Raw genomic sequence first — 63,669 nt, 5'->3', positions numbered from 1 at the left:
GGGAGCTCTTCTTAATATTTTGACACCAAAATCATGTCGATACACCTTACCGACTGCGAGTAAAGCCACCCACGCTTTAACTTGACAGACTGTATTGGTACTTAATTTTTATAAGGTCATGGTGAGATAAGGAAAGTACTGCTTTTTCACTATACTCTTTAACCATCTCATCATTTACTGCGCAAAGATCCAATAGCGCATGAGAGTTGGTGGTATGGCGTGTGGGGAGTAAAAAAATCAATGATAAGTTATTACAATATAAAAATTGTCGTAATTTATCGGAATAAAAAGATGATTTACAGAGATCTACAATGAAATCACCAAAAAATATGATATTAGTAAATACGCTTGATCTTGAGTGCGTTAGGTACAATAATCTCTAAAATCATAAATTCAAGTCGAGGAGAAATAATAAAATTCGGAACAGATTCTGACGAGCTTTAGAGAATGCGTCCAATTACAGTTGGGCGTATATACGTTCCGACACCTTTACCCTGCTAACCCGTTCTATCATAACGGAGACGATAAAATCCTGAAATTTCTACTGGAAAGTCGGAAATATATTCATTCAAGCATGTTTTAAAAATCGTAATTTTGTCATCGGAATTATTTAACAAAACAAACGAAATTCATGGATGTGCGCTTTAAGAGATTGGACATTTACATGGCAGATGGTGAAAAATTTCCCTAAGAAGAATAATGTTATGGTTACAATGGGATTGGAAATACTTGAGCTGAAAAATGAAAATCTGACGTCCCGATCTCTTCATGCAATCGTATCACTATTCTAAAGTAGGGGCTTAAGTGCCTCTTACCCATGTAACCCTTACACATCAGGATTTTCAAATCACCTCAAAAACACCCAATAAACCACTTAAACCACCAAAAATTATTCACCCTGTACCATTGTCACCCTCCTGCACTTAATCTGGTAATCCTATAATCTCATGACTCCATAATCCCCTTACCTAGTAATAATATAACCCCATTACCTTAAAATCCCGTAATCCCATTCAAAAGAATAATCTTGTTTAAGAAAACAGAACAACTTCATAAGTTTTTCATGTGCAACATAGCCATGGGTAAGTAGCTGTATATTTTCGATATCCTATAACGCCTAACCTCAAAACCCCGTAATCATAAAAGTTACGTGAGTGAAGTCATAAATCAAGATCTACTTCATTACTCTTTTTTAAACCCCTCTCGGAAGATGTGTGAAATGAGCCAATCTCAAATTCTCTGAGGGAACGAAACCAGCACAGGCGCGTTGCCCTACAGGAGGACAGTAGGGTGTGGAGATGAAGCCGGAGTGTGTTCGGCGACGAGCTGATGTTGTCCTCGTCGGAGTCGGAAAGCCCCTATGCTTAGTCCTAGGAGGTATAGGGGTTATAACCCTTAGGCCGGCGGACTCATCCGCGATTGGAACGGGGACGCTACTGTGTGGGTTTTTGATACATGTATGTCTAATATGAAAAATTGCAAAACACGACCGCGTTCGGGAGAAAGTGTATATAAATGTAATGAAAACGGTGATAGGTACTCCTACGTGGTGCGGTGATTTTAAGATGAAAAAAAAAATTTTTAACTTTACACTAAACCTGCGTCAAATTCATCAGCATTTCTTTGGGTGTGAGGTGATTAAAGGAAAATATTTTTGGTTCCCCGGCATAATCTGCAGATCAATATTGAACCGACATAATGAGCATGCTGCGAAAATTAAATTTGATAAAGCAACTGTTTGGCGAGAGCCAAACCCTTGTGAAATAGCTTCATTGTAAAATCATACATTTTTTGCTGGTACGTTTGACTGATCTATCCAAGCCCAAGTTTCCTTGTAGAGAGAGTAAGTCTCAGGCGGATGATGAAAGTTAAGTTACAGCATAAAATCTCCAAATGATGAGTCAATCGCACGAGCCTTAATGAGCTCTGAAGATTTTTTGGCTGAGAAGATCTGGCCAGGTGCTACTCTTTTCGCAAATCGAAGAAGTTTGTGGGAAAGTTATATGGGGTGTGCTGAACTTTTTTTACTCTCTCTTCAAAAGCTTTCAAACGATTTTGTAAATCATAATATTTTCCTTGATCTTCATTTGATATAGAAGAGAGTTTGGTATTGTGTTCACTTAGCAAGTCGATTTTTTTAGAACAAGAAGCAACTTCACCATGTAGGCTATCAACTCTTCCAGTGGCGTCAGAACACGGATGTCTCTGGCATGCGTAATAGTGATTGTGTTTATTTTGATATTGACACATGTCGTTATATAACCTAGAAATACACAGGAATAACTGCTGCGCATGCCAGAGATCCAAACATATCCGAACATGTTAACAATAGTATCACATGACCTCTTACCATATTGACATATGGCTGTGTAGATCTATAGATCATCAGCGAGAGGTGGTGGAGGCAGAGTAAAAAGAGAGTTCGTCAAAGATGTGATGGAAACATGTTTTACTTTGTTAATAAAAAATACCTCCTTGTCATAGAGACTGAGCTATTAAAAATACTTACTTATTTTGTAGAAGTCCTATCTTTTATTATTAGTTTGATTGCTAGGGTTCAGAAAGATATCTATAGAATAAATCAATGATCATTAAACAATAGGTTAACGCTGAATCCTTCAAAAACTAAAGCAATTATTATTGGACAGTACTTGATCTCAACCGTTGCTAAATTAGCATCCATCAATCAGCTTAAGGTTTATGGCCTTGACATTGCCTTGCATGATTCGATAAGGGTTTTAAGGTACATGCTTAACCGTACTCTGTCCTCGAAAGAGCAAATTCTTGAGATCTCGAAGAGTACCTTTAGAGTACTCCAAAACCTTAACAGGAACAAGGAGTCCTTGCCAAAATGAACTCGGAATCAACTTGTTAAAAGTTTTAACCTCATCATCTCAGGTGAAAATTGGCTTTATCTGTATCACGTTGCCATTTACGCTGTCAGCCCACAGTCTAAAAGATCCTCTATGGTGAGGGGAGCACGTCTTTAGAATACGGTTTCTGAATCAATTATGAATTCAGCTAAGCCTGATTACTTTAAAAAGGTATTCTTTACCTTTTTATATGGCATTGATAATTCTACTCTCGAAATTTTGGACTAGTAAATTGTGAATTGTTAATTTTTCTAACTTTTAGTCACGTTTTGTGCCTTAATATTTTAACGTTTTTATTGTTAAAAAATTTAACCTTTGCAACGCGATTTAAAGTGTATACCATTTATCTGACAATTAAGTCTCAAGTTTCCTAATAATATTCGATATCCCAATCACTAGCTAATATGAAGCATATATGACATTTTTTGGTGAAACATATATATATATATATATATAATTTTTTTAGAGAAGCCCTAGGGACTTGATAAATAAATAAAAAATAAAATAATTTTTTTTCATTTTTTTTTCATTCAAACAGATGTCAGAATTTAAATCCCCGTAATTTAAACTGCCTGCATTAAAATTAATTCGTTCTACAATCAAATTAATCTTTGGAACAAATATCACTTTCAGATGCCGGATTTTTGACGAATCTTGATTCTTAAATTTCCTGATAGACAATTTAGTTATGTAAATATTAAATATGCAAAGTACTGTAGGCATTAAAGAACACATTCTTATCACTTCAGTCCTGATTATTGTTCAATTTTTATGATACATGTTGTGTTTTATATGCAATTTCTTTTTTTCTGTATCTCGTACCATTTAAAACTAAATTGGAACTTTAATTTTTCTATATATAATTTAGGATGGACCAATCCGAAACAATGATTCCTTTCAAAAACTTTTTGTCCTAGCCATATTTAATAAGTTTATTTTTAATAATGTTACCATGTTTACCGACGAACGAACAGAGATCCAGGCAGATGGCATCGCCAAAACTTGTTTTTAGGTTATTATGCAGAAAAAGTTACTTACTATTATTTTTTTTCAGACGAATCTGGAATTCCCAGCGATAATACCACATCAATGACTCAAACACTCAGAAGAAAATTGTTTGTCCATTTTGCTGAAAAATGATCTAGACACAGGAAAGGAATGCTAAAGTTATGATGTAGGTCTCAGAGATTCGAAATTTCTGGGATAATGTTTGATCAGGAACATAAAATTTAGGGACTATTTGACATGATTTTCAAAAAAATGTCTTGCCAGCGTTCTTTTATGAGGAATAGGACGCTCAAATCCCGTGTAGAAATAGCCGGTTTAATCAGAAGAAGGTTTCTGTCCATAATCTGACCGGGTAAAACCAGGATACTATTTTGTTAATTGCCCGGCCGGGATCTGACCGAGTTCTCACCGGGACCCAGTCGGGCCAAAAATGGTGCATAATAGAAGCATCATAACCTTAAAAACATCTTAAGAAATATCCACAAACGACTGCCGTAAGTGGGTCATTTGTAAATATCTGACAGGCGAAAGACCAATTTTTTGTGTATTAGGTGTTTTTTTTATTCATTATGAAAGAAAAATTAAACTACATTTAATTATTTAGTTTCCCACTTTTGGTTCTGCGGTTCCCAGACTAGCCGTGTCTGCGAAATCGTTGACCAACTTTTTTTTAATTTTCAAACATAGTTTCCCAGTGAAATTATACTTTTTTTGTGATACGATTTTTGCTTATTTTTAATGTATTTATATATTATCTTGAATAGGCAAAAAAAGTAATAAGAAGAGAACTAACTTTTTCCGAACGAGGTTTTGAATTACGTTATCATGCTTACACGTAATAACGATTCGGCGACTTCCAGAGTCTTTAACGCTAAAAACGCAGTAAAACGTCGGTGGACGCCAGGTTATCCTTAAGGAATTTGTTAAATTTCACAAAATTGTATCCAATTTTTTGGAGCAAGCGGATTATTTATAAAGGTAAGTGAATTATTTTGTTAATAAGTAAGCATTATTAATATTCTTCAACGTTAATGTTATATCAATTTTCTCAACCAGTTTCATAGGTTAGGATGTCACGTGAAATCTCTGAAATTTATTTTATATCTTGTAAAAAAACCTATTTAAACTAAGTTACGCTTAAGGTAAATTTGTTATGCAATTCAACTTTAATTTCTTACTGAAACTAACATCTTTTTACAGGTGGAAATAAGTACTGACCAAGATTCTTATCTCTACCATTTGGTAGAATATGTTCTCTGTGGTACAAATAACGCTCGAAATTTTGTTATGGTTTTATTCCAAAGAGTAACTCAAAATCTATTAAAAGGTGTAGAAACCTCGATTTCAACTTTTTTTAAACTAAGCCCCCTATCTTTGGCGCACATGACATATGATCTGTTAGACCCGTTTAAGTTAATTTTTTCTTAGTATAATTTATAACGTACTTTTTTTGTTAGAATTTACTTTACGATCATGAAATAAAATATTTAATTTGAAAAAATTAACAAATTAACTACCCCAGGACGTTTGACCAGTCATCGGTCTCCTCGCCCAGTTTTTTAGAATACACCAAAAAACTCTCCTTTAAGATAACACGAAATTGGTTAATATTTAGGGGTCGCGCAAAGGCCATAAAATGTCCAATTGATTTAACATAGGAAATAGTCAGCCTTTTGTAAACTTAATTTTGACGGTGAATGGATTCAAGCCACTCTCATAGGTCGTCGAAAGCAAGTCCAGTAAGTGTGAAATTCGAATTTTACTGAATATTGATATTTATTAACGCTTTTTCAATTTTTATTTATAAATGATCATTGATCAGTATTTAGGGTGAAAGGGGGAAGATTCTTAAACTTTTTTCACATTATTTCTATTTTTTCATATGAATTGAAAACATTTCAAGAATATTTTGACAAAATTTGAGACTGATCGAAGCAAAACTAACAGAGATATCGAAATGGAGATTAAAGAGTCCGCTGCTCCCCATCGATTTTGATATGTACCCAAGCAATTTATATATAAATATATATATATAGTGATACTAAAACGCGGTGCTGGTGCGTCTGTTTTTGACGATTCTTCGCTGTATTTTTGTTCGTTTTTCGCTGCGATTTTGTATTTATTATTCGTAAAATAATAAACAAAATTAGCAGAGAAGATCTGAAGAAAAGTGGTTCACGAATATGTTAACAAAAAAAAATACCTCCACATAAACGCAAGAAAGGCAATGTGGAGGCAAAAAGTCCCTCCTCTAAAAAAATATAAATAAATACTTCTGCCGACTTAGAAGTTTATTTTCAATTAGGCAGAAAGGAAGGTCTTGGACTTAACCAAATTTACATGTGAAAACTGTAAGGGGCTTTCAATAAACCACGTGGTTGCTTTAGGCTTCGAGGGTGACGAATGGCCACGCTGATCCAAATGAGGAGAGGGAAGAGGGCGGTTACGAGTCCGAGCTACGTGGTTTTATATTAAAGTATACGAAAAATAATAATAATGAGACGCATAGCTTACTCGTTTTTTTATATAGCGCGCCGAATCCTAAATTCGATGCATGTGAACCAAACCGATTTGAGTCAAGTGGCTCTTCTCTCCACTCCCGCGTTCCCTACCGCAAGTCTTTTTTTTCCATCAGTTAGACTGGATCTACATAGATACTCTGACATCGTGAAACGGGAAGGTTTTGTGCATGGAGAATAGAATTATCGCGCTGCGAAGCAGTTTTTTTGGGCTCGCACCCTAAAGGTCCCAAATGATCCAAGCGGCTGCTGTGAAATATATGCAAAAGTCGAAACAGTTTGTGAGTAAGTGGTTGAATCGTTTTGAAGAGGTGAAAAATGTCGATGACTTCTGAAATCGCGGTTCTCTCCAAAGTATGCTTCGAAGATGCCAAGCCATTATTGAAGCTGAAGGTGATTGGACCTGCTAATAATGTATTTGCATGAAAGTTTTCGATCAAATAAGAGAATATTTGAAAGAATTTTCGTATTGAGTCTTTTCATTTTCTCGCAACAGTGACGACGCTCTTATTTAACCGACTGTATATACATAAATTAGAAGTTTAAAAACTGTAAGGCTGCTCAGTAGAACGTATGTGCAAAGTTTAAATCATGAAAAGACAATGGAGATGAGCAAATTCAGTTTATGGAGAAACGACAAAAGTTGCAATCTACTGTTTAATACCAAAATTTTTTTTTAAAGAATGCACATTTTTTTAAACGGGACCATAAAGCTACGTCTGTTTTGATACCAATGTCAGTTATGAATTATAATAATATACATTTATGGAAATGATATAAAGTTTCATGGATAAACTCTAGTGCGAAGTACGCCATATGTGATGAAAACGAATTGTAATGTTGATTCTAGCGAATTAAAGTTCACCTTTGCCTTCATTGCGGAAATAAGAAATCTCACCAACAATTCTGTGATTCTGAAATCGCAATCTACTTCTTGCTTTTGGCATTTCAGGTTCGATAAAAGAAAAAAAATATCACAAAGATAACAGAAAACTTGACATAATCTTGTCTAACCTAACCCGACACGATGTGGTTCTGACGTGAGCCACATCTTGTGCCCCCTTGCGACCACATGTGGAAAATCCGATCGGGCCCAGATCGGAACTCGGGAATAAGTTAGGCAATTTCTGTACGGGTGTTTTAAATATTTTAATGGAATATTTAGAACGTTCAGCGATCAGAAAACTTCTACTCCGACTGGTTTAATTTTCAATTTAGTCTTAAATACTTTAAATAACAAACTTTCAGGTTCAAAAATTTAAGCTTTGAATTTTATTGACTGGTGTAAATTTTTTTTAACCAGAAAATTATTCCAAATTTTTCCTTCGACTACTTTTACTACTTTTACTATTTTTACGTCAATCATTAGTGGTAAAAGTAAAGTGATGCTCTAAGGAACACCGAATATAACATCATCGACATTGATAGAAATTTACTGTTCAATTTAAAAAGAATTTTTCCCATTATGTTGAGTACTTATATTTTAATAAAGTAAAAATTTAGAAAGTTGAATTAATAAAAACTTTTTTTATTATAGGTTGAATTTAGGTGTTAATAATTGTGGAGAATTAAGAATTGAGGCCTCTTTCGAAAAAAAAATCTGTTATCTCTAATATTATTTTTTAATTGTTTAAATTTGTTCAATGAATAACAGCCTGGTATTTTTTAATAATAAAATAATAATTTAATCGCTTTTCTAATGTTTCACGTTTCTAAATTTTTCACTTACTTTTTTGTTAATCTTAACCAATTTTAATACTTATAACCATTTACAAAATTTTTGCTAAAATAAACAATGCAAGAGCGCATGATAATAAATTAAAATTTTGCTTTATTAATACAAAATCAACTTTTTTATTTTTATCGTTATCTAATTTTATAATTATATTATATTTTATATTATATTAGTTATATTCTTTCTTATCGATCTTAATCGATTATTTTTAGGAGGAGTTTTATGTCATTTAACTCATTTCTTCGGAGCAGATTCAAAATCATCGTCTCAGCCTGTTTTCAAATACAGCCAGTTCTTGTACTTCAAAACTGTTAAGATCATGAATAGGTTGTGTCAACAATGAAAAATTTTTTATTATTTATTCCATTAGGGTTGCAAATTTGTTTGTGGAAAAAAGATCACCCTAAAATTGGATTAAATGTTCATTGTACGCCCGCCAGCAGTGACGGACAATTAAAAATGACATCTTTCTTATTATCACACGATAAAAAATATGTGTATTGGAATCTATAAGGATAGAGCAAAGGTGAAAATATCACCCTAGCATTTTTTACAATGTATTGTAAAATCGTGTGGGGTCACCTCCAGGATAACTTTGGCACTCACGAGTACCTAGAGCACATTTTACCATATCACCCCCACAGAAAAACCCAAAATCGCTAACTCCTACCATAACTAAAAAGAAAGCTCAAAACTTCTAAAATAAAATCGTTAAACTGGGCACTTTTCATTAGGTCGTACCCGTTAGATTTTGAATATTTCTTTACTCGTTTACCTTTAAAACTAAAACTGTTTATTTCAGAATTACAATATCCTTACCAAGATTCATACACTATTATTTTCAAATTACAATAATAAGCATAAGAAAATGTGATATCTTATTGAAGGTTCTGCTGAACTTCAAAATTTCGTGGCATTTACACGCGTATTACGATATCGTAACAGACCGGCCAATCGTGATTCGAACTACTTCTTGTGAAAAACGTTTTGGATCTCCACGCCTGCGCACTTCCGTAGCCGGTTTACCTTGGTCTGCTTAAAATCTGATTATATAATCTGTTCAAAATTAAGTACTTTAAAGATTATAACGTTAGGCATTGAAATTTTTTATTTTGAAAGCCTCAGTAGTTGAACAAGTGTAAACGTTCGATTTAAATTTTATAAACTATTCTTAATTTTAAAAATAATTTCAAATTAATACTTTCATAATTACACGCTCTTATACAATCCCAAATCATATTCCAATATATTTTCAATATGAAATGTTCCATTTTTAACTCATTTCATTTGAAATTTTACTAATTAAGGAAAATACATTTTTTTGCAGAACAATTCCGATAACTTTCCAACTTCGGGGCTGTAGGGGCGGAAAATTTCAGAAATTGCGGACTTGTCGGATGCCCCCTATAGCAGCATGATATTAGGTGCACGCATGCGTAAATCATGGGCGCAAATCAATAGCAAAATAGCACACGTAGTGGGAGATCCACAATTAGTGTGCTTTCCGTACGTGCGATGACGCTTCAGGGGGAGCGTATACTTATCGGACCGCAAGTTATCGGACTTCTACTCTAATATTAAGCAATATTTTACTTTTAATTTGAAATGAGCTATTATAAATCAATTATTAAAACCAAATAATTTTAAACTGAATTATTCGAAATAGAAAGCCTCAAATCGATAATATTTCAGAGTATTAAATTTAAATTTTCAAAATTACAATTTTAATCCTTTGCTGCACAAATTGAAGCTGATTGTTTATTTTGGAAAATTAATTTCAAGAGAATATTTGAAAAGATTTAGAAATAAATAATTTTTTAATAATAAATGCAAACTGAACACTTAATAATTTGTAAAATAACTGAGTAAGTTAGAAATATATTTCAAGGTTTTGCGAAGATTACAAAATAATTTGAAACGTAAAAAGATTTCAAAACTTTTAAAACACAAAACGTTTGGAAAATTAATTTAAAAATAATATTTAATAGGATTTACAAAATTTTCAAAAAAGAATCTGGATTTTACAAACATTGTAGAAAAAAATTGAGTTAAATGATAATAAATTAATCATTAGATTCTGAGAAAATTTTTTAATGTTTTTTTCTGAACAAAGTTCTTACGAGAATATTTAAAAAGGTTTCAAAATACTGGGATGATACTTTCAACTTTGCTCTATCCTTATAGATTCCAATACACACATTTTTTATATTCTGATAACAAAAAAGATGTCATTTTTAATTGTCCGTTGCTGCTGGAGGGCGTACAATTTGTATTGAATCCAATTTTAAGGAGACCCTTTTTCCCAAAACAAATTTGCAACCCTATTGGAACAAAAAATAAAGAATTCGTCTTTTTGACAGGCCCTGTTCATGAGCTTAACAGTTTTGAAATACAAGAACTGTATGTGCTTGAAAACGGGCAAAATTTTTGAATTTAAAGACAAAAAATAGTTTCCTATACGATCACGGTGGCGCCAGTTGTCACTGCAGGTCTAAGAAGTTGAATGTTTTTTGGGCATAAGTCCTGACTAGCCCGTAAAATGCTTTAAAAGTACAATAAGTTCAACTTTCCACTCAGGGAGCATTATTTAGTACGTTTACAACAGACAATTTAATTGGTAAAACATTACATTTATAAATACTCCCCAGCAAAGATTTCAGCAACTTTGCGATACACAAAATAATAACAATGGCCCTGGTTACTACGCACGATCTGAATCTGTATTAGCCAATCAGCTTTTAGAACGCCTAGGGACATTTCTCTCTCCGCGTAAGAAACCCGACCATTGGCCAATTCACAAAACGTTCGCATTTTACGATGTCAGAGTCTCCGTGTACATCCAGCCTTCACGAGTCGATGCCAAAAAATTCTGGCCGCAACGAAGTGCGTGGTTGCTACCACTCATAATTTGTTGTTTTATTTTCATTTTACAAGAAATAAAAAAAAACACGTGGGACCTTAGGGGGTGATGGCGGCTCGACGATAAAGCCACAGTGGCCACATGGAGGAGGGGGAGGGGGGGTGGAAACAATTAGGCCACGTGGTTTATAGAAGCCCTCTAAACAGCCTCGCTACGTTTCGTCCAGTAAAAGAATTGAATCTGGTATGCATGAAGTGAATTATCAACATGCCTTTGTTATGCAAGTTTTAAGCTTAGAATAAGCTGGATGTGACAAGTATTGCGATCTAGTGGATTTATGTGATCTTAATGGATGCTACAATTCATATATCAAGAAAATGTGTAAAAGCACAACAAAAGTTGCGAGTTACTTTTTTTCTTCTGTTGTAAAAGAAGAGAAAGAAGCAACGTGTACTCGTGTGGAAAAAATTCGGGTCGCTGGCCAGACAGTCTTGTGTCTGGCCAGACGCTGGACAGACGGTCTAATTGCACAGATATAGTCTCTAATTAAAAAAACCTTTATTAATATATTATACGCATCATACTATATAAATTAATACTCGTATGAGTTTCTAGATGCACGCATCCTTTTAACCTTTTTTGTAGGCCAAAGTAGACAAATTTTCCCATATCGCCATGGAAGTCTTCCATCTTCACGATATTGCATTAATCTACGTCTTCATATTGGTAGCAAATTGTCTAAATGCTCGTGCATCATTACTATCTTAATTGCCCATTCGCGCAATTCATCCATTTCCCGGACTAGTCGAATATTTAAGCTCGCAGCTTCTTAACTCCGTTCGGAATCAACAGTAGTTGACATACTTGAAACTTAACTTTCGTCTTCGTCTGCTTAATAAAAATCTTCAAAAGGAGCTGGCGGCTCATCAACAGAATGCACGTCTAAAGTATCCGGAATATCCGAAGGATTCGCACCTGATAAGGAGTTACTGGATTCACTTCCAGGATAATTACTTAGACCTCGATCAGATGCGGAAAAAAAATTTCGTTCGAGTTCATTCTATGCAGGTAATGAAGAGCTGATTATGAGACAATTCTCGTTTTCACTATTTCCTGTAATTGGAAATATTGTTAGTCCATGTTATTATAATAATTTTAATCATTTGTATTCATGTCAAATAACAATTTTTTCGTTTGTCCATAATCGTAGACAGTGTACGTTAATTTTAGTTTGTACAAGAAGTGAAAAACAGGTAGCAATTGAAAATCGAGCTGGAAACTGGATGTTAGAGCCACGAAAAACTCCGTATCCCTACACATTGTGTAGATTAATTTTCATATACTTTGGTATTCTTAATAAAATAATATTCTTAACAGTGTTCAATGTTTTGATACATTCTTAGGAGTATTTGTAAGATTATTAAATCACTAGAATTATTGATAAATCCAATTAATTTGTTAATTTATCGATTTAATTATTTGTCCCTTGATATTTACGAATAGAAAATCTGAAATTCGTAATTTTTAATTTATCTCCTGATACAAAATAAGAAACAAGGTTAATCCTTGTCGAAGTTTTAGAGTCACGGAAAATTCCGTGACCGTAGCGAGTGTGCTTTACTTTGCTTATACATTGATATTTTAAATTTCATACTAATCTTAACAATATTCAATGTTTTGATACATTTTAGGAATAATTGTAAGATTATTAAATCATTAAAGCATTTAAAAGTCGAGCTGGAAAATGAAGTTTTAGAGTCAGGGAAAATTCCGTCACCGTAGAGAGTGTGCTTTACTTGTAGTATTCATTGGTATTTTAAATTTCATGCTATTCTTAACAATATGCAATTTTTCGATAAATTTTAAGGAATAATTGTAAGATTATTAAATCACTAAAATTATTGATGAATCCAATTAATATCTCAATCTATTAATTCAATCATCTGCCTCTTGCCATTTACGAATAGAAAATTTGACATTGTTAATTTGTCTTGAGATCAAAAACAAAAAACATTTAGTGTACTGAGATCCTTGTCGGAATCTACGTGAAGTCACTCATAGCAAAAATGAAGAAATGGAGAGCATTTTAAAATCTTTCAGACACCACCATTATAAACGTTTATATAGTAAATAACCATAAATAACTATACTCACATGCTTCTTCTGAATATTCAGTTGATGATTCTATTGAACTTGAAGACCACAAGGAATATCGACTGTCCATCCGGGCTAGTTTGAGAGCACGATGCTTTCGGACTCTTAATGCAGTTGCAAATCAATCCTACCTTTTTCATAAATCATGTCTGTCCATCTTCGTTTCTATTGAAAATGTGGATAGAAATAGATTCAGTGCGATGTTAATACATATATAACATCTGCCTATCTGGTCTTTTGTAGGTTAGGTTTCAATTTGATAAAGAATCAATTAATCTTATCTCATATAACTGGATATTACATTGCTTAACAATTACCAAAAAAACAATGTGTATACTATACAAACCTAGATACGTGTCAATCTGACTTCAACCTAAAACACACTGCCACAATAGTACTTGATATTTTCAACCGAAACCGTCTAAGAGGGGTCAAGCCATGTCGCTTCGATGAAACTTTGGAATTTTTTCAATCGAGTCCGTCTCAGAGGGGCCAAGGTCAGCACTCTGTCAGACCATCTTAAGTATACGGTCTAAATTCGGGCTAGCTAGCCGGTCTCTCTATTTAAGACTGCCACGAAATTTTTCCACACGGGCAAAGCAAATAATATTCAAGATGCATCAGAATTGAAAGTATCAGATGATGGAACGTAAAAAACAAGGATTCTCTTCGTTAATTGGTACCTCTTCCTTGATTGGCTATCATACCAGAATTATACCTAGATACTTCAGAATATGAAGAGTGTTGTGAAGATCATGCACATAGCGGAAATGCAAGGCCATGTTGGACCATCTGGTAACATGGAGGTCGATACAATTCTACAGATATTTCTACGTTCATCTAAAAAACTCGGAGTAAGGTTTCGCAACTATATTGGAGAAAGCGATTTAAAAACGTATATTGGTGTCGTAAATGCTAAACTCTATGGGACAAATTTTGTGATAAACAAGAAAGAATGTATAGGACACATACAGAATCGAATGGGAACTCGTGTGCGTGGGTTGTTAAAAACAAATGTAGTAGATGCAGAAACTAAGACCGGAAAAAAATCAGAAAAAACAGTCTTGCTGGGAAAACTAGACTTACCACTAAAATAATAGACAAGTTAACTGTATATTACAATCTGGGAATTCGACCCAATCATGATTCTATAGAGAAAATGAGGAATGTCATTTCGGCCACTCATTACCTTTATTCCTCCACAGAGGAGAATCCGCACCACGAAAAATGCCCGAGCGGTGAAGACTCATGGTGTAAATGGCCGAAAGCTGCAGCTGCAAATGACTTGCAATCATTAAAACACAGCTAAAGTGCACTTCCAAGGAATATTTTAGAAGCCAATAAACAACTTAATGAAACCTTGAGTAAGGGCGCACTTCTGCAGCGATGTCTTGGATGTTTCACGCAAAATAACAACGAAGAAAGTTTGAACCAACTCCTTTGGCAAATTGCTTCAAAATCAGTGAATAGAACCTCAACCATTCTTGAAATCACAGCTAATGTAACGGCATACACTTTTAATGAAGGTTGTTTTGCTTTGTTGTTCTTGTGCAAGAAATGAAAATCGGTACTGGGCCAAGTTTGCATAAATGGGCGCGCTTACCCTTGTGGAAATAACCCCATTTGGCCCTATTAAAAGTCGGACATTAATCGGGGGCTAGGCGGGTTATTAATTTTGATAAAATACCCAGTCGGGGACTAGTCAGAGACTAGTTGGGCTTTTTGTTGTCAACATTTCAGTCAAGGTCTGGTGGGTTGTTGGTCAAGAGCTGGACGGGCCTTTTTGTTTACTAATTTCCATGCGGGTAATCTTCAGGCTCTGTTCAGGAGCTAGTGGGGCTCTGGTTGGGTTATTCTTATGTTTAAGTTTTCTTCGAGGTCTTGTCGAATGAGGGATTATCTAAAAAAGCCTTATGATTTTTTCATTCTAAAACACTAAGAATATATTTAACAATAATTTTACACCGTTTTTTGGCGAAAAGATTTATTAATATTAAAGTCATCTCAAACATTTTTAATAAATAATTATTAAGTTAATAATTTTGTATGAAAATCAACTTTTTATAAAATCAACGATTAAATCTACAAAAAGTGGTAATCTTATTTTTTTGCAGTATCTTTTAGAAAATTGTGAATTTCTAGAAACATTTATAAATACCTTTGTATGGAATTTTAAGAAGATCCATATTGGAAGAGATACATATTGATGTAGGCGAAAATTCTGCCGAAAGTCATAAGACTCTAAATTTGTACAGATGCTTATTTTGAAATTGGTCTGAAAGGTTTGGCATATGTAAATAAAGTCTAAACCTTTATGTAGTGAAAATTGGAAAGAGAAAAAGTTTTTTATTAGTTAGTGAAGAGCAGTATACTAGTAGTAAACTATTGAGCACGGTATAGTTCACATTTCGCTACCACCTTCATTTGAGTCTTGCGGTTCTGGACTGGTAGCTTTAAAAAAAATCCGCAAGGGTGCAACGTGGCGCCTCACGCGCAACAGAAATGACGCGTCGAGTGTTTAACATTGAAGATGATAGCTGTTGGCTCAATGGCTCAGACGTCAATGATTCTATGTAATTATATAAAAAACATTCGTTTATTAATGTCTAATTTCGGATTTTCGAGTGTACAAAACTTTAAGGTGTTTTACTCACACTTTGCATTTTTAAAAACGAAGATTATTATTAGTTTTAAAATAACGAATTTGCTGATCTTTCTCAGCAAAAATCGGTTTTCTGAGTTCCGATTGTTACCAACCTTTAAAAAATCAAAAATACTCCACAGCATTACCTTCAGAAACTTATATTCTAATAAAATCATTTTGATTTCTAAATTTCAGATGATCTGATGATAAATACAGCCGTCACCACAGAACAACTTTTTTTCGAGGTGCCTTTAAAGATTTGCTGCCAATAGGTTATCAATTTTTACTTTTCTTTGAAAATTTTACAAAAAATGCTTAAAAAGTTCTTTGATAATATTTAAATAAATTAATATTGTTTGTAGCGTGAACAAAATTCTTAAAAATATTTTATTTTTTTTCACCGAATCACAGTGGCGTAGCTAGGGGAGGCGAAGGGGGCCGCTGCCCCGGGCACAAACGCTTGGGGCGGCAAAAATATTTTAATAATTATTAAATGTTTTAATTTGTTTTAACCACTTTTTTCGGTCACTCACAAAATGAACGTATTTTCTAGACGTTCTAAATTGTTTAATTAAGAATAAGAACGAAATCATTTCTTTAAACAATTTTATAATTATTTTAGAAAAGCTTATTTGTTTGAACATTCGTAGGTACACAGAAAAAACAAAAGATAAAGTTTACATCGATATTAGGTGAAAGATTCACCGCAACAAAAATTAAGCTTGCTGGGGAAACTTTAAATCAATCGAAGATAGTTTTCGGTTTTTAACCTTGTCTGGATAATCTATCGCCTTATAATCGCTCCATTTTATTCGAGATAGCGAGGATTGCGACGCCAGCGCTATCTATCGTCGTTTAACTTAATTAAATTGAAGAGAACCGGGGATTCCCATCTGTTCGTTGCTTTTTGCGCTTTTTGCTAAATGGTATTAAGTAAGTTTTAATTCCTCTACAATTGTCTAAGTTATTTCGGAGGAAATATATCAGTAAGTACACATTTATTTCGTGTTTTCTGTTACTGATTCTACATGTTTTACCGAAATTTTCTCACTTCCGTGTCACGCAGTAAACGAGATCCGAATTATTCTCCTAACCTCGGTGAAACTTTTGCGGAAATATTTTAAATTTTAACCGTTTCAAATCTTACCTACAACACATTTTAACGTTTGTTTTCTCTGTGTCGTTTTAAATCTGTTGTCCCGATTTATAACTCGAATTAACTCATACATCGCCCGTTTCCCATTGCTGTTAAGGACGCTGTAGCAGACGACAGCTCTCATTCCATCGTAGGATAAACTTTCGCTGAATAGCATATAAACTTTAACAGCGGGAAATTTCACATGCAACAAAATTTAACTTCAGTTTTTTCTGTGTGCTTATGGAAAAATACCTGTAAAATAAACCTATGAAGAAAAACTTTTTTCTAAGATGTCGTGAAAAATAAATTGTTGATTAGATCGCTGTGAAAAAAAATACACTTTTTTTAAAACACCTTAAAGAAAAACACGTCTCAGTGAAAGGCTACGGAAAAAAATATATTTCAGTAAATGCTGGGATAAAACCTTATTCCTATAAGCGCTGTGAAAAGACACCTTACTGATCAAAAAACCGTAAAAAAAACCTTATTTGTGAAAAAGCCGTGAAAAGAGACCGCCTTCGTGACAACTTTCAATTAAACTGTTTTATTCCAGAAAAACTATAATAATCATTTTGCCATAAAAAAAGTATTATTCGTGGACTATGCAAAAAACTATAAATAAATATCAAGTTAAAATCATGTGTTTTACGTTGGCAGCCGCTTATTGTCTGGTTTGAAGTGTTGTTTATACATGTATGTTCAATATAGAGCGCGTGGATCTATAGTTATTCATATAAAACATAGTTAATAATAGGAAAGAGGAGAAAAGTAGTGGGCAGTGTTTACTAAAATATGTTTTTTATTACGGTTATTCATTGATGCGGATTTTTTTTTGACGGTATTTATATAAGACGTGTTTTTGCACAGCATTTACCAATATGTATTTTTTTTAGAGTGTTTACTGAAATATATTTTTGTTCATTGCATTTTAGACAGATGAGGTTTTCATGGCTTTATGATAAGAAGTGTTTTTTTCACAGCGATATAATTTACGGGTTCGTTTTCCTAAGCACTGATGACATAGTTTACCTCAACAAAGGAGGAGAATCATTTCATCTCAAAAAATGTTCGACAGATTTTAATGTTTTAAAGTACTAGCTGGTTTTTTTTATTAAAGTCGTCAATGCTTAAAATTTTTTTACTTTTTTAGGAAGCGAATTTTTTTGTCTAACTATAAATAACGCATTAAATTAGTTAAGTAAAACTCATTTTTGAAGAATTTAAATTTATTCAAGAATTTAGAAGTATGCTTAGAAAACAAAGTAGCACCTCATAATATTTTCATCTCATTTTGAAAAATCGTAAATATTTAATATTAAAAAAGAATTGAACTGATTTAACAACTTAAACTTCCTAAATTATTAACGTGTTTTATAATTAAACAAATTAGTGCTTAAAAATAGTAAAATATGTGGAAAATTTGGTGTGATAAAATATTTCTCCTCCTTTTTTTAAGTATACTCTATTCTTGAAAAAAATTTACCCAAACTAAGATTTTTAATTTAAGATTGAAAAGAAATCTATTTTTCCATGAATAAATGTATGCAAGATTAGCATAAAAAGATGCACAATTAAAACCCAGATTTCTAAATTAATTCACTTTACAGCTCATTGGGGACAAATAAATTACAATTGAAAAAAGAGGGAGAAAAAAAGAAAAAGTAAAACAAATTCAACGTTAAACTTGTTCCTGATTCCAACTTTTTTAAACTACTAAAAAACGAACATGTTTCGAGGCCAATTTTGGCCCTCTCGTCAAGGATTATTTATAGGAAAACTACAAGGTGTGATTAATAGATTCTTATCCTAGTTGAAAATGAGCATTATACCCGCAATTAAAAACAAATATTATATATATATATATCTAAAAAAATTGTTTAAACAATAAAAAAATAGCTCAAACATGACTCAGTGTTCCTAAATGACCGAATAATGACTATCTATAAAAAAAAATCAAGAAGCGTCAATAAATCGTAAAATTCAAATTTATAAAGTTGGAATGGCATCCGTTAAATAATCCTGAAATGAACCATTTATCTTAAATTCGATTATGCCATCATCTTCATTTTTTTTATTTCCGCCAGCACTAACTATTACATACATTCTGCAAATAAACTTGCTTATCCTTTCAAGTTTGAAAGACTTTCCTAGGAAACTGGGAAAATTTATATTTTTTGCAATCTATGCGCAGCCCTCAGCTAGCCTTGATTAAATTCAACTAGAATGTACTTAAACATTTAATTTTTCTTACGCAAATATTTTGGGGATGCTCTTCGGTTAGTTTGAGCCAACAACAAACAAAAAATTCGTACTGCCTGCTTTTGGGAAAAAATATTTTTGTTTTTAACGATTAAAAATCTCATTTTGCTTAGAGACAGCGAAAGATATGAATCGTAGTTCATGGCCAGGGTATCCAGCAGCCTTGAAGATCTTGAAAGGCTTAAAAACCTGGAATTCTTCTTGAATTTCTTTTTAACCCTGAAAACCTGTAAATCTCCTTAAATTTTTCACGAGAACCTTGAACTTGAATTTTTGTTTTTCTTTTAAAACAGTTATATTATTGAAATGCAAAGACTAATTTAAATCTTGTAGTCTGTTATAAAAGAAACATCTCGTTTAAAAGAAATCTTGTTTGGAAAAGTTTTTTATTGATCAATATATGTGACGTGCGCCGAAGAAAGGGGGCTTACTCTAAAAAAAAATTGAGATCAAGGTTTTTACACATTTCGATAGTTTTTAAGCCCCTTTTTTAACTAAATCATGGGAAAAAATAATAAAAATTATTGCTAATAATTGAGTTTGTAGGTACCCGAGTAATAGGGCTTTGGCTCTAGAGCTCGAGATTCCGTGAAAATTCTCCCCTTCCGTGAGCCGCGTCTACGACCTATCTCCTTCCGTAAGAATGTAGTGGTAAGTGGCGAGGGAAAATTTCGCGAGTCTCCTAAAAGTTCGGTCTATCGGCTCGACTTCAACCCCTCGTCCTGAAAAATTTCACTTTTAAGAGTAAGCCCCCTTTCTTCGACGCACGTCACATATAATTTATCTTCTTTTCATTAACAAATAAATAATGAGATTTCAGGGAACTTTTTGTGACTGTACAATTGATTTTATAGATAGCAATGGATATTGTGAATATTTCGGTAAGTTTTTTATTTCTTCACTGCTAATATGGAATCTTAAGGTGTACATTTTTCGCGTTATTCAACTTACAAATTATAAAAATTATTAATTGCAAATTTCGATGTTAATTTATCATTCTAATAAAAAGAAATTGGTTTTAATATTTGTAACATTTATAGCAATATAAGTATGATTGTAAATTCGATAAAGCGATCCGGGTTAAAATATTTTATCTTATTATACCCCTTTGTCCAATATGTATATAGTACATTTCTTCAGTAGCCCAGTTAATTTCCGTCTGATTGAAATTTTGGCGGAAAAGTGTTTCCGCATCTTGCCTTCTTGAGGTCGGAAAAGTCCAACGAGTATAAATCAGGGCAACATTGGGATTGCACCGTTGGATATTTGCACACCCCGGGTGATAAATATAATCTATCGGGAAAGGGTTAAGTAGTTCCGTATTCCATTGAGCTTCGAGTCCCGCGAGGCCTACGTGATCAAGTTGGTCAGCGTGTATTACGGCATAATGAAGATGTATAACATATGCATTGCCAAGATTTGCTAGTCCTCGCTTAAGTCCCACTATATCATGTGCACGTATCGGCGCAGGTCGCTGGACAGCACATTGGCATCTACCATTTTGAATTGTTCGCTTTTCACGAACGTATTGAACTGATACTGCCCCTGCAAGAATTATACACGTTATTTGTGATGTATTCTGAACCAATCTATTTAGATCATTACATTTTTCAAATAGGGAAAGAAACCATCCGAAAAATTTTGATGTCATTCTTAAAATCGATTTCTAATCGTAGATTTTAAATTATTTATGTCTTACGGTCCAATCATAAATCGAAAAAATAAATATGAGTCAAAAAAACTTGTTCTTCGAAACTCAGATATTTATTTAATAAAAAAAGTCCTTTTGAAACTTCCTAACGTTTCGGTACACATGCGTACCTTTTTCAAAGGTTCTTAACCTAAATAATTATATTAAGGATTAGTAATTTTAGTCTGAATAAATATGATAGATAATTACGTAGATTTAAATACATTGTTACCTGAGTTGATGATAATTTAAAATAGTCAAACAGATCAATTTTCAGTAAAAAAAGTAACATTTCAGTCAATAATTTAAAAAAAATTAATTAAAATTTAGTCATTTTTTAGAAGTCTCAAAACTTTTTCCTCGAGACTTCACTCGATTTAAACTACACTTTTTAAAATTTGTATGAGAAAAACAAATTAGCGTAGGTTAGGACAGACGAACAGAAATTGACAGTTTCAGAAATACATGAAGAATACGTAATGAACGATGATGTAATAGGCCAGTTTCCATTGAAAACCACTGATGTGGAAGCGCGTAATTGAGTTTAAATTTGAAATAAGAAATTTAAAAAATTTTTTCAAAATTTAAAAAAAAATTTTTTGACTCATATTTATTTTTTTGATTTATGATTGGACCGTAAGACATAAATAATTTAAAATATACAATTAGAAATCAATAAATATGAACGGTCGAAGAAAGGATCGAATTGTTTCATCAAATCATTTTACAATACAACATTCTTAAAATCTCTCTATTTAAAAACGTGTATACAGGATGAATATTTTTTCATTAATAATTTAATGCAATACCATATGTGACCTAACAGTTTTTCTTTTCGCTGTCTTTTCGATACTATTAGTGAACTTAGATGTTTCGAAGCAAATTTAGACTGCATGATCAGGGATTATTTATAGGTGAACTACAAGGTATTATTATAAATTCTTATGCTAGTTAAAACTCAATACCTGCAATGAAAAATATAGCCAAATTTGTCTTTTGATTCTTCTTATAGAAAGAAATTCCTGATTTCGATCGGAATCGAGATACTTAGAATTTTAAATCATATATATCACGCCACTGACGAGATGAAAAGTAAACTTTGAGTTAATTCTTCAGTGATTTTTTAACGTAACGAATGTATTCAAGTTATACCCACAAGCAATGATTACAAAGATCTATTGTCCCAATATTCACATTTATCCTCAAAATTTTTTATTTTCTATCATTTATTTTTATTTGCTTGCTAGTAATCTTATAATCGAGAAATAGAGATAATCGGTTAATTGTAAAGGAAACTGCAACAATGAGATTCAGATACAAATATCGCTACAAGAGCGATGCTTCCTTGCTGCCTTGACGCAATGCCTTAGCGGCACAATGCTACCAGTTCTCGTCTTCGAGAGAGACTAAAGTTTCGAAGGAGATAGACGCCTGAAGCGAGAGAGAAAGTCTCTAGAAGAATTTATACATTTTTGAAACTATTCAATCTCTGAGAATTTTTAAATTTAAAATCGGTTTCTCAGAAAACTACACGTCATAATAAAATCTCAGAATAGTCGCTTTTTTGAACAGTTGAAGGAGTAAACTTCTATTCTCCACATAGGAATCTGTAGTAAGTTGGCAGGATTATTTTTATGACACGCTACATCTTCAACTAGTTAAAAATGTAAGCCTTGGCTTTACTCTTCGGTAGAAATGCCACAAAATGTGAAATCTTAAACAAAATGTAGTATAATTCTCATAAAGGAGACTAATACAAATTCTGAGAAAAATATTCTGTTCAGATGCCTCTATGCAAAAAAGTGAGAGTGCTCTGTCACACTGCGTAGGCTGTTTTCAAACTGATCACAATATGTAATACTTGCACTTTGACACTCTCCCCTCCTGATTTCTAGCTAAGGGTAGTTCGCCTGCGACGCCTGCACAAGGACTTAGGGTCTCATTAGTGTAGTTACGACAGTTAAATGAAGCTGGGTAATTTGTGGCATCATAGTCCCTTATTTGTTAAAAGCCACGAGATTTCCAAAGATTGAGCTAGTGAACTACCAGAGCATATGAAGATTATCATTAAACGATTAATCTTTCTTAATCTGTTGCGTCTCACAGATAGAGAAATATATAGCGGAGATTTAATTATATTTTACAGAAAGCGCCCACAACGATAGATGAACCCATAACATTTATTATAGAGAAACGGAGTTATATGAAGGCCTTCCAAAAGAAGATAGAAGATCGAATATCTCGCTAAACAGGGAAAGATGCTGTTAACGGAAGATGAGAGCTGTGTAAGCAACCATAGGAAAAAAGATATATCATGCGAAAATTGTGTTCGACCGAAACCCGAAAATTCGTCTCTTCTTCTCCAAGGGAATTATGAACCAAAAGAACCCACTCTTGAAAATCTCGATGCAGAAGAAATAAAAAATTGGTCTCGTTAGGCAGAACATCTCAGCAGTTGACGAACTTTGCGACTTCTGCAGCGACTCGTTTGCAGACAAGACAACATTCCCGCGACAACGTTCATTCCCGCAAAGGATGTCATCAGAACCCCCGAAGAATTGCGAGGACGTGATGACTTCGGTGTCGTGGACTTTATAAAATCAGCTGAACGTGAAAAATTGAGATTTTATCAGCCGGATACGCTTCAGCTCAATAGATGATTATGAACAGTTGTTCTCCACCTTGAGACGAAGTGTAGGTATAGTCAGTTCAGTTGAGTTAAGTCGTTTAAAACTCTAATCCGTCAAGCAAGCAGGCATAAAGACCATACAGAATCATAATATGCGGTTCCGAAAGCATTATAATGAACTCATTTACGTGAGTCTGAACAAATAGTCATAAACGAAACATCGCATAGCTTATCAATTGAAATAGAGAAGTAATCGACAATAAAAAATACATTATGAACTTGAAATACATAAATAGCTATTTTTACGTGAAAAAACTTGAAGAAAAAAATGAAAAACCTCAAATCTCAGTCTGGTCCTAATCTCGGTTTGGCCCTAACCTCAAAAAACATCTGCAAATCACAAATAAAGCTGATTTTCTCTTTAATGAAAAACTAACATTTAAAAATCTCATGTCTTTTATTGCAATGTATTTAAATTCACAACCCACATTGGCTCAGCAGGTCTAATTTGGCCCTAACACGTCTAGGTTCGGCTTTCATCTCAAGTAACACTTTGAAATCACAAAAATAGCAATTTTGCTTTTATGAAAAAAATGTTATTTTTTTCTGCTGTTCAGACTTCTTAAAAGCCATGTTGATTTCATTAATCTTACTTTAAGCGTTACCCGGAATCAACAACGTTGCCGTAGTAAGTTCTGTTTCCTTTTGGGTGCTAGATTAGAGTGATTAGATCAGATAAAAATAACATTTTTCTCATAAGAGTAAAATTCTCCATTTGTGAAATTTCAAAGTTTTATTCGAGATAAGAGCCCAGTCTAGACATGTTAGGGCCAAATTAAGACTGCTGGGCCGAGGAAGGTTGTAAATTTGAATATATCATAATAAAATACATAAGAACATGTACGTTTTCACTCAGATTTGATATGTAAGTTTTTCATTGAATGGAAAAATCAGCTTTATTTGCGATTTTCAGAAGTTTTTTGAGGTTAGGGCCAAACCTAAACATGTTGGCCCAATTCAGGTCGCGAAGTCGAAACCAGCATATCAAAATACATAAGGTTGAGTACATTTTTACTTAGATTTGATGTATTTGATTCTTTTTTCTTTAACTTTATTTACGTACAAACAGCTATTTAGCCAGTTTTGAGGTGTTTTATTGAGATTAGGGCTAAACCTAGACCCGCTGGACAAATTCAGAGGGCGGATTTAAATTCAGCACATTAAAGCACATAGAAATACATGTGTCTCATACCCAGATTCGACATCATTTTTTTGTGTGGCTGTGTAATCGATGATATACTCAATCACTTTAAAAAGTCGAACTTAGGAACAGTTTTTAGAGGTTTCATAGAAAACATTTGCTTTGATTACACAGGACCATGAACCGCCTAAGCCTGCAACATAAGAGGGACGCCATCAGGTCAGTATCAAGGTTAGTTCAAGGTCAAACTTGCCAAATTAATCGCTAAATAACTAAATCAGGGTACCTTCAGATTTAAGTGATCGCTGAATTCGAATCCGATACACTTTGATATCTATGCTCCATGTCTTTAAAGTCCTGATGGAACCTCTCTCCCTGGTCTTCACTCATATCACATAAATTTTCAGGGAAACAATCGATATGAGTATTTAAAAAATGCCTCTTTAAATTCATCAAACACACTAACTTTTAAAAATTTGCAATCATTTTAGCAACTATTTCTTCGTAGCTAGGGTGTTTATGATTTCCTAAAAAGTCGAGGCAAACTTGCCTAAAGCTTTGCCATGCTTCTTTTTCATCACTGGCTATTCTTCGCTTGAATTCATCATCTTTTAGCAGAGCTCTAATTTGCGGACCTTCAAATACTCCCTCTTTTATTATAGCATCAGAAGGTTTAGGAAACTTCTCAAAAACATATTTATAAGCATTATTTTTTGTTTTTCTCACTGCCTCAACAAATTGTTTCACTTAGCCAAGTTTTATATGTAATGGTGATAACATTTATTTTATTGGATCTACTAAATGTTTATTTATAACATTAAATGATCCTGGATTAAGATTTTCTCGAAGAGTCCAGTTTTTCTGACACAATGCTGGTCACGACCTCGTCTATTTCATTCGCATATAAAACACTGGTGTTCTGTAAAGCCACTATGTAGTCCCAGAATTATTGGTATGATTTTTAAATATCACAGACTTGCCATTTGTGGCTACTGTAATTCAATTTATTGAGAAGAAACTAAAGAGTCTCGTATTTTTCGCCGAGTGTAACAGAGCGTTCAACTGGGAGAGGTGTATATTTATTACCATTATGCAACAAACACCGGATGCGAATTCAGTGACCAGTTAAACCTGAAGGTATTCTAATTTAGTTGGTTTTGATCAATTTGGCAGGTTTGACCTTGAACTGACCTTGATACTGACCTGATGGCGTCAAAAGACACCAGATTCGAATTCAGTGACCAGTTAAACCTGAAGGTATTCTAATTTAGGTGGTTTTGATGAATTTGGCAGGTTTGACCTTGAACTGACCTTGATACTGACCTGATGGCGTCAAAAAGACACCGGATTCTAATTCAGTGACCAGTTAAACCTGAAGGTATTCTAATTTAGTTGGTTCGCGATGAATTTGGGAGGTTTGACCTTGAACTGACCTTGATACTGACCTGACGGGGTTAAAAGGACACCGGATTTGGATTCAGCGATCTCGAAAACATAAGTTACACCTAGTCCCTCTTATCTTTCAGGCTTAGGCGGATTGGGGTCTTGTGTTATCTTAACGCCATCGGCATATTCGGCTCAAGCCTCCAAGAACACAATGAGAACGTCGCCATAATCTTGGCAAGACTGCGACAAACGGAGTTGAAACTGTTGCCTGATGAATGTGAGCATTTTAGACCAGAGTTAGAATATCTGGATCATGTAATCACAGCAAAAGACATAAAACTGAATCCAAATAAGATTCAAGCGGTAAGAGATTTAAAAACACTATCAAATACAAGACAGGCGAAGTCAGTTATGAAACTCGCCAGGTATTATCTTAAATTCATTAAGAACTTTTTCAACAGCCATTCCTGCTATTATATTTCTAAGGCACTCAATAAATCCAAAACGAATTGCAACACAACAGAAAAGAAACTGCCTGATATAGTCTGGATATTTAAGCGATTGAGGCAATACCTGTTAGAAAGAAAATTAATTTACAACTACAGAAGTCAAATAAAATAGTTGAAATCTTTTTAGTATTTTATTTATGCACGTTCTTTTATATTATAAAGTACGCGTAAATGCTCTAGAATTTAATTGAAACAATTTTGAATGAGAAATGTGTTAACCTTTAATTTTAAATGATTAAAATTCCAAACATTTTCACTGTCAATGTTTTCATTTGCAGTTCACTTTGCGGTTTCCTTCACATTTTACTTCAAAATAAAAGAACTTTCATCTTCAAGATGAGAAGAAAAGACGATTTCTTTTAGCATAAAAATGCTTAAAATGTGCATTTGATTATCAACAATTTGTTAATAAAATAGATAAATATTAATGCATACAGTTTTTTTCATTAAACATCATTCGCAATATGATTTCAGCAAAGTCAGAAGAAAAATAAACGATTTAAATTTCCCGGAAAATGCCCAAAATTTAAATTTGTTTATGGGGCTTTCCACACAGTATTTCCCAGCAACATTTTTGTTACGTAAAATATGTTTTTTCTTGTTTAACAATCAAAACTATTCAATACGTATTTTTCTATTTCAATATCACACGCAAAATTTTCAAGAAAAATTTTTAAAAAATGTTAAGTTCATAAAAAGTAACTTTTTCAATTGCTTATACTGCAGTATTAAACAAAGATATGCAAATTCATACAGAAGCTAAAATGTGGGTCTCTTCCTCTGTTTTCAATAAAGTATACTAAAATGCACTTGAATTAATTATTTAATAATATAAATCTAATATTTATAAACAAATAGATTTTTTTCAATTTGAATCTGTTTTTATAATTTTATTTCTATTTTAAAGAGTGCACTAAACGTTTTTCTTGATCTGATGAAAATTTGGTAGTGGGTAGTCAAATACTTTGGAAGCAATTTTATGTTGTTAATTTAGCGTATTCAAAATTTATTTCTACTCAAAAATTCATTGCTTTGAAAGTATTATACTGTCTACTCCCACATTTTTACTAGATCAGGAAAAATGTTTAGTCCACTCTTTAAAATAATTTTTTTTTAACTGGTTAAAATTGGAAAATCTATTTGTTTATAAATATTTACTTTATGTTATTAAATAAATAATTAAAGTGGATATTAGTTTACTTTATTCGAAAGTTGATGAAAAGGCCCACATTTTACTTATCGTATGAATTTTCATATCTTTGTTTAATATTGCAGTTTAAGCAATTGAAAAAGGTACACTTGTATGAACATATGATTTTTAGAAAATTTTTCTCGAAAACTCTGTGTGCCATAATAAAATTAAAAAATTAAGTATCGAATATTTTTTAGTGCTAAACAAGAAAAAAATATTTTACGTGAAAAAAATTTTGGTGGCAAATTTGGTGTGGAATGCGCCCTATATAAAATTTGTTAAAAAAATATATAAAAATGAATTCATAGCAAAAAATTTTTTTAAACATCATTTGCAATATGATTTCAATAATGTAAGAAAAAACGATTTATTTTAGCGTGAAAATGCCTAACATGTGCATTTGCTTATACAATTTGTTCAAAAAGCGAATAAGTATCAAGGCATGGCAACATTTTTTCAGAAAACATCAGTGGGAATATAACTGCAATAAGATTAGATGAAAAATTGATATCGTTTCGCTTAAAATTCCTGAAATACTCATTTGTTTATGTGTTTTGTTTATCAAATAAACGAATAACAACATATGGTATAATTTTCTCCGAAATCGTAATTCTTAATATCATTCTGAAAAACATAGAAGAAAAAAAATTTGCTTCTGCCTGTTAAGGTAGGCCATATATGTATATTTGTTTATAGAATTGATTTATAACAGTCAATCTTGAACTTTTATCGCAAAGTATCGTCCAAACAATAAACGTAGGCAATTTTAGATCAGAAATATAATTTAAAAAAATATTTCTTAATATCGATTATTTTTTAATAACAGGAGTATAGAAAACCTGACACGATCCCGATCCAAGATATCGACTTACCGAGCCAAAATCAAGCATAACCCGTGTAAAAATATAAATCAGGGCACTACCTGGTCCATATGAGGTTGCCTTATTTTATATTAGACCCGGATACGGAAATCCTATCAGGCCCTGATAGTGTTTCGTCACGCTCGGAATGAGAAGGCCCTTGTGTAGCCAACCTTTAGTCGGAGAGCTGAGGCCGTTTTTGGCGAGTTTATTAGGTAATGATTTTGCCACTATTTTCCTGATTAACGAGAATATACTGATCACGAAATGTGGCTTCTTTAGGGGTAGTCCCGGGGAGAAGGCGTTTATTTACTCATTCGAAGTTGTAAAAAAAATGATTAAAATAAGTCACAGGGTAACGGCTGAATCTTTCTGCGTTGAATATAGAGACAATTACACAATGTTCCGTGTAATTGGCAGAACAATAGGCTGGTGCGGAAGGGGGGAGCAGAACGATCCAGAGGTGTAAAAGAATATGTCATTTTAAAGTTATGTTCTAACACTTAAATTTTTTATGTAACATTCTACTCATTATTAAAAACATATATTCGAAGAGGCAAAACAATTTTTTCGGGGATAACAGCCTGGCAGAACATCGTAAACTGCCCGGTTTTGACATTGGTCATTGTCCGTCAGTTAACGGCCCTGACACTGCGAGCAGAGTGGTCACTTGTGCTCCGAAGACGATCAGTAGCGTAACTTGAGACATAGTTTACGCCACTCTACTCGCAATATCAGGGCCGTCAACCGACGCACAATGACCAATGTCAAAACCGGGCAGTTCGCGATGTTCTGCTAGGATGTTATCCCCGAGATTTTGTTCTGCCTCTACGATATATGATTTGAATAATGAGTAGAATGTTATATAAAAAATTTGGGTTTTAGAAAATAACTTTAAAATGACATATTCTTTTACACCTCTAGATCGTTCTGCTCCCCCATCCGCACCGGCCTATTGTTCTGCCAATTGCACGGAACATTGTCTAATTGTCTTGACATTCAACACAGAAAGATTAGGCCGTTACCCTATGACTTATTTTAACCATTTTTTTACAACTTCGAATGAGTAATTAAACACCTTCTCCCAGGGACTACCCCTGGAGAAGCCACATTTGGTGATCAGTATATTCTCAACAATCAGGAAAATAGTGGCAGAATCGTTACCTAACAACTCGCCAAAAACGGCCTCGGCTCTTAGATTATTAGACGGTCTGTATCAGGTAACCTTTCCTGTGCCTTTAAAATATGTAAGGTCCTTCACCCGGCCGTATATATTTCCTATCAAATTCCTTAATTTATTATTACATTCTCATCCTAATGAGCAGGTATTGATTTTATGTCAAATTTCGCTTTTTTGGTTTCCATCAAATTTCTACGTTTTAAAAAACAGTAAGTAAGAAAAAACGATTTTTACGAACGTGTTTGTCTGTCTGTCGGTAGTCTGTATTCTATAGGCATGATAACTTTCGAAAAATTGATCGGATTGGATTCTGCTTTGGCACCATTTTTTAAGACGTTTAAGGGAAGAACGAGTTCGTAAACCAGCTATTTTGGATAAAAATTCAAAAAGTGAGCGCATTGTCGAAATTTTTAAAACCTCTTTCACTTTGCGCTCAATAATGGGTTACCTCGCGCTTCGCGCTCAGACATAATTACACTTCAGGCTTCGTGCTTCGTGCTCGGATCTCTTTTAGATGGCACTATTTATATGCGTCTTCATATTCTGAATTGTCTACTTAAATATAATCAAAGATTAAGTTTCTCAAAGCTCCCTAGGCTTTGAGGTACACATTTTCATCGTAAAACTCGCGCTGCGCACTCGATTTTCGACAGACATTTGTAAACAGGTTTTGTTAAATCCTTTCTTCGTAACTTTCGTCGTTTTGTCACAAATTTCTTATTTTCATAGTTATTTATCAGAAATAAACCAAAAAGTACGCGTCCTATCACGAAGTGATTCTTAACGAAATTGTAGATATTTTTTTAATAGCAATTTTAGTAGAATCACCTTTTTTCGTATCCTACATAGTTTGACCACAAAATGGAATGTTTTATTTTTCATTATTTTTTGTGCAATTAAAATTTTAATTTTCGATTTTTCAAGAAAATCTACAAATTTGTTATGCCAGTCTTGTAGGGATTTTAAAAATCAATATTTTTCTTTTCTTGTCTTTTTAATATCGTGCGTTTTTTTGCATAAAATTTTAAATTTCGATTCATTTTAAAAATGTTGAAAATGCTAAATCTCTGAGAATTTTCTTTTTTGCCGAAAAAAGTCATTGGGCTAAATTGTTTTTTCAGCTTAATGCAGTAAACATCCGTACATAGAATTTTCAAATTAAAAAAAGTGGTCTCAAAAATTTTCAAAATGCGCTTACTTTTTTAATTTTCATCGGAAATGGCTGGTTGATAAACTCTTTCTTTCTTTTAGGACCAAAAAAAAAGGGTGCCAAAGATGGATTTCATCCGTTAATTTTTTCGAAAATCATCGTTTTTACGGACGGGTAGACAGTTAGTGCATTTTCAAAATCCAAAACACAAACTAAAATTAACATTTTAAACTAAACAACGCATGATATGAAAGAAAATCAAATACAGAAAAACTTTGTGTTTTGAAAGTCCTACAAGATTATCATAACAAGTTTTTCAATTTGGTCGAAAAGTTGAAAATTCAAAATTTGATCGGACCAAAAATAATGAAAAATTTCATTTTTTTGTCAAACTATGCAAGATATGAAAAAAATTAGTCAAAATGCTGCGCCCTGGAAAGCTCTACAAATTTGTTATAAATCACTTTTTGATAGGACGCGTACTTTTTGCTTTTAGTTGTGAAAAGTTGATATTTTGAACAAAAGCGAGTGCGAAGCACGAGATACTTGATAAGAATGTATTTGTTGCATCCGAAAGAGTTTTAACAGAAGAGAATTCACAATCACAAAATTACAGTTGTCGATCCGTAATTTTTTAAATGTTATCTTTTTTAATTTAAGTATAATTAAGCATAAGGGCATTAATGTACTTTTTTGCACTCACAGCTGTATTACTCGTTTTACTTGTCGAGGGCTTTACAAGGTCAGCTCGAGAAAATTATTAATTGATAGAAATCATTTTTTAAATATATCATTATGAATAAAGCTTTTTATCTAGTTTAATTAAAATATATAGTGCTAAAAAGTTAGTATATAAATAATGTAAGACAAGTAGCACACGACAATAACCTGTCGAGGGCCAGCAGAGGGAAAGCCTAGATTCTTCCAGCTAGGAAATCTGGCTGCGGCCTCGTGAGAGCCAATATTTAGTTTAGGCATAAAGAGGCAATTTCTACCCGGGATATGCTATTCTTACTTTTAATTACTTATTACACTTATAACTGGCTATAAATGAAAAGACGTGCACGGGTCGAGACTATTGACATTTACATATTCACGAGCGTGAAAACAAAAGACCTCACGAAAGACGCGCGAATACCAACGGGGCGCCAGATGGGGCGTTATATGATGCCGCGTAAATTTAAATTTGTATTTACGAAAAATATTTGCAGAAAATAATTATTCACATTATTATTCGGTATATTAATATTTTCTTGACTATTTATAGAATTTCAAGTAAAATCACTGGGACCGATGATAAATCTACGATAATATTGTAATAATAATTTTTCTTTTTTCTTTTTAAAAATATTACATCTAACATTTTTATAATAATGAAAAGTTTTAAAAGGTTTTTTTTTTAATTGAAAAAACTCGTCGTTTTTTTGATCGAATTCTACCCAGATATTTTTTTTTTCTTTTTCCACGGTCCATTTTTTTGTGAAAAATATTAAATTTGAACGCATTTGCACTTGGCAGGCATCACATAAGGTATAACAAATGTTCGCACCCGGTCCTTAACTTTGGGCCTCTTTCAGTACGCCTGATCTTCATCAGAAGCGCTCTATCCATATACTGACAGGACCGTAAAGTTATCGTAAATACGGTATAATTTACACTGACTAACTTAATAATAAGGGGAGGCTATTTGGCCTGTAACGAACCGGATCAGGGCCGTTACATACATTTATTAATCAGGCATCTTGAGTCGCACCTGATACCGATCTGATCACGAAACAATATCGTATCGAACAGCTTCACCATTAGATCTCTGCGGAAACACACGCTTAACTTTCACCCATTCAGACATCTCAGCATTACTAGTCTTTCCACTTTGTAAACGAAATTTATATTGGAGACGAACCACTTTATTACTGAATTGTACGTTTTGAAAAATTTGAAGTTTTGTAAAATTTAACTTTGGTTTACTGTGTCAAAATGCTTAGAAAAGTCAAGTAGTACCACAAACATAATTTCCATTTTAACGCTCGCTAACTTAACATCAGTAGAAATTTTGTGGAACACTATGAGTGTACTGCTCCGTAGCCCGACTTGCATAGGGTCTAATAATTTATTGGAATCTAGAAAATTTGTTAGTTGCCTGTTCACAGTTCGTTTAATTGGTTTTTATAATGCATTAAAAATAGAAATTGGCGGAAAATTTTTGGTGAAAGTAGGATTGGTGATTTTAGGTATAGGTGAAATTAGTGCATTTTACGATATATCTGGAAAAATACTTGAATTGAACAATACCTACATTTAAAATAAAAAAAATTGATTTGACTTTACAATGCGAAAAATGAATGATACGAAGGACTAATATAATAGAAATAAAAAATAATATCCCGTACATAAATGTATATTACCGCGTTTAATATAAAGAATTTTTATAATATATGGGGTAAAATTTTCCAAGTGTCCCCTCCTAAAATTTTGATGTCCCCAATCTTATTTAAACTTTTCCTGATTGTTGTGCTATTGGACCTCTTTGAATTTTGTAAAGGGGGCACACCTTGCGCAACGGGTTGTCGAGATGCAGAGACCAGAATTTTTTATGATTCACTCCGATCGCTAACATTAAATTGTACATAAATCCTGATAAACTTGTTAAATTTCTCTTTTTTATAAGGGTTTTTAAATCGTATTTTAAGGCCATGTGATGAGTGTAACAGCTGATCAAGACAGCCTTGAGATCAATATTTTTTCAACCATATTAAAAAATAAAAGTTTAAATAACGCGGAGATTTTTTTCGGGAAATGTTAATCAATATTAAAGGATCGTTTGTAGCCTTGCAAAGAGTTGGAGGAAGAAAAAAGTTAATTTATGCAAATAATGATTATCGATGGACTCATTTATGTTTTACAGCAGAAGTTTGACTTTTAACTTTCTCTGACGGTAATCATGCAATCTGTTTTACCCACAAACCCCTAGAAGTTCGAAGTTGTCTACTCGCTGCGCTAATGCTGCTTTGATACAGCTGATACCAGACTGATACGTATGTCAGACCAAATATGTTTATTTGCATTTCAAGTGCAAACATTAGTTTTTGCATTATTGGTGCATAATGTTCGTGAGCGATTTTTGTTGTTTTGTCCCACTTTGATGAATATAAAACTCATAACTAGCCCATTGACAACATTGCAAATGGCTTGCAGGGTTTGACGACAGCACGGTCGGTATCTCTCCGAAATAGAAATTAAAAAAACAACTTTTTTCACTATTCTAATTATTTCGGACCAGAGACAAATTCTTGCATGCCTTCTATTTATCTTGCCAAATTTTTAACACGACATTTCATTTCGTGTGGATGTAAGTTGGGAAAGAAAACTTCCACTGGTATTTTCTTTAAAAAAAATTTTTGCTCAAAATTTCCACCGGAACGAAGCAGAGACATGGACTTTATTACCTCCTCTTTCATTTCCCAAACTTTCAGAGCGATACCTCATTTCCTTTAGACGTAAGTTGGGAAAGAAAAATCGAAGACCAGCTTTGGTCACGTGACCCTCTCGTCACATGGCCTTAAGGAGGTTAACAATAAAAATAATCCCTAAACAATGAAAAAATGATTTCACCTTGATTTTTTTATTTTAAAAAACGTTTTTGATTTTTTCTTAAAAATCCGCATTTCTGATGTTTTTTTAATTAGGCTTGAAAGAAACCTTGATTTTTTCTATTAAAAAACATACTAAAACGAATATGGGATGGAATGTAATGACTGAGTTGTATAAGGTAGTAAGAGGGCGGGTGCCCCGCGCCAACTAGCTGCAGCGCTGCTGCACATCCTGTAGTAGCTCAGTGGTTCTAATACTCAATGAAAATGATTTTTCGGTTTACGTGTAACGAATACTTTATTTTATCTTCACTTTAATTTATCTGGAGAACGATTTACTTGTTTTCAATATTAAATTTTGAATACGGTTCCATTGTAGGAAAACATAGTTAATAATAAAATAATGAGCTATTTTGGTAGACGGTTCTGCTGGCCTGTTAAATTTACAGATGGTTTTTGATGAGTGTATTTGCCTCCAATGTTTTGGGAATTTTTGTGTGTTAATCTCTTTGCTTATAACAATTTAAAGTGCTTTTCGGTGTAAGTCTCCTTGCCTTTCAAGTTTTTCGATGCTTTTTGGTGTGAGTCTTCTTGTCTCTCACAGTGTTACTTGAAAAATGATTTTTCATTCAATTCAACGTTCTCTTTGCTCCTCTCTTTGCGATCTCTGTACGATCTCTCTCTCCGAGAAAATTTCATACTATGGGGATCACGAATAACTCCTTAAAATCAGAGTCTATTCTGTAGAGGGTACAAAAGAAAGGTATTTTTGTGTGTCCGGGCATAGTCTTTGCAGAATCAAATTGAGTTTTAAGGTTTTCAGCAGGGCACGCTCAACGAGTCCTTTCCCAAATTGTTATAAGCAAAGAGATTAATACAAAAAACTCCCCAAAAAATTTAAGGCAATAGACTAATCAAAAACAATCTGGAAATACACTGCGACACTACAGCACGCTCAGGAGCGCTCTAGCTAGTTGGCGCGGGGAACCCGCGCTTTTACTACCTCCTACAACTCAACTAATACTTTTCATCCCATATTCGTCTTAGTATGCCTCTCAAGAGAAAAAATCAAGCTTTTTTCTAGTCTAATTAAAAAAAAAGATAAAAAATGCTAATTTTTGAGAAAAACTCAAAAACGCTTTTTGAAATGAAAAATCAAGGTTAAATAATCTTTTCATTGCTTAATAATTATTTTTATTGAATTTTAACGGTCGGGGTAAAATATCACAAATTCGGCTCCTGTATCTTGACAACCCGTTATACTAAGTATGCTTCTTTTACAGAATTTATAGAGGTCCACTAGCACTGCAATCTGGGAAAAGTTTGAATAAGATTAGTGACATCAAAATTTTAGGCGCGGACGCTTGGCAAATTTTACCCCATATAAAGATGTTACCAAATATAGTTTCTAGACTTTTGATTGTAACATTTAAGTTTTTAAAATATCCAGGTGTATGTTTAGCCTCAGACAGTACGTTGCTTTTTTTGGCATGTGATATTTATCCGATCATATCGAGAAAAGTATTAGGTTATAAAGTGATTACTAGTGTTAAATCACGCCTTTTCATTACACCCCAAGTGCGAATTGCCGGAGCTGAATACACGGCCCAGTGTTGGTCCAATTTTGGCAGCCAAAGGTTGGCTAAAGTTATTGGGCCAATATCGGCATTTTAATCGGTCCAGTGTTGAGCCAGTGCTGGCAGCCTATATTGGCTATTTATATTTGCCGATCCTCCACCGATACTTGGCCCAGTATCGGCACTTTATTGCGCCAAGTCTCACTTTTAGTACGGGGAACCATATTTCACGAGGATCAGCCAAAGTCTGGCCCAGTGATAGCACATTACTGGGCCAAGTGTCACTTTTACCACGGCAAACCATGTTTTATTTAAATCGGCCCTATGTTGAGTCAGTGCTGGCAGCCTATATTGGCTATTTATATTTGCCGATTCACCACCGATGCTTGACCCAGAATTGGCACATTGTTTCATCAAGTATATTTTGCATTTACACAACGTTACATAATAATAAATAATTAGAAAAAGAGAGCTTAAAATTTGGTTCTTTAACTTTTCTGAACTGCAGCTTATGAGAATGGCTTTTTCACAGAGTTTCAACTTGTCAGTTTAGCGGAGTGTTTAGCACGCCCGGCTGCTAGGCGATAGATTTAGGTATATAGATTTAGGTTCGATACCCCGTAGCGTTAGAAATTTTATTTGTAATATAATGTTCAAAATGTAATATATGTAATTCAGTCTAAACAGGACTATTTAATATTTATATTCAAAGTACTCGCAATCAATTAATATTTATTTTTTAAACATCTTTTTTGTCATATCCTTAAACCGTAGCCAGTGCTGGGCCGACAATGGCAGCCAAGCCTTGGCTGCCAAATCAAGGCCATAGTTATCAATCCGGCAATGACACGACGATGGCAGCCAGGTTTGGTCCAATACTGATACCCAGTGTTGGGCCGACAATGGCAGCCAAACCTTGGCTGCCAAGTTCAGGCCATAGTTATCATTCCGTCATTGGCGCGATAATGGCAGCCGAGCTTCATCAATATTTTTGCCGACTCTGGGCCAATGTTGGGCCGTATGTGACTTCGCACTTGGGACGTCACGGACACTTGTGAATGTGCAGCAACTTAGCCTCTTTCACAAAAATAGAAAAACGAAAGTGAAGGAGGCTCAATTGTGTGTTGATTTTATTTTTTATATTTTTTGTTAATAGAAACAGCGAAAAGCTTTGACTTTTTGCATTTCATGTTTTATCTCCTAGACAAAATTGTTTTTATATTTCAAGTTTTTTTTTCGATATTAAGGAATAATTGTTTTCAAATACATTTCTTATCTAAACTTGCTTGAGCTTATTGTTTGGATAATACTTTGCCATCAACATTCAAGGTTGAATGTTATTAATCAATTCTATAAACAAATATATCTCGCCTACCCTAATAGGCAGAAACAACTCTTGTTTTTCTTTAACTCTTGTCAAAGTGATATTAACAACTATGTTTTCTGAACAAATGTTGACATGCACTAATATCTGTTCACTTCTTGAACAAATTGTATAAATAAATGCACATTTTAGGCATTCAGACGCAAAAATAAATCGTGTTTTTCTTCTGAACTTGCTGAAATCAAATTGCAAATGAAGTTTAATAAAATAATTTTGCTATGCCTTCATATTTATGTTTTTTTTTAAACAAATTTCACGTAAGGAAACTCACATTTTGGATGTTCTCAAGCTAAAATAAATAGTTTTTCAATTCTAACCTCACTGAAATCATATTGTGAATGACATTTATTGAACAAATTTTGCTATGCTCTAATATTTATTTCTTTAATCGACAAATTATGCATAGACAAATCTATATTTTATGCATTTCAAAGAAAAAATAAATTATTTTTTCTTCTGACCTTGCTGAAATCATTTTGCGAATGATTTTTAATGAAAAAAATTCCTTATACATTGATATTTCTTTATTTTATTAACAAATTATTGATAAATAAATCCATATTTCGAGGATTTTAAGCTAAAACAAATCGTATTTTCATCTGACCTTGAAGATGAAAGTTCTTTTATTTTGAAGTATAATGTGAAGTAAACTGTAAATTAATTTGCAAATAAAAACTTCAGTGAAACTGCTTTGGATTTTAAACGTTTAAAATTAAAGTTCAATACATTTCTCATTCGAAATTATTTCATTTAAATTCTAGAGCATTTACACCTACTTTACAATGAAAAATGTGTATAATTAAAATACTGAAAAGATTTGAAACACTTTATTTGACCCCCGTAGTTGTAAATTATTTGTTGAAACTGAAATTTTAACTATTTCATTTTTCGTTGCAAGTTTAGCTTTTTTAGTTAAAAATTCAACCGCTAATCAGTAATTTCAATTCTAATTAAATTATGCTAATCATTAAACTAATCATTAATTACACAGCCACACAAAAAAAGTGTGCGGATCTGGTAACAAGACACACGTATTCCTATAGATTTTAGGGCACTGAATTCAAATTCGGTATCAAAAATCACCCATTACGTCATGGTTGAGCCATAAACTCAAAAAATCACGAAAAATCATGCACTGAGGCAAATAAATTTCAAAATAATGCCAGTGATGCAAATTTTCTCTCAAAAACATGTCGACAACTGTGAAGGATCAACCCTTGTCTGATATCAACTTATCTAACATAACTTTACCCAACAGAACCTTACCTCACATAACCTGAATTAACAGAAATTTATTGATCTACACGTAAAGCTCTGAAAGCATATTTTCCCAGTAGCAAATGTGTGCAACATCGAATGGGTCAACTCGAGCCTAACCTAGAAATAAATCTAACCTAGCCTAACCTAACTTAACTTCAGAAAATAGACTGAATTGGGTCTATAAATCAATTGAATTACGATAAAAAGTAAGATAAAATATAAACACGAAACATAGTATGAATAAATCCCTTAAGTTTAAGAAAAGCAGAGAGAAAAAATTTTTGAATAAAACTCTTATTCATTTGCATTTTTAAGTTACAGTTCTACATTTTAATTGATACAAACATTGTCAGGTTAACTGAAATGGGGTCAATTCTACTTGTAGTTCGAAGTTTCATCAAATGAGTAATGTGCGTCTAAATTTTTAACCACCTGTAGTACAATGAAATGAATTTACTTGTGTCACAACGGGAACACTTAAGTTAAGTTGTGTTGCGTTAAGCAAAATTTCGTTAGGTTCTGTTAAGTTAGATTCATTTGTAGGTTAAGATCGAGTTAACCTATTAAATATAGCACACATTTAAGACTGAGAACCGTACGCTTACATAGCTACACGTGTGGTTGAATCTCATTCGGCTAGGTTAGGTTAGGTCAGGTTTTATTAGGTTAGGATAGGTTAAACCTCTATGTAGGTTAAGCCGAAGCTGAATGAAACGGTACCTCGAACACAGCGGGACCACACAATGAGTTTAATTTTGTTACGTGAAGTTAAGTTAGGTTAGGTCAGGTTTTTTTAGGTTAGGATAGGTTTGACCTCTTTGCAGGTGTAGCCCAAGCTCATTCAAACGGTACCGCAAACACAACGGGACAACACAATCAATTTAATTGTGTTTCGTGAGGTTAGGTTAGGTAAGGCTAGGGTAGATTTATTTCTAGGTTAGGCTCGAGTTGACCCATTCGATATAGCACACATTTGCTACTGGGAAAATATGCTTCCAGAGCTTTACGTGTAGTTCAATAAATTTCTGTTAATTCAGGTTAGGTGAGATCAGGTTCTGTTGGGTAAAGTTATGTTAAATAAGTTGATATCAGGCAAAGGTTGAACCTTCACAGTTGTCGACAAGTTTTTGAAGTGAAAATTTGCATTACTGGCATTGTTTTGAAATTTATTTGCCTCAGTGCAGGATTTTTCGTCATTTTTTGAGGTTATGGCTCAACCATGACGTGATGGGTGATTTTTGATACCGGATTTGAATTCAGTGCCCCAAAATCCATATGAATATGTGTGCCTTGTTACTAGATCCGCAGACTTTTTTTTGTGTGACTGTGTTATTTTCCCAAAAATAATTATTATAAATAATATTAAGGTTTTCCAATTCATTCAAAAACCTCCAAAATTCATCGTATCAGTTAAAAACTGAGCTAAAATGCATGTGGTTTTTAAAAAATATGATTATTTGATTAGACATTCATATTTATATTTTTTGGAAAAAATTTAATTTGGAAAAAATGTAACTAATTTTGTCGAAAAATCGTTTATTGCAGGTGAAAATGACCTTTTTAACTGAACATTTATACTGAACAAGTATTGACGTTAAAGATATATCATTTTAGCTAATAATTAGTTTTTTCAGTTGAAAATTCAACTACTTGTGTTGCAAACTGATTCTGTGGTTGAAAATTCAACTATATTCTTGAAAAACCGTTTTTATTGTTTAAGAATTAAGTTTTTCAACTAAAAAATTAACTACACCATTTTTAGTTTAAATTTATTTATTTTTTCAGTTGAAAATTTAAGTATTATACATAATTGATTAAAAATTTATTTTTCTGTTTAGAAATTGAAAATACTTTATTTTATTTTAAACGTCGCTTATGCTTGAAAAATTTACTTTATAATTAAAAATTTGATTATTACAGTTCAAGGTTCATCATTTTAAATCAAAAGTCATTTCTTCACTTGAAAATTCAACCATTTTCTAGACATGCTTAGTCTAGGCTTCGTGTCAGAAAAGCGGTCGTCAGTTCTCTAATGATATCCGACACGGAAAAAATTTGGATGTTGATGTATTTTCATAAATAATCTGCGAGTTTTGAGAATGAATTTACAAACTCAATATGCAAAGTCTAAAATCGTTTATCACTTCTTTCCGTAAATAATTACAAAACTATTATGAGTGATTGGGACAAGTTTCACAGAGCACTCACGAGCTTGTCCGACAAATCTGGGAACTAGGAAGTAGGTTCGCCTTCACGTGGCCCACGCAAACCCTCTCCCACACGCGCGATGCGTATGCGTACGCTTATGTGTGGTTCGAGTTCGTCGGATTGGTGACTAGCAGTTTTATAATAACTATAATTTTTAACCTCGATGGCTGCGCGTGTTTACGCATTATTGGTTTATGTTTAGAAACTGTCGGGTCAGCAGTTTGGGGGTTCGAATCCTCAGAGTTGTACCAATTAATAAATAAATCTTAATTAAATCGCACAAATAAATGTTTTCCCTTTTTATATTCAGGTCTGAAATTTGTAAGAACTGTTTCTAGGAAATTGGAACTGTTCGTAAAAAAGTTCTAAATTTATCCATACATTTTTCATAGAAAGAAGAACTTTATGTTTCAGTTTCTTGTCCCGTATCCCAGACCTAGCTACATGTTCGTGATTTTCTTACGGATACATTTTTTCCGTGTATGCCAACTACTAGCTTATATGAAGCATATATGACATTTTTTTGTAAACCATATGTATAATTTTGTTCCTTAGAGAAACCCGAGCAACTTAATGAATGAATAAAAAAATATATTTCTTTTATGTTTTTTTATTTAAACAGAATTCAGAATTCAAATCCTCGTAATTTAACCTTCCTGATTCAAAAATAAATCATTCTACAACGAAACTAATCTTTGGAACAAATATCTATTTCAGACAGCCAGATTTTTAATGAATCTTGATACTTAAGTTTGCTGATAGCCAATCAGGTTATGTAAAGATTCAATTTGCGAAGCACTGTTAGCCTTACAGCACACACTCTTATCGCACAGTCGTAATTATTGCTTGATTTTTATAATAAATGTTCTGTTTTATATACAATTCCTTTATATTATTTTTTTCCGCATCTCATACATTTTATAATATAAGAAATCCGGACAGATGGCATCACTTTAAATTGTTTTTCCGATTTATTTTTTCCTAAAACGGAAAGATCCATTGAAAAGTGAGGTGAGAAAAATGGTTCGAATCTCATGTGTCATTAGAAAAAATTACAAGAATGTAGAAAAAGTCACTTACCATTATTTTCTCCAGGTGAATTTTCAAACCCCAGTGATAATGCCGCACCAAGTATTAAAAGACTCAAAGAAAATTGTTGGTCCATTTTGCTCAAAGATTATTTATTCACAGGAAAATCGATTTAAAGTGACGATGCAGGTGTAAAGATTTTGAATTTATAGGAAAATTTTTGATCAGGAACGTAAAGTTCAAGGGCTATTGCACATATTTTTGAAAAAGTGTCTTTCTAGAGTGCTCTTTTGAGGAATACCGCTCTTCAGATTGCACGTTAACGTACTTAAAGAAATAATATATAATCTGCAATACCATTACAAGTTAATTATCCTTAATATAATGTATTACGTACTTTTTATGTTTGAATTGGCTTTACGATATTGAAATGAAATATTTGATTAAAAAAAAATCAACAGACGTTTTAATCCAGGTGCCTGTCTTCATAAGTATTTTAATCTTGTCGAAGATACCACATATGATTATTTTGACTCAGCACTACTAGTCACTGTCCCAGAACCTACGACCAGTTATCGGTCTCCTCGCCGATTTTTTTAGAATACCCGAAAAAAAATCTTCTTTAACTTTAAACGAAATTGGTTAATGTTAAGAAGACGCGCAAAGACCATGAAGTTTCCAATTGATTTAATATAGGAAAGATACAGCTTTTTGTAAACCTAATATTTAAAGGTGATGAAATATTACAAATAACTCCGTATTGCAATATGTTTGCTCAGAAGCAATGCGCAGGTGCGTACATAGTATATGCTCCGATTATATCGATGCACAAAATTAATATTTTATGTAAAGTTATAAAACTTTGATTTGGAAATAATAGTAACAGGTACTAGTTTATATTTGTATGAGTGCATTAAACAATTAATGTGTCTGCTAGATTCTATGTAGTGTTGATGGAATGCTTTGTTTTTTTCACAGCATAGCCTCAATTTGCGTCTTGTCTACTACGGGTAAAGTTATAAAGGATTGAGTTTTCTGTTTTAACCGTAAGATTATATTATACGAATTCCTATCTTTTTGTATAGTCTATCTATTTTTATTTTTATTTCAAAAACTGGTTTATCGTGACACGTAATTCTATCTTAACCTCACTCTGTCACTGCAACTCTACTCCAACATTGATATGGGTCGTCACAATTCATCGAGCCAGATTCTCAAAAAACCTGTAAACACTGAACTCGGGAATAGATGGGGACTCTTTTACTTGTATCCGTGGTATACATTACCATCCTGGATGCATCTCGCTGGCTACCAGCCAAACGACTGGAAAAATAAAATGTAACTATATCCCTAGACTCAATTCTCCTATCTTGCGAAATACTATACAACCGGATTTTACTGAAGCTTCTCAATTGACCAAAGATGACCCAGTGAAGTTATTAATTGATAACATGAGCAAAACATCCTCCCTTCTCGAAAATCATTGAGCCTCTATCTCTGCGGAGCTCAATAAATGGACAGATGTCTAAAAGTTAAAGTTTAGGAACTCCAAAACAGGATCGTTCTCAATGAAACCTACCCGCGCTGTATTGTGGAAACGTCAGACTGGATGGGACGTACGGGAATTTTATTTTATTTGTTTAACCTAAAGTTCAAAACTCCTCTGATATCTCCCTGACTGTCACAAAAATGAATGATATAATTAATAACTATCTCAAAAATATTGATCACGATCACTGAAAAGAATCGTGAAGGATCTTCGTGCTCGTGGAGAGCAGCAACTGATGATTGTGGATCATCTCGGGGAACCAAAGATTATTCTGCTAAAACCACGTGCAACAAATTTAACACTTTAACAAGCACTCAAGAATACTCAATAAATACATATATTGTATGTATCGCTCACACAAATATGGTTGACGTAAGTTTGTTAAATTACGCATCTTTATTTTACCAAAATGTACGGGGCATCAACAATAAATTTTTCTTATTGGTTATATCTTCAAAAAATTTTAATTATAGTGGTAGGGGTATACTTATAGTCGTGTAGTTAAGAATTTTTAAAGGTTTAGTAGATTCAAGCTCTATAATAAGTGCAGTTCCTAAAATTAATATAATGGCTATTCTTGCTATCCTTGACGATATGCCGTTTATTTTAATAGCTACCAACTCCAGGCACTACATATAAAAAAAAGAATCTTTTTTTGAGGCTATGTCATCCTTATATCCTATCAGGAATTGTAAAGCATTAATTGTTGGCGATTTTAATCTGCCTCATCTTACAAATTCTGTTACGATGGGGATCCCGGATAGAAAATCAGCATTGCTTGTACTTCACAATCTAACACGATTCAGTGATATACATAGTATCAATTACAGATACCTCGACTCTGCTCTGCAAACTTTTCACTGCGAAGTGTCCTCTAGTGATGTCCCTATTCTGTCTGTAGATACTAGGCAGTCTGATAAGTACCTGAAAATTCTAAGAGATGGCATTAGTATTCACTAATGTGAACCATTTTCGTCGAGCTTGATCCTTCAAATGACGCCTGTCAAAACTTCAGCCATTTATGTTCACGCATTTACAAGTTACAGCACTGGGAAGCGACTAACCTCCGAGCTTTTTTAATATGGAAAAATCTGAGTTTCGAGTTTTGATCAAACACTACTATCTTCGCAAGAAAACGATATCCGAGACCAAGGACATGGCCCCCAGCGACTATTACTTGTTCCCTAACCTGAAGAGATGGCTCACCGATAAGCGTTTTTACTCAAATGAGGAGCTCATAGCTGAAACTGAGGCGTATTTTGGAGACCTTCTGATCGAGTACTTTTCGGACGGTATCAAAAAGTTAGAAAATCGTTGGACTCGCTGTATTGACCTAAAAGGAGAGTACGTTGAAAAATAAAATCGACTTTGGTCAAAAAAACGTCTCCGTGTTTCATTTTTCAGGGACTTATCAGACTGCCTAGTAGATATCACCCTCACCTATTCTCGCGCTTTGAGTCTCACTTGCCTCAACTTCAAGTCTTGTCATGGTTGGTTAGTCAACTTTATATTCAGAAAATAACTTTAATGTATCTCCGGAAAAACTTTACACTGAACTATATGAAATTCTGGACAGGGAGATCGGTACTTGGACTTCGACAGGATATAATAATCAATAACCATGGTGGTTTACTAAAAAACTATCCTCGATTGACAAATAAAAGAAAAATACAGAAAAAAGCATAAAAGTACTCTCAATGAATACTACCTAATTGCCTTTATGAAACTTAGAGAAGTTACTAGGTTTAATGCCCGTATAATGTAAGCTTCTTATCAGTTGAATATTGAAAATAATATTGTGAAATCACCTTTTAAATTTTGGTCGCACATGAATAACTTAAATAGAATATCTTGAATTCCGGGAATACCATCTATATCAAAGGTATTTAATCCTACTGATCCGCGAATCTATATCGAAAATTGCTTTCAAATAACCAAAAAGTAATGTTTATCAAATACGAGAAAATTAAAAAACAAGCTCACTACTTGCACTGATCTAATTCCTGGAAGTCTAATAAAAAATGTGCTCATTTCCTAATCGACCCGATCTATTTGATTTCTCACCTTGCGTTATCAACTAAAGTATTTCCTGGTATTTAAAAGAAGGCACGCCAATTTCCGGTCTTTCAAAAAGTGAAAAAATCAGAGGTTACGAATTACACACCAAACGCTATTCTGCCAAAGTTTACACATACCTTGCAGATGTCATTATATCATCTCATATGTCCTTATGTCAAACCAGTCTTATCCACTTTTCAGCATGGATTTGTCCCACGAAGATCTACATCTTCAAAATTGCTATCTTTAGTATAATTAATTGAAAATTCGTTTACAAAACATTACTAAGTAGACATCATATACACGAACATGTCCACAGAAAAAACGAAAGATAAATTTTACATCGATTCCAGTTGAAAGATTCACCGCAACAAAAATTAACCTTGCCGGATAAACTTTACAGGGGTCGAAGATAATTTTTTATTTTTAAACTTGCCTGGATAATCTTTCGCCTTATAATCGCTCCATTTTTATTCGAGACGTAGCGAGGATTGCGATGCCAGCCCTATCTATCGTCGCTTAACTTTATTAAATTGGAGAGAACCGGGTATTCCCATCTGTCAGTTTCTTTTTGCGCTTTTTGCTAAACGGTATTAAGTAAGTTTTAAATCCTCTACAATAGTCTAATTTATTTCGGAAGAAATATTTCAGTAAGAACAATTTTTTTTGTGTTTTCTGTTACTGATTCTACATTTTTTACCGAAATTTGCTGATTTCTGCGTCACAAAGTAGACGAGATCAGAATTATTCTCCTAACCTTAGTGAAACTTTCGCCAAAATATTTTTAATTTTTAATCGTTGAAAGTCTTACCTGCAACAAATTCTAACTTTTGATTTTTCTGTGTCGTTTTAAATCTGGTGTCTCGATCTATAGTTAGAATTCATTCATACATTTCCGTTTTCCCATTGTTGCTAAGGACACCATAGCAAACGACAGCTTTTATTCCATCGTAGGATAAACTTTCGACAAATAGCATGTAAACTTTAACAGCGGGAATCTTTACATCAACACAATTTAACTTCAGTTTTTTCTGTGTCCAGGGCCTTTGATTGAATAAGTCTTACTCTCACACTTGAAAGATTAAAAGATATTGACGTGCTTGGTAAAATTCAAAAACTACTAAATGTTTAGTTGGCCGCGAAAACGTAATACACTACAATCGTCATTTAGCAGCGCCTTTCACCCCCCCCCCCCCACGCACATATATGAATAGCGTTGAGATAGTGTTGAGTGTATATATTATGCTAATTATGCTAAACTTTTTTACCCTATTGATAATGTAAGGGATTGCATGATATTTCAAAAGAACCTCGACTCTTGTGCTAAGTGGTGCATTGAAAAATCACTTGACATGAAGGCTTCGAAATGCAAAGTAATGTAAGTTACACACAAAACTACACCTACTTATTTCCAGTATGAGATGGATGGTTGCATACTAGAAAGGGTGAAGTTTACTCAAGATCTGGGAATTATAATTGATAACTCCTTATGTTTCAACATTCACATTGATTATGTAATCAGAGAAGCCCATAGGGCATTAGAATTTCTAATCAGGTCATGCCGTTCGTTTAATATTGCCCTTGCGATTAAGACTTTCTTCTATGCGATTGTTAGATCTAAACTAGAGTACGAAAATGTAATTTGGCAAATATCTGCGAAATGCCTCTGTGACTTAATTAATAGATGTAAAAAAATTCCTTGTACTTCTTAACTGGAAGGTTAATTGCTAAGAATTTTCCCCGCGATCAGATTATATGGAATTATGTGACAAGGTTGATATGTGTACATTAAAAGATCATAGAAATGTACAAACTATTATGTTCTTTTTATAATTAATAAAGGTTTATATCGATCGTCCACATTTATCATCTGAAATACCATGGGCAGTACCCCAATATGATTCTCGTTCAACAAACAAACTGAAATTGCTTAAGAAATTTATTTTATTTTGTCGATTTTTTGCAAAACAAATAAATAACTTCTATCAATTAAATCATTATAAAAATGTAAAAAAGCGCATTTTGCCCTGTCTACCGAAAATCGCATAAAATCAATCCAATAAAACACATTTCTGAACAATTTTAAGTTGTTCAATCATTTAGAAGTATGCTCAGAAAACAAAGTTGTACCTTAAAATATTTCCATTTTTTTAAAAACCAGAAATAAAAATATTAAAAAAGAATGAAATTGATTAAATTTGTTCAACACTTTACGAGTTTTATTATAAAACATATTAGTTCTAAAAAATATTAAAAGATGTCACAAATTTGGTGCGATAAAATGTTTCTCCTTCTTTTTTTAGATATATCCTATACCTGAAAAAAGAACAAATCCAACTATCACTTTTCGCTTCCTCCGTCTTTTTTATATTCCTATCGAACCAACATATTTCAAGGGTAATTGACATCCCATCATTAGGGATTGATTGTTTATGGTAAAACTACAAGGTATGATATATAGATTCTCATATGTTTCTTATCAGAGCTAGGCAAAAAAACTACCTCAACTACATTACTGAAATAGTACATGTATTTCAGCACCATGTATTTGAAATACATCACGGGAAAATACAATCCAGCTGATGTAGTTCAAATACAATTACAATATACATATCAGTGTTTTGAATTATTATTTGAAATACATGTTAGAATTGTATTATGTAGTTGAAGTATTTTGTGTATTTTCTTAAAAAAACTTTCTAACATCAGCATATAAAAATTAGATTAAAAATCCCTAGAGGGTGTAATAAGCATAGGAATTTTATGATCAAAGAGTGGAAGCGCAAAAGAGGTACAAAGAGAGGAGAGAGTAGGGAGAAAGAGAGAGGAGATAATGTTGATGGTGATGAGAGGAGGGATGGTAAGTGGGACTTGGAGAGGAGTTGGGAGAGAGAAGCGCGAAAAACAATCTGGCGTGGGGGAGGAGTGCATCCTACAATTAGGTTTATAGCGCTGCGGATAACCATTATGTAACACATTAGACTGCGCGGTAGAGTCCTCTAGTCTATAGGATTGCGCAGTAGAGTCATCCTTAGTCTATCAGGTTGCGCAGTAGAGAATAATAATGCGTAGAGCTGCGCAGTAAGTTCTGCATAACGAAGGGATGATCGACTACATCAGCTAATTGTATTTTCTCCGTGAGGTATTTCAAATTTATTTTGTTTGAATGTAGTTTGTGGTTTAGATATCTCAAATACAATTTTTGTGAAATACTGCCCATCTCTGTTTCTTATATATTCAAAATGTGCTACGCGACCGCTTTGTATTTTCCCCACATTCATGCATAGGCTTTTTAAAACAAAAGGTCAAAACATCAACAACAGTAAGTTGGTGATTGTAAAATCTCTTTTTTTAAAAGATCCTTAGACTTTAACGAACATATTCCCATCATGTATCTCGTGCTTTTCCCTCGAGTTTGTCCCTGAAAATGGAAATCATTTCAATAAATGTACATTATTGAAATTTAAAGTATGCCTTGTTATTAAAATATACGTAGTTTCACGTAGATTCTTCTATATAATTTAACAAATTTATTATTAAACATTTTATTGCAACAGGTGTCGTTTTTTCATAAACATAATTAGTTTAGTTTTAATGTTATTTTAATTTAATTTAAACCAAAAATACACATCTTATTGTAAGGTGATTAAGAAAATTTGCAGATACCATTCAGGTGAAAAATTTCGTCAAACAAAAAGTTATTGTTACCTGCGCCGTTCTACCAGTAAGTTAATTTTTTTATTTCTCATGTATTATTATAACAAAATATTATGGATCTGGATCTTTTTTGATCGAACAACTTTTGTGTATTAATTTTTTCGCCTTTTGTTTTTTTGGAAAATTTAATACACTTATTTTTAATCTTATTTTTTACAATAAAATGAAAATTTACTCATCTTGTTAAAGAAAGAATAATTACAAATTTTTAGGTTTTTTTAAGGTGAATTTTCGTCTGTTATTTTTTTTCGTACCTTGTTGATTAAAAAATTATTTTTAACAAATTTACAGATTTTTTGGGGGTATATAAATTTTGCTCATTACTTTTTTTCTTACCTTGCGTAGTTTTTCCACAAAATTGTATCTTTTATTGATAATGTGATTTATCGAGGTTAAAACAAAAAACACGCATTCTATCAAAAAATTTTGATTACAAATATGTAGCTCTTTTTTAGATGAACAGATTTGGTCTAGTTGTTTCTTTCGCTGCTTGTGTCTTTTGTCCCAAAATTTATATTTTATTAAAAAAATTTTAATTTTTTTCACAAATAAAAAACAAAATGCATACATTATACCGTTAAGCTATTTTCGCTTTTGGGTTAGGCGTGACTTACTCGCGAAGGAAGTGAGTAATATGTGGAAGGGTTATAGAATTTTAAATGCATCTAGAACTTTCTTGTTATTTGTTTAAATAACACGTTCATTCCTCAACACTGCTCCGATTCATGTTGTTAATCAATCTCTCTAGCTATCGTCACAAGTGAAGAGGCTCACGAAGTTAATTTGTGAGGCTCCCCACTCGGGCCCAATAGTATTCAAGGTGTTTTGTTTGAGGCGTCATTCACTCCAATGACACTCTTTTTATCAACTATTTGTCGACACACTTTGTTATCCTGACGTACCTCTGTATCTGCCTTCACGTCCATGCACTTTCTCGTGTAAGTTCTTATGTTTCTATAGATTCTTATCCCTCTTCGAATCGGGGTCTCATTTACACATCCCAACCATTCCTTCAAATGTATGAATCAACAAACTGCTATTTACTTTACATTGATACACTTGTTTCGTTAGTCATTCATCGTTCCTTCTCTCAACATGCCCATACCATCTAAAAGAATTTTTTTCACATATGTCAGCTAATGTCACGTCTATACCACATTTTTTGAAGATTATCTAATTGCTCACTTTGTCCGTCATTGTTTTGCCGCACATCACGTGCAATGTTACATATTGTTTTGTCACTATTTCCTAGATACACCATAATTTTTGTTTCATTTACGTTAAGTTTGAAGCCTACGTTCTTTAATTTTGTGTTCAGTTTGATCAACCTTCTTTCCAACTTTTCGATTGACTCTGCCATAAAAAACTTATCCACGAATACAAAAAATAGACATAAGGACATTACGCATCCTTGCGCACAATAAGCTGATTACTCTGTAATTATTTTTTATTGGTTTAGGTAGAGAGGATGGATCAGACGTATAATAAAAGGTAGGGTGTCACGGTACCTTTCTCGTACTCGTAGATAAATTATTGCAACAGTTAATAGGATAAGCGTGCGCAAGTTATTGTAACAAAAAATAAGAATCTTGTTCTTATAGAGACAATTTAGTATTGTTTTTCAGGCTTCTCATTCAGTGACGTAGCGTTGAGGATCATGTTAGGGGAGACCAACATTGCTAAAGAGCCATTAAAGCCTAAGGAGAATGAACCGTAATCAACGCTGACTCTAGAGGTATTTAAGGTTACCAGCCAGCTTCCGGGACTATTGGAGACAGCAACGGAAAGGCAAGAACTAGATTGAACACGAGAATCTCAATTCTCATTTAACAAAGGCAGTAAGCAAATCTCAATCCTCTGTGCGCATCAAAATTTCAAAATTCCTCGATGTCCACCGTTGATTATGTAACATCGGAATTTTCGGAATAACCTATACAAGAGCAAAGCATTCGCGCTTGGTGGCGGTGTCATTACGTTCAGCCGGAATCCGACTGCACCTAGAATACGCGATAACTTGTTCTACCATGTCGGCTGTCTGATTTTATACAGCTCATAAACCCGTGTGACTAGCGTCGTTTTATATCACAAACTCTTTAGTAAAATAAGGGCGGACTAGGACCGGGTTGGTGGCTAAATACAAGCGGATGTTTTTAAGAGGTGTCTGCTGTTCAATATCCCAAGCCCAAGGTCGGGATTTCCGAAGGAGGAGAGTTATTTTTGCGACGATTGTAGCAAAATTCGGAATAAAACGGCGGTAACAGAATACGCCCAGAAATTGTCTAATTTTATCAATACTATTTAGGATGGGAAACTGCTAAATGGGGTTTATTTTATCCTGTTTGATCTTGTAGGCCGTCTATGTTCCCCAGAAACCGAGGACATTGGGTAGACCATAGGGCATACGATTAAAGTGTAGCAGATCTAGGCCCGGAACGATAAAAACAGTAACTTATCAACTATTTGCGTCGACAAAGACGTGGTAGTAGGTCTGAGTTAGATGATGAGTGGATAGGTAATTTGAGAATTTTTTCGTTACCGAATTTAATTTCCTGAAGTCCATGCAAATCCGATAACTTTCGTTAGACTTGCAGATCATCACTATTGGGAATGACCTGTCGCTGGTGGATGCTTCTACGAAAGCCTTTTTTAAAGTAATCTTTGTCTAAATGCGAGAGTGCCTCGTGAAGTTTTGGTGTCGTTAACCGAAAACGCTACTTGATTGTTGGGTAATTGCCAACATCAATGCTATGGTGAATTAAGTGGGTAGCGGGGAAGTTACTGGAAATCGAAAGGATTTGTTTATCGATAAACGTGGTAAATATTTCGTTTCAATTCGAACTTGTGAACGGTTTGGGGGTCATTATCAAAGCGCTAACGATAACTAATTAAATCAGTAATAATTTCGAATCAATGTAAAAAATCATTACTTAATTCACACTGGTTATCTAGGACCTGAAGGAATCTAGCTTTAAAATTGTTCTTGCCGCTTAGCACGATGAGCAGGTTCGTCATTTTGTTGACTGACTCAGATTACTCGAAAACGGAATTTACTAGACTTGATTTAATACGCGTTATCGGAAGGGCTAATTGGCTGGTTGCTCGCCTGGGTTAGTTAGGGTTGAAAAAGAATTGAAGTTATAGAAATGTTATATTTGAATATTGGGACCGATATTTGAGTAGCTAGGAGGCGTGCTGGTCTCTAGCGCATTTTATCCATGTTTCTCTCACATCTAGAGCAATCACGTAAAGCAACCCCGGAATTGTCGCATCTGAAGAAAAAGGTGCTACTCAATTATGTACAGTTCTCTAACCTATGCCCGGGTTAATGGCAATTCCAACAAAATAATTGTATAGTAAATGCTCTAAATTGCCTACAAGGGGGAGGCGTCGGTTGGTTTGTCGGACGTCTGCTTATTTATGGTACCGGGGTGGTTCTAACTGTCGGGGTTAATTTCGATTTCAAGTTTGTTGTCTTAGTTTAAACCTTTTGCTTATTGTTAATATTATTAATTAATTATATTTATATTGATTAATATTTTTACTAGCGAAGGCTTTTATATTGGCAGAGTTTTCGGTAATAGAGAGAGAGCGTGCAATATATTTCGTCCACCTACATTACTGGCGTGTCATCGTCGGTAGTCTCGAGGGAGTGTTATGTATGTATAGTGTATGTGTATATTCAGGTATATAGTGGATGTACTGCGATGTATAGTGAGTTGTAATATCGGCAACATGTTGCGGTGTGCGTAACTGATTTGCTTCGGTTTCGAGTAGAGAGCGTCAATAGTTCCGCAATAATCCGCAATGGGTTCGTACATTCCTTGCGTACTCAAAGTACTCAAAGTGCTCAAGTACTCAAAGTAGCTAAGTACTCAAAGCCAAAATATTAAATTTCCTTAATGAGTTGTTGGGCACTAGGCCTACGTGCACCAACCTGATATTAAAAGTGCAATTAATTGGGCGTGAGCCAGGTTTGTGCCCGAACCAACATCAGCTCTTTTGTTAAAGCTGTTGGTAGAGGAGATGGATCAGCCAAGTAAAATAATTCAGGGTGTCACAATACTGCCATCTTACTCGTATTTAAATGAATGCAACAGTTAATGAAACTGGCGTGCACAATTTATTGCAAAAAAGTGAGAATTTTGTTCTTTTGCAGAAAAATTACTACTTTTAAGCAGGCAAACCTATGTGGGGAAAAATTTACATTTTTAAAAGGGGAAAAAGGGGAGTCGACAGTAAATTATATTTCGCGATAGCTCATGGCCGCGCCTGACTTGCCGAAAAGATAGAATAAAAGAAAGAACAAGATAAATTGACGTCAACACGCCAACTTAATATTAAATTTAAATAAGCACATTTTACTTTTAAGCTGAAATTATGTTATAAACGGTTCCAAAACCATACACAAAAAAAAGGTAAAGTAACGTGATATTAAACCGTTCAGCCGATACTCCAGGGATTCGCAGAGTACAGGGCAAAAAAACAAGCCAAAATGGAGTCGAAAGCACCTAAATGACGCCGAATACACCAACTAGTCTAAAAATAGGAGTTTTATATAATAGGTTTCAAAAATCAGGCATTGTAAATTCCTCATGTCCCTTAGTTTAAACACATTAGCGAACTCGAAATCCCTACTTAAAATCGTAGGACTAAAGTCCTATTGTAGGGACAAAAGGATCCGCGCGGAATCCCAACCTCCCGGTTAATGAAGCTGACCTTTCCTCAATAAAAATTTTTTCACCGCATCTACTTTACTTAAATAGAGAAATAACACGGAAGTCTCTTGGTGCCGCGGTAACTGCGCTCTTCTGCGTGGCTGCTAAACGATTGAGAACGTGGCTTGTGAGTTGCCGAGCGCGTCCTCATGTCCGTCTTTGAATAAGTCCCCAACGGTTAGTGCTGATTGGGTGCTTCCTCGGCTCTGCTGTATGGTAAATGCTGTGCCGCTCGACTCTTTCGCCACCATGATGCCTAAAAGAAAAGAGATTCAGGAGCTGTTCCATTGAAGGCTGTCATTAAGAAAAATTGTTGAGGGTAGTTCCGAAGCATTTCCGACATCCTATCGCGGGAGTCGCAAAGAGGTTGGCTTCCCGTTCAGTGCCGTAGCGTCAAGGTCCCTATTAGTAGATGTTAGGACTTCCTTTCACATAAGGATTACTATTTCAGACCAAGGTATATCTCCTAGGCTACAATGTCATTCCCAAAGGCTAATGGAAATAAACCGTGGTCGTCCCTGGCTCTAAAGGCATCCAAGGTTTCCTTTCAGGTTCCAGGACTATTATAGACAGCATTGGAAAGTCGGGAACTAGATTCAACGCGAAATTCTCAATTCTTATTTAACGGAGGCATTAAGAAAATCTAAGGCCTCTGTGCGCATCAAAGTTCCAAAATCCCTCGATCTCTACCGCTGATTGAAGTTCGAAGCAAGATCATAGTAAAACAAAATACAACAAACAGTTAATCCTAAATTTTTAAATCTACTTCAAAATATGCCCTTGGAGTATCCTGTCACGCTTCGGAGGGTACTCGAGTCCACACAATAATTAAATAAATAATGATTTTTGCGGTTGAAATTTTGTATTGTTATGATGTGGATAATTTTATTCCAATTATTTGTAATAAATAAACCCTTTCCGTAGCACGAGCTAAATAATTTGTTTCTGTTATTATTTTTTCTTGGATCCCAAGACTTTTCTAGTACCTCTTCTGTCCCCTGATCTTGGATGTCAACCCATCCATTCATATCTTGTTGCAAAACGATTTTTTCACCATAATCGCAATTACTTATTATATCATTTAAAGTGTCTCAAAAGGCGTCTTTTACATGTCTCGGATCATTATTAACTGAGGTATACCAAAGGGCAATCCAATCTGTCGATTTTTTCGAAATTGATCATACTAACAATCTTACAATAGAGATATTTACGAATTTACACATTTACGAACAAATAAGCAGAGACACATTCGTGAAAACCTTTATTTTTGTAACAGGAGGTCTCAAAACGTGGAAATTTTACCAAAAATAAGGTGGGGAACAAACATTTACATAAATCTAATACATTTGACGACAACAATGTAAAAAAATCAAAAAACGCTAATAAATAGAAATATTACATAAAATTCAAATTTGCCAAGTTGGAAGACATCCTTTAAAAATTCTGCAATAATCCATCTATCTGAAATGCGATAAAGTCGTCATTTTAATTTTTTTTTTAATTTTGGCTATCACCGACTATAACATCGTCACTGAAAATAAACTTGCTCAGCCTTTTAAGTTTGATACTTTCCTTAAAAAATGGAGATATTAATATTTTTGCAATCCATGCATAGTCTATAGCCAATCTTGATTAAATTCTTCTCGAAAGAGCTGAAACATTTAATTTTTTTTTTGCACATATTTTGAGGATGCTTCTTGATCAGTTTAAGACAAACAATAAAAAAACCGTAATACCTGTTATTGAGAAAAGTGATGTTTTTATTTTCGACGATTAAAAATCTCATTTTTCTAAAAGACGACACAAGATATGAATAGAACAGAAGCAGGCGAAGTGACGTTATTAGATATGAAAAATGTCAGCTCATCTGCAGAACAACCGAAATTGTGTCCAAAGTTCTGGCTCATCAATTCAGAGCAAAAGATATAATTTGTTATGAAATTCCCGAATCCAATGCAACCACAGCTGAGATGAGAATAGCTGATAATAGTACCAGAATAACCCACATTTTTTTACAGCTGAAATGTCACCGGATGGGTTGAAAATCCACATGGTGGGCAGCAAAACTGACGAGCAATTTTGGCTAATCGAGTCAATGCTAGATTACGCTATCGCAGGTTGTTTTCAAACTGCGTTCAACAATATTTTGGCAGATGAGCAACATTTTTCAACTCTCGTAGATCCACGGCAACTAGCGTCATAGTCTACAGACAATATATCACAAACTATATAGACGCAGGTAACGAGGTAGATGCTATTTATGCAGACCTCGCTAAAGCCTTTAATCGGGTCAATCATGATCAACTTCTATCAAAATTAAAAGCTCATGCTGCTGCATGACCTTTGTTAAAATGGTTTAGCATCAAAATAAAGGAGAGATCATAATTTGTAGAAGTAGGACGATAAGAATCTTATGTTTACTGCTTCAGTTTGACAGTCCGCCAAGGCTGGCATCTCGAGCCGATACTGTTCATCATATTTATCGATGACATTATTTGAGTGAAAACTTTTGGAAAACTCTTGCTGTATGCTGATTATCTTAAATTTGTCGGAAGTGTTGTGCGAACGATTGCGTTCAAGTTAAAGGTTTCTAGAGAGATTGGTTAACTTAATATAGTAAATAAAATACTAAAACTCAAATTATTAGACAACAGAAGAACTCTTGCGGGTTTAATATTTTTACACAAAATACTGATTAGCCACATTGACTGTCCTGCGATATATGCACAGTATTTAATTCGATTAAGGGGGGAGATACCTTTGAATTTCCAAAAAATCGATTTTTTTTCTTTCATATTTTGAATGTATAATATGTTAAAAATATACTGTAGAAAGGAAAAAGGAAAATATTAAATATTTATGGAGATATTGCCAAAAATGTCAGAGTCCGCATACCGTCACTAATTAGGTAGTCGGAGCGCTTGGGTCGGAGCAATGTTTCTTGCACAATAGGTTTGTATATTCTTTTGTTTCATAAATTCTGGCAAGGCTGATTAGTACGTTACTACGTTTACAACTTTTATTACGTGGACCTGGAATCGCCGATTGATCGGCAAGTTACTGAAACTAATAGCTATACCGTAACGAATCTTTAAACGTGATTATCACGAAATTGTGTTTTCAAAAACTGCTCGTGCTATAACTTAAAAAGTTATTGACCGATTAGGCTGAAATTTGCAGGGATTTCTCTTTATGGTACTATCGGAAGTATATACCTAAAAGTTTAAAGATATCGGGTTATCAAATAATTTTTTTTGGGTCTAAACTGTTGCGAAAATGGTCGAAAATTTGGACCTCCGATTAAACAGCCGATATAATTTTTAATTTTCAACTTTTTTATTATTGTATAGATTTATCCTTCCCTTTAACACATAAGCGATTGAACAAAAAAACCTTTTTATATCAGATAAATGGAAAAATGTTGACAGCTGCAACAGTTTTCGATGCCTTGGAGCAGACGCTTCAAGAAATATTCTGCATGGTCGCCATTTTGTAAAAAAAATCACATGCTTTTTTCACGTTAACAATATAAGAAAAAGATGTTGAAATTAATAAATGACCTAGTTATTTTATCAGCTTAAAAAAAATCATTAAAATTGATTGATTTTACCCTTTCTAAAAATATCTCCCCCCTAAATGAGATCTAGCAAGTGAGTGGGAGGATCTCTTAATGAGGAAAAGAGACAGTAAAAAGAGTCCGCAGAAAAGCGTGGTAGAGAGCCCGTTTGAAAAAGCGTACGAATAAGTAGGTGACTCCGCCCCTCCTCTCTAATATAGATAGGTAGGCCAAGAAGGACGCTCTCGGGGTGTTGATATTCGAGGTCAAAGGGTTGTGGGAAGACGTAAGGGGGATATGGAGCAGATGGAAAATATGAGGTAAGACCTCTGGGTAAGAGACAAAAAATAGTAGAAGGAGGTGAAAGAGCTGAGGGATAAAGTGAAAGGTTTGCAGAGGGATGTGGTGTCGGTAAGGAAGGGAAAAAAGATAAAATGGAGCAGATGAATAATGAATAAAAAGAAGACGCTATGGAAGGAAAGGCCGGATTAGAAGATTGAGAAGGTTGAGTGCCTGTTGAAAATAAATTTAGGTGATAGGGGGAAGGTGAGAAGAAAGGCATTTAGAAGAGGGTCGAGAAAATGATAGAAGAGAAAGTGGGGAGGCGTAGGAATGAAAGGGACGGGAGAGCGGATATGGAAAGGATAAAGGCAATCGAGATAAGAATGGAGAGATGATGGGAGAAATAATAGAGTAGCATTGGAAGGCATAGAGTGGGTTAATTATTTTTATAATTATAAATGTGTTTGGACTGGTAGAGACGTGGATACAGAAAATGCAATGGGATAGAGTAGAGCCAAAGTTGACAAGGGGTTATAGGAGGCGGTCAGAGTAAAGAGGAATGGAAAGGCTAGTGGGCAAATTAAAACAGAGGTTAAGGATGGATTAGAGGAAGAAGTTCATGCAGAGGGAATGGGGGATGGCGTACAAATGAGGGCAGTAAAGATAGGAGGGTTAACGTAAAAAGTTGTGAATGTGTACAACAAGCTTAGGATGTAAAAGATTAAAGAAAGCATGGAAGACATACTAGGAGAAAGAAAGGAGGATATGGTGGTACTGGCGGGCTCTAATGTGAGAATTAGGGGGGACGGGGCCTGTACCAGGAAGGGGAGAACTTCGATACGAAATCGCTAGATAAAATAATAAATAAAGAGCAGCAGATTCTAAGAGACTGGATGAAGCATATAATCTGGGCAGTGGACGAGGGAGGCTAAGGAGAAATTTCAGGAGCAGTTGGAAAAGCTAATGTTTAAAAGAGAGTCGGTGGAGGAGATATAGGAGCATCTAAAAAAGAAAGTGAAAAGTGTGTGAAAAGAAGGTATTTAGAAAGAAGAAAACAGGAATAATAAAGCCGTGGTGGAATAGGGAATCAAAAATGATGAAGAGATAGGTGAAAAAGAATGGCAGGAAATGGAAGAAAAGAACTGCGAGAAGAGAGGAGTACGTAGAAATAAGGAAGGAGTTTAGGGTGATGTCTAAAAAGAAAGAACAGAAAAAGGACGAACAGTGCGATCTTCTGGTAATACTAAAATCGCAAAATTGAGTGAAAAACAGTATAAAGTTATTCTATGCAAGCGAAAGCTAAAAATGCTGATATCTACCCACCTTACAGATGCCTAGCAGATGCTAAAAATGGTGCTACCCCCAGAATCTTATAGTATCATAACGGAAGAGGGTGTGACTATTAACACGCAAGCCTTGCTGGATCACACAGTATCTCGCTTGATGAAAATACCTGGAATCATGTCTCCAAATTTAGTTGACAGACCTAATCCTTCAATGAATTTAACTTGGATGCGATGAGGCATCTGAACACAATCCATACAACCAGTTTTTCACTGATCCTAGCAAATCTGATGCAAGCATCTTAATTTTTTCGATGGTACCGATAGAATTGGAGATGATATACACGGAAACTGGTTTGTGTTCGGCGATTTGAAAATATCCACATCCTGGGTCATCAAGAATTTGTAGAATCATGCGATTTCACTACGTAAAGCAAAAAAAGAAGAGTACCATCTCTGAGGTAGAGCAGATTCAAGGAGAATTCGATGAACTCAAATCAACAACAATTAATTTTGGTCGAACTCGGAATCATTGCAAAGTCACGCTTAAAATGATATTGACAAGCGCTTATTGAAATATCATCATCATCATTTTATATATGCATCGCAAAGCCCTTCATGATGAACAATTTGAAAAAAATTAAAATGTTTTCTGTGAAGATCAAAAACTTCTCTTTTGGTCTCTTCACACTACATGCTTGGATACGCTTCACGGCATGTATCCTTCTCATTGCGTATCGCATAGAATTCTTCAGATGGGCAGCGAGGTTAGCCGACGGGAAACAGAAAATGCGAAGAAGAGAATTCAAAACGAATTTTGGGAAAAATGGGCTCATCGTGGATGTTCCCTAACACGAGACAGGAACATCTAACAATAGAAATACTGCTCGATGATTTTTTTGACAGTCCACACGATCCTCATGCATGGTGCTAAGGTCAATGCAAATGCCCCATTGCCTATCGGTCAATTGACAGAAGAGTTCCAAGAGACGAATAACAAGATTTTCAAGAGGATAAGGGTATTCAATACCCGTAAAATCAGTCGGATTGCAACCCATAAAGATTTGTGTCACAGGTTGTTGATCATCACTAATCCCTACATAAACAACTTCAGAACGCTTAAGGAGAGGCGTTCTCGTGTCATGGATGCACAACTTCAGGATCTGCTGCTGCAGATGATTGAGACAAGAATGGGTAACGCTGCTGAATACCAGAATTTCTCACCCAAAAATTGTCATGCTTTACGATTTCGTTCATCCTCATTGCTTATAATATTCAAAAAAGATGGTGAGCCTAGACGTTTTAGGATTCGGTTCTAAAAATAGATTTCTTCTATACAATAGAATTATTTTAAGAATGGATTGATCATGATTGTTTATAACAATGGGAAATGTTGTTGGATGTCAATATATTTCGTAGGAGTTTCATTTTGTATGGTGTAATTAACATTTCAGCAAGGAAGAGATCTTTCCTATAAGAAAGCATCTATTAAATGCATTTGTTGATCAGAATTGTTGATAAAAATGAAATATATTGTCAAACGTTAGTTTCCTCAATCGGAATATTAATTTAGGGGTAAAATAAACAATTATGCCAAAAAATGTATTTTCTCTTTCAAAGAGTGACCGTTTAATGCATTTGTTAATCGGTATTGTTTATAACAATGGAAAATATTTTGATTGTCCATTTCTGGCATCGAATTTTTATTTTCGAAGGCAAACCTAATGATTGCTCAGAAAAAATTCATTTTATATATACAGAGACGCTTATTAGAGAGAGAGATAAACGTTCATTTTTCTGCCTGCTGGCCTTAAAAAATTGACTTGATTACACTTTAATTTTTTTTTACAAAATTTTCTTACAACTATTTCTTACAAAGTACCATCCATTCACACCTTATAGCTAATCCGCTCGTTTCTATAGCCTAAACTTCCCCGCTGCGCCTCGCCTCGCACGAATTTCTCTCTTTTATCGCTATGCCTCGCATTACCAGGTTCTGTATCCGCGGCTAACACCTACTACTTAACTACTATTTACAATATTTACATTTTTCTTACATCTAATTCCTCTCCTATTTACAATCTTTATTTCTCCATGCCTCTTCCTCTTTCCTTCTCTTTTTCTCCATCTTACCCAACACCCCCTTCACCCATGCTACTGTCCTTTTGTCCCTCCTTTCATGCAACAATACCTCCATGCTTATTTCACTGCTTTTCACCTCTTCATACTCCTCCAACCAGTGCTCAACTTTTGCATCCCCTTTCCCGCACAGTTCACACTTTCTCTTCTTTCTCGAAAGCCAGAACCTATTATAACCTTCCATCCAACCGCATCTCATTCTCGCTATAAGTCTCTGACTACTTTGCTCTCCTTTCTTACACAAATATTGCGCTCTCTCCCTTGGCATAATCCACAAATAGTTCCCGTTAAACCTTGACTCTCTTATCCTCTCCTCTCCTTCTGCCTTCTCTTTCTCCATGCCATTCTTTTGAACCAACTCATATACCTTTCTTCCTTCCTTTTGCCTCCTGCTAACTTCATCCATCTGCAATCCATTCGTTCTAAAATACCTTTCCCTTCTCACCTCCATTCCCTCCCTCATTCCTTCGAAACAGGAAGCCCAAGTACACAAACTCTTGCACCTCCTGTACCGCTTTACCCTTCCACTTCCACCGCTGTAAGAGTGGCAGAGATGGTAATAAAGCACTCTTAGTGCCGCATTGTGCCTTTAAATGTAGGTCGTTACCGCGTGAGTTGGACAACTAAATAGTATGTGAGTTAAATACTCGGGGTGTGCATGGGATGCCCTGCAGCTATCATCGGGAATGTCTTGGCTCAAAATATGGCGACGGTATGTTAAGGTGGAAGTGACACCGTCTTGGCATGCAAAGATGAAACCCTCCGTACCAGACTTCAATCCGGACGATTTAAGGAAAGCAAAAGTTAGCTCACAAAACATTGACTGATCCTTCACATTTCTGTGGAAGATACCGTGCATCCTCTTATCGAGGAGTTGTTTACGAAAGTTTTTCTCTTGTGCTTTCTTAATCCGGGCTTTCAGGAGTGAGTACTCGAGATAGACAAGATTTGATGCATTTTGCTCACCCCTAATAATGAAGTCAAGTCCAAGTGTTTCAGCAGCCTCCTCCGCTGCTTTGTACAGAAACGCTCCTTTGCCCACTTTTTCGTGATTCCTGACCATTTTAAGAAGAGGGTCTCTTCCGTTTGCAACTCTATGTGCTGTACCCAGGATAATCCTATTGTGAAGATATTCAAGACTCAATATTCCGCGACCCCCTTGACGGCGTGAGATGTACAGTCGCGGAACGGAAGACTTAAGATGCATGCTTTTGTTCATGTGCATAACCTTTCTTGTCCGGATATCAAGGGATCTGAGCTCGTTCTTCGTCCATGGAACTACTCCAAATGGATAGAGTAGCACCGGGACGGCAAGCATGTTCGTTGCAGATACTTTGTTCCTCGCCGACAGTTCGGAAGACCAAATATGTCGGATAAGACGTTTGTATCTGCTTCGGAGAGTATCCTTTATAGATGTCACATCCTGAATGCGGCTCTGTAGCAAGCCCAGATATGTATAAGTCTCTCCAGCGCAAAGGTGTCATATGGCGCTTCTATCAACGAGCTCAGGATCTTCAGGGATGTCATTAAGTTTTCCTCGCTTCAAATAAACCTTAGAGCATTTGTTTAACCCAAATTCCATTCTAATTTCCTTAGTATATCGTTCGACAATCCCCAGAGCTAGATGCAGTTACTCTCTGTTTTTAGCATAGATCTTAAGATCGTCCATGTAAAATACATGAGTGACCTTGTACTTTCGATCTGCAAGTTTGCCGCACAAGTACCCGTCGGAATGGCGAAGTGCTAGAGATAGTGGCAATAATGTAAGGAAAAGGAGGAGTGGGATTATGGTGTCGCCCTAAAAGACACCTCTCTGAAAGGTGACCTTGTTAGTTGTCACACGATTTTTTCCAGATGAGATAGTAAATCTGGTTTTCCAAAGCGGCATCAATCTCTCTATGCACCCAACTATTTGCGGATGAACCTTTAAGATTTCCAAAAGACAGATGATACGTCAATCGGAGGTCGAATCGAAAGCTTCCCGATAATCAATCCAGGCCATCGATAGGTCACGCTGGTAGAATGCTGCATCTTTGCAGACACATCTATCGATGAGCAGGTTCTCCCAACATCCGGCTACGCCTTTCTTTGAGCCTCGTTGTTCATACATTTCTTGCCACACAGGTTCAATTGCCCGAATAATCCTATCATTTAGGATTAGCTAAGTTGCCTATATTCGACAGGAGTATTGCGCGCTTCCATCAACCACTCAGGAATCGGCTCTTCCGACTTTAAATATGAGGTGAAAATACGGGCCAAATGCTGATGGGTTGAAGAAAACTTCTTCCACCAGAAGGTTTTGATACAATCTGGACCCGGTGCGGAATAGTTCTTC

At 34.4% G+C, this 63,669-nt stretch overlaps 1 protein-coding gene across 1 annotated transcript; it reads right to left on the bottom strand.

The window, feature by feature from the left end:
• Positions 1-12,055: 12,055 nt before the first annotated feature.
• Positions 12,056-42,194, bottom strand: LOC117179569. The gene is made up of 4 exons (XM_033371506.1): positions 42,087-42,194; positions 20,295-20,735; positions 16,941-17,111; positions 12,056-12,108 (listed from the first exon to the last, which is right to left on the bottom strand). The coding sequence occupies exons 1-4, from the start codon at positions 42,169-42,171 to the stop codon at positions 12,056-12,058; spliced, it is 750 nt and encodes a 249-aa protein (XP_033227397.1). The 5' UTR covers positions 42,172-42,194.
• Between the last annotated feature and the right edge of the window lie 21,475 nt (positions 42,195-63,669).

This window comes from Belonocnema kinseyi, chromosome 1, assembly GCF_010883055.1.
Source record: "Belonocnema kinseyi isolate 2016_QV_RU_SX_M_011 chromosome 1, B_treatae_v1, whole genome shotgun sequence".
Lineage (NCBI taxonomy): Eukaryota > Metazoa > Arthropoda > Insecta > Hymenoptera > Cynipidae > Belonocnema > Belonocnema kinseyi.
Note: the sequence above shows the minus strand (reverse complement) of the source record. Positions and strands in the feature narration are given on the sequence as shown.

What these genes read in the sequence shown, in the direction of transcription:
- LOC117179569 (XM_033371506.1), bottom strand. Translation starts at nt 42,171, where the DNA reads ATGGACCAACAATTTTCTTTGAGTCTTTTAATACTTGGTGCGGCATTA. An exon ending in TTCACCTGGAGAAAATAATG is followed by an intron (nt 20,736 to 42,086) that starts GTAAGTGACTTT and finishes TAATTCTTGCAG; the next exon opens with GGGCAGTATCAGTTCAATAC. An exon ending in AACGTTAAAATGTGTTGTAG is followed by an intron (nt 12,109 to 16,940) that starts GTAAGATTTGAA and finishes TTCCAATTACAG; the next exon opens with GAAATAGTGAAAACGAGAAT.